The sequence below is a fragment of the Notamacropus eugenii genome, chromosome 1 (assembly GCF_028372415.1).
Source record: "Notamacropus eugenii isolate mMacEug1 chromosome 1, mMacEug1.pri_v2, whole genome shotgun sequence".
Classification (NCBI taxonomy): domain Eukaryota; kingdom Metazoa; phylum Chordata; class Mammalia; order Diprotodontia; family Macropodidae; genus Notamacropus; species Notamacropus eugenii.
The window spans coordinates 720,996,183-721,068,271 of record NC_092872.1 but is presented as its reverse complement, the minus strand read 5'-3'; the positions used below and the strand labels follow the sequence as shown (position 1 = coordinate 721,068,271).

The following is a 72,089-nucleotide window of genomic DNA, read 5'->3' as shown; positions in this document are numbered from 1 at the left end:
GTGGAAGCTAGTGAATATGCAGCATCAGGAGATGGAGATTCATGTGTGACAAATAACATGGAGGCTGATGTCACTGATCCTTAGTACATGGAGACCAGAAAGGTGTGTGCTAACTAAAAAACTAGTGTTAGGTTATAATATTTAATATAAATTTTCCAATAATCTCTTTGTTCTCTCTGAAGCAAACTCAGAGAATGCCTCTTCCTATGTCACCAAAAGCCAGATAGGGCTCACTTAACACCTCTTAAGAGACCTTTAACCTAAGACACGTTTTCTGAATAATGGAATAGTTTCCTTATCTTAATATTTTGTGGACATGTAATATGTTATGCCATGTTAGTGGTAAAGAAAACATATCCTGGTTCATAATTTCAATGGAAACTTTGTCAAATTCTATTATCTTATTGTTTTTACAACCTATGCAATTAAGAAATTCCTTTCTAATGGTCTAGTTAGTCACTCATGGAGACCATAAATCTGAAGGACATATTCCACCTTCTTTGTCCTAAAACAGGTTTAAGCCTGGCCAGTTTTTGTATGAGCAGTCAGATAATATCTGGCTCCTTAGTACTATGTAACCGTTACTTTAAGGGGAATGAATTAATAAATGTATGCGTTTGGCCTGTTGCCTCTCCATCAACCAAAGTTTCAGTCAACATGGGAGAAAAATAGCTCTTCTCTGAGTTCATGTGGTGGGTTCCTGCTGTCACTTTCCCACAATGCAGAGCTTATGCATTAAAAACGTGGGCTTCAGGCCTCAGAAAAAACGTGCACGTATGTAACTGAGGTGCTGAGTCTACTCTCTCTCTTTTCCCATGACAAGGGTTGCCCTAAGGACAGCAGTGAAAACATCTACTCATTGTAGCTCTAACAATGCTTGTTGCAGGATCTTGGATAAAGGATGAGGAACATGAAGAAGGCCTCCTGTCCCTTCTCCCTCTAATCAGGAGAGGGCACTATTGCTCTTCTAGTGACAGGTTGTCCTTCATTCTCCTGGAGTACCAGTGACATCATAAGGGTGATGTCTTGACTTGAAAATGAATTGGATTTCAGTGAGCAGGGCCCTGCACAGTCACCAGCCTCACTCTGTCCTCCAGAGCCATCTGGTCCAGTGGCAAGATACAGATCAGAATGACTGGAATTGCTCCAGAAGCAGTGGGATACCTTGTCCTCTTTAAATAAAGGGCTTGCCCAGGTCACAGTTTGTCCAGAGTAAAGGCTATCTAGTGATTTAAGTTCTGGTAAGAAATGAAGCAAAATATGCTGTCGTTTGTTATTCAAAAAAAAAAAAATCAGTCTGGGAGGGAAGGACTCTCAGGGTTTCTTACCAGAGCAGAAATGATTGCCATTTACACTCATTCTGAGCCATCACAACCCAAACAAGGGCCCCTGAGGCTTGGACTGGGACTGATTCTAGGGCAGTCAGTGGGAGTCAGAGTGATTTGGGTTTAAGACATAGTTATGTCAGGACTGTCTGGGTCCCTTAATCCAGGTTTTTCTCAGGCACCCTGGCTCAAGGCCTGTCCAGCCTTGGCTAGACCTACCTTACTGTTTCTTTGACTTCCTAGCTTCTCTAGCTGGGAGAGGTATAGGGACAGGGGCAGGAGGAGAGTGAGAGGAGGGACCTTGAGCTCCTGCCATCTCTACCACCTGTCCAGGGCTTGGAGTTCTGTCCTGGTTACAGGCACAGACGGAGGCTTCTTTCATTTATCCACAAGTATCAGCAACTAGTCGTGTCACACACAAAACATGAACTTCTCTATGTTCTTGAGTTTATAAATTCAAGGACATAAAAGAGGAAGCCATGTCCCCCAGGAACAACCTCAGGGGATGTGACCTACTCTGACTGACAGGGCCCTGAGATGAGGCTTATACTCGACCTGAGGCTCTTTTACATACCCAAGGGAGCTCTCACAGGCTCTGCTCAGGATATAAAGTCCCCTCATCCTGCCTGTCTTAGGCCTTAGGGTGCTCTGTCTAAGATCTCCAAGGGACAGGATGACTTCCCCCTGTCAGCTCCTCTGGCTGTTGTTGCTCTGGGCTCAGGGTAAGACACAGCAGATCAGAGAATGAGCCTCTGGTGTAAAGGTTATCACTGGAAAGCCAAATAAAATGAAACTTAAGGTTCCCTGGATCCAGCGGGTGAGGAAGTTGAGTGCAGAAGGCAGATGGGCTGACAAGCAGGACCAGGCCATCCAATAAAAACTAAATATAAAAATGCTTGAGAGATCTGTGGGAATACATGGCTGATGTCAAAAATTGATTTAAAAAAACAAAAAAACCCAATATATTGCCAGAAATTTGGGGATTCATTGTTTTCCACAAAATTGTCCATCCTCCCTGTCTGTGGCTCCAGGAGACAGAGTGACAACACGTGGCAGGGTTGGTTCCAGCACTGGCAAGTGGATGACCTGGTGCAAGCAGGAGTCAGGAAGGTCACCCAAACTGCTGATCTGTGAAGCTTCTTAGCTGTATTCCAGAGTCCTGGCCCAGGTCACTGGCAGTGGGTCTGGGACAGATTTCACTTTCACCCCCAGTCCTGTGGAGGCAGTGTTTGCTGCCAGTAACTACTCTTGGAAATACAATGATTCCTGTTTCCCACAATCCTGCAGCCACAAACAAAAGCTTCCCCAGCCTGCTCAGTGCCTTACCTCTAGGGAGGAGGTGATTCTCCCCAGGCCACAGCCTCAGACATTCCATATTCTTAGAGGATGTTGGGCCTTATTCATCTAGTATTAGCCAAGTGTATGACATTTCTAGGGGGACAGACAGATAGTGAATTTGTAAAACAAAAAGAAGGGGAATTTTTTGGAACTTTCATTCCAACCTCAGATGATAAACCTGCGGGACATGCTCATCAGTAAACCTGGCTCCATTGACAAGTCTCCCCATCTGCATCCTCTTCCTGTGGGGTTGACCCAATGACAGACCCCCAAGGAGTGGTTTAAGAATGAGGATTTTATACAAGTCATTCCCCAATTGATAAATGGTCAAAGGATATGAACAGGCAATTTTCGGAAGAAGAAATAAAGATATCTATAATCATATGAAAAAATGCTCTAAATCACTTTTGATTAGAGAGATGCAAATCAAAACACCTCTGAAGTACCACATCACACCTATAAGACTGGCAAACATGACAGAACAAGAAAATGATAAATGCTGGAGAGGATGTGGGAGAGTTGGAACACTAATTCATTGTTGGTGGAACAGTGAGCTCATCCAACCATTCTGGAGAGCAATTTGGAACTATGCCCAAAGGGCTACAAAAATGTGCATACCCTTTGACCCGGCAATATCACTACTAGGACTGTATCCCCAAGAGATCATAAAAATGGGAAAGGGTCCCACATGGACAAAAATATTTATAGCAGCACTCTTTGTAGTTGCCAAAAACTGGAAGTCAAGGGGATGCCCATCAATTGGGGAATGGCTGAATAAATTATGGTATATGAATGTAATGGAGTACTATTGTGCCATAAGAAATGATGAACAAGAAGACTTCAGAGAGGCCTGGAAGGACTTTTATGATCTGATACTGAGTGAAAGGAGCAGAACCAGGAGAACTTTGTGCACAGCAACGACCACAGTGTGCGAGAGTTTTTTCTGGTAGACTTGGAATTCTGAAATAATGCAAGAACTTATTAAAGAAAAAAAAATCCCAATGGTGGATTTCTAAGGCAAAATGCCTTCCACACTCAGAGAAAGAAATATGGAAGTCATTCGCAGAATGTAGCAGATCATGTTTGTGTGTATGTTTTTGTGTATCATGGTTTGATTTGTTATATGATTTCTTCCATTTATTTTAGTTGGACTACATAGCATGACTATAGTGAAAATGTACTCAATAGGAAAGCATATGTAGAACCTATACAGAATTGTATGCGGCCGTGGGGAGGGAGGGGAGTAGTGGGGGGTAGATGTGGGGGGGATAAAATCTTAATTTTGTGGAAGCGATTGTAAACCATTAAAAAAATTAAAAAAAAAAAAAGAATGAGGATTTTAAGAATTTAAGGCAAACAGGCAGGGCTCACACCACTGGATGCTGCTTCCCAGTTTAATATCCTTCTCTCCCAGCCATGTGTAAAAGGAGCCAGTGCCTCGACAGAGCAGGACAGCATATTCTTCAAGGCTCATCTAGCAGTTACCCTCTCTGGAGACTCCCCCACTGCCTTCCAATAAAACTGCATTCCTGTCTATCGTTCTTGATGGAACTTCATTTTGTCCCCTCAAAACAAAAAACCAATTGAGAATGACCATCCCTGACTCCCATGAGTCTTCCCGTCTGCAAGTTTGGCAGCATATTGTGAACTGAGGTGAGTTATGTTGGAGTACATGGGAGCAGACAGTAGACAAGGAGGGATATTTTGTAAATGTAACTTTGCAAATTCAGTGGAGCCTTACCCGTTGGCCACTAAAGTCTGCTAATCTCAGATTCCTGAGGTATATTTCCTTTTCTTTGGGTAAAGTACAACTGGACTTCTTTTGAGACCACTGTGTTCCATGACCCATGGCCACTTGGCATGTCTGGGAGATTGTAGCATTTAGAAAGTTGTGTTTTGGTAGCAAGAAGCTACTCATATTGAATCCAGAAAATTCTCATCTGAGTCACATGGTAGCTCTGTGATCTAGGGGAACCATTTAATAAGCTCCTTGAGATTTGATTGAGGAATCTATGAAAATGAGATGAAGAGATGCTGGAATTTGTAATGAAATAGCTGTTCTCCTGATGATCACTCTCTGCTCGTCACCTGCCTACGAGTTCCTAATGGAGCCCTCCTTTGGGGGAAGCAGAGGTAAAATGGAGGCCTTTCTCCCACCCTGGCACCATGGCATCTATGTATTTGTACAGAAAACCTACATCATGCCTAGGTGGGTCTTAGTCTGGGTTTTTTTCTTTCCTTAGAAAACTGAGATGTGATCCTGAGGTTGATTTCTGCACCTTAAGGGCCTGCTTGGGATTTTAGAAGTTCAGGGTCACTGGGTACCTCACACAGTGCTGACTGGTAGGAGGAGAGTTCTGTACGTCTACACTTAGAGAAGATAGCCAATATGTGGGAGAGCCAGCACAATTCCCCATCAGGCTTGCCCCAAAATTTAGATATATGTTTCCACAGTGCAAAGCTGACAGGAAATGTCCATTTCCTCTTCCTACAAATTGCTTCACTTTCTGATGTTTAATTCCCCCCACCTTCAGAGAGTGCAATAGTGCAAAATGTCTTACTGCTGTTCCTTCTTCAAGGCTTTTTTCAATGGACACTTGGGATCCTTTTGCAATGGGTGTGTCTTTTAGGTAAAGGAATTCGATTGTGGTCTTTGGACTAATTTACCTGGTACCTTGACTAGCTTTCCACATTCTCTATTGGGAAGACCCAAGATATGAGTGTAACCTACGTTTTAAGTAGATTTCCCTGGGACTGGGGTGGGGGGGGGGGGGGGGGGGGAAGGGGGTGGTGGTGTTGAACCAGAGAAAGAAGAAAGAGCCTATTTCTGTTACTGAGGGGGTCAGGATCTCATGAGCCTGAACCTGTGACCAGAACTGACAGTGATCCCTTGTTTTATAGAAGGGTAAAACATGGTCCAGGTTGCAGGAGTCATTGTGAGATGGGAAGACATTGGTAGGCAGTCATTCCGTAGTTTACTCAGTGATGGTTGAAGATGGCTCGTGAAATAACCCTGTTGGTATAGTTCCTCCACATCTCTGCTGTTTGGATGACCAATTAATGGGAGCTAGTGAGCAGCACATAGCTGTTAAATTTCAATGATCCCTCCTTTTTTCATGATGGAGGATTTTATTGCTGTGGGCAACTGAGTGAAGGATCCAGATGAAGCCCTACTTGAGTTGAATCTTAAAGAAAGTCCTGGATCCTGAGATGTGTGTGTTAGGTATGGGAACAGTACAAGGACTGGGGGAAAGCCCACTCCCAGGCCCAGAGAAGAAAGGTAAAGCCATGTGTGTGCACATAAGTGTGCGTTCATATGTGTTTGTGTGTGTGTCTGAGTGGCTAGAATCTTGTCCCTCTCAAGCAAGCATTGGGAAGAAGAATGATATAGACGTCTTAAAAGAGTGCTCCTATGATTATGAGCTAACAGTGCATGGATCTGGAGAGTCTGTGTAGTCCAGGGATGTTCCTTTCCAGAATCAGTTCTAATATTTATCTGCTAAGATACTAATAGAATGCTTTGCTTCAGTTCACAAGGAAGTGAATTTGAATCCACCTTTCCCCTGAACCTTAATAACCCCAGAAGGTTTCTGAGCCTACGTTTCCTCCACCACCAAGAGGGGCTAATAGGAGCCCCTACATCTCCAGGGCCGTTGTGAGGGTCAAAAGGCCTAATGCAGAGCATTTGGCAAATTATACTTTTTCTGTATAGTTATGAGGCCTTGCTCTACTACTTTGCTCACCCTAGCTGGCTCGCTGACATCCACCATGACCATGAATGCCTAGACCTTTACCCTTTTAGTTGACTTCTGTGGTCCCTATTCTATTTTAGGGTAGGTTATTTTTTTTTTTCTAATTTTAAACTTAAATAGAAAATGAGAAAAGAAAGAGAATTGCCATGTACACAGTAGACCATAAGAGAAGATTCAATATAAAACAATAAATTTCCATTTCAAGAAAACCTAGTTGATAAATACTACACAATTTTTTGAAGCTACCCAGCTTTGCTTCCTTGCTATACTTTTGTTATGTGCTGTGTACTTTTTACTTTGTGTTCCCCCTTCCCTCCCCCAACACTGCGAAGAAGGCTGCAATGCTGCACTTGAACGTGGATATGTAACTATATCTATATGTAGATATAACATATACATATGTATGTACTTAGATGTCTATAAACATACATATATATACATATATATTCACATATATTCTCGTACCCATATATGTAAGGTCATATTATGCTCATTTCCTCCTATCATCTGTTTCTCTGAGGGTGAATAGCATCTTCCATGTTTTTCTAAATCAGCTAGCTCGTTGTTTCTTACACCACATCAATATTCCATGAGAAAGAAAAAGCAAAGAAAACAAAAAAAGGAGCAAGTAGTACGCTTCAATGTGCCTTCAGACTCCATATTCCTTTCTTTGGATGAGGAAAACAGCTTCCATTATCAGTCTTTTGGAGTTCTTTTAGGTCCTTGCATTGCTGACAAGAGCTCATTGTACCAAACTCAGTCATCACACAATGTGGTTATTACTGTGTACAGTGTTCTCCTGGTTCTGCTCATTTCACTCAGCATCAGGTCATAGAAATCTTTCCAAATTTTTCTGAAGATGGCCTGCTCATCATTTCTTATAGCACAATAGTACTCCATTACAGTCTTACGCCACATCTTGTTCTGCCATTTCTCAATTGATGGACATGCCCTCAATTTCCAGTTGTCAGCCACTACAAAAAGAGCTGCTATACATAATTTTGTACATATGGATCCTTTTCCTGTTTTGATGATGTCTTTGCTATACAGCCCTTGAAGTGGTATTGCTGGGTCAAGGGGTATGCACATATTTGTGGCACTTTGGGCATAATTACTAATTACTCTCCAAAATGATTGGATCAGTTCACAAGTCCACAAACTCTGCATTAGTGTTCCACTTATCCCACACCTTCTCCATGATTTATATTCTGTTTTGTCATGTTAGCCAATCTGATAGTGTTATGTGGTATGTAAGAGTTGTTTAGATTTTCGTTTCTCTAATGAATAGTGATTTTTTTCACATGACTATAGACAGCTTTAATTTCTTCATCTGAAAAGTGCCTATTCATATCCTCCGACCATTCATTACTTGGGGAATGACTTGTGTTCTTATAAATTTGACTCAATTCTATATATATTTTAGAAATGAGGCCTTTATGAGAGACACAAATAAAAATTCCCAATTTCCTGCTTCCCTCCTATTCTTGGTTGCATTGCCTTTCTTTGTGCAAAAACTTTTCCATTTAATATGATCAAAATTATCCACTTTGCATTTTATAATGTCCTCTATCTCTTGTTTGGTCATAAATTCCTCCCTTCTACACAAATCTGACAGGTAAATTATTCCTTGCTCTGCTAATTTGCTTATAGTGTTAGCTTTATATCTAAAGTCTTTCATTCACAATCCCTTCTCCTCTCCAACTTGCTTCTTTTCTTTTTCTACCTTTTTTCTTCTAAGAAAGATTCCTTAACCTTGTTTTTTTTCTCTTCCCTTTCTGTCTAGGCTGAACTGTCATTCTTTAGTTCCTCTTCTGTATATTTATTCTTTGCTGAAATCCCATGTGATCACTCATACATTAGAGAGAGTAATGTGATTTCACAAGTCAAGGTGACTTCAACAAACCCTTCATGCTCGGAGATTCCTTGACTCTTACAAAGGCTTTTTTCTCCCATCGTTTTGCCAACTCAGAGAGGTTTAGGAATCTCATCAAAGTCACACAGCTACTCAGTTGGAGAGGTGGCACTTAGCAAGGTCACATCCCAAGGCTTACACTCTTTCCCCAAATATCCTTGGTGGTCTCAGGCCTGTGTTTCCCAAAATAGCTGGAAGGATCCTCAGCCCTCACTCTTCTCTCTCTGTCCTCATTTCCTCTCCCAGAATAGGCAGATACAGACATGGAAGGTAGAGATGACAGATAGGTGATATAGACAGATGACACAGGTATAGATATTAACGATATAAGCACAAGCACTAACATGAGGCCACAGGGACTGATGGGCAGGGAGATGACAGGAAAGTCAAGATCCAGTCCTGATTCTCACCCATGCTGGCTGTGCTCCTCAGCACCTACTTAACCTCTGAGTGCTAAAGACAATTCCCCAGGACTCTCCTTTGTAGATAAGATTGCAAGACGCACAGGGTGATGTTTGTGTATGGGGACTTCTCATGCTGAATCACATCTGGATATATCAATGTCTCTGTAGATACAGTGCAGACACCAAGGTGGTACAGTGCATGGAAAGTAGGGCCTGGATTCAGGAAGAATAAGTTCAATTCTTGCCTTAGATATTTACTTGATGTTAAACCCTGACTGTGTCACTTCAACTCTGACTGTCTCAGTTTCCTCCTCTGTAAAATGGTTATTCCTGCCCCCACCCCACATTGGTGCTATTTTTTATTAGCACCTCTCTCTTAGTGCAATTCTAAGGATAAAAGGAGATACAATTTCAATGTACTTTGCCAACATGATGTATCACCAAGGCAATATTCACAGCACTGATGATGACTATGAATATGCCAAATATAAAAGACTCTCCATATAGAAAGCAGAAGAAAAATATTTATTTACACACCAGAAACCCAAATCCCAGAACCATAAAGCCGAATCTGTCATAATGACCAAGAAGTTAATAAACATGATAACCATGGGGACAAAGCCATTTCCAAGCCTCCCCCCTCACCTCAGTCTGAGACTTCTCATAAGCAAGCACTGACATGGCTGAGCCTTGCTGCCTGTACCTGTCTGAATCCTCTCCCCTCTGACCCTACTGAGCTCACTCTCTCCTGGTTCTGCTCCACCCTTCCCATTCTGCCTGTTCATCAATCTCCTCCTACCACATGTGACTTAGGCTTCCAGCTGATTTAATGGGCCTATTAATGAACAGGAAAGATTTTCCAATTCAAGTTGCCATTACACTGGGCTTCAAGATCTTTCATATTCATTACATAGGTCAGTGGGGCAACTGGTGTCAATAGAGCTTTACAACAACAGGGATCACGCAAAGTGAGCATATGAAATAGTATCTTAGGATGGGGTTTGAGCACAAGCATACTATCATTCCCCCCAGAGCAAATACGGCCCAAAATCTTGGGGTAAGGGGCAAAGTTCTTTTTCCATAGCTACTTCCTGCTGAGATTGGCCTGACCCAAGGGCTCCCATTTGGGAGATCAGTTCTGTAGCTGGCCTCTGGAGTTTGGTCGATTTCAAGTCAAGAGATGGCACAGGACTGTCATGGACAAGGGGTGACATCCATCTTAAGTCATCAGACATCCACAGGTGGAGGGTATTAAGCCTGAAGAAAACAAATCTGACAAACAATGTGAACGGACAAAAAGCCAAAAAGAAATAAGGAGACAATCACCAAAAGCAGGGTAGATATAGGGTCAGCCATACTTCTGGAGTCTATAAACTCATTATAGCCTCATTCACTTTTATTTGGTGTTTTACAATTTGCAGTCCTGGGGTTATCATTCTAGAAAGAGGTATATCCTCTTTAAGCTGAGCTGGGGCCTGGACAACCCCCCATTCTCCCTGCAGGTGTGATGAACCTGAATACAATGTTTCAGATGGATCTGCAGGGGCAGCTTCCACCTCCTTGCTCAGTCTAAAATCAAACCTCTTTCCTCAATTCATTTTATATAGTTCATTAGTTGGAATGCCATCTATTCTTCCAAAATCTACCCTTGCTCTCAAAAGAGCATCAAACAACTCTTTTCTTGTCAATCCACCCTGACCCTGAATCCACTGGCTTTTCATTCTTCTCTCTAGAGAAAACCTATCTTTTTCATTAATTCTTACCATTCAAGGTACCGATGGAGTTCTTGGGTGCATGTGCTTGGACCCCAATTCTAAAATCCCATTTCTCTTTAAAAATCCCATTTCTCTCTAGCCTCAAAACACTATCTCAGGCAGTCTCCCTCCAGATCAAGGACAGCTTGCCCCAGCAGGAACCATTATCTCCCTTCCTGCCACAGTAGCCAGCTGCACCTATAGAATTTATCACTCAAAGCCAGCTGCATACTGAGTGAACTGTCTGTGCATGGGGTCATAATGACATTGACCACTCACTGACCAATCATATGTATCCTGTACTTAGATCTATGTGTATTCCCTTTGCATTAATCTTGTCTACTAAGATATTGATGAGAGAAGCCTGATTTTCCCAGGTCAGCCCTGACTATTGGATGACTCAGTGATGTTTCAGGACTAAAACCACACCTCCATGTAGCTCCTCCTTGGGCTATTTACTGATGAATTTTGGGTAAAATGCCTATGCAGTACATACCAAAAGTTCATGTTCCTTTGACAACTGACCACTCCTTAATCCCCCCCCAAATCATCTATTTAGCATACTTGGCACACATTTTACTATGCAATAATCTATATAAACTTTATCCATAGCTCATTTAAATTGAAGGCTCCCTAAAACTCTTGCCCACTGAAAGGTGTAATAATAAACTTTTTTGCCTAATTGACTTAAGATTGCTTGAGTGTAATGAATTCTTTCCAGACTAAGTTGCCAGGGATCTCCAGAAGTTCCTGCACCTCTCCTGACCCTCATCATATTTTGGTGCCCAACGTGGGGCAACAGTCTCAGGTCTCAAGCCTTCTCCAAGTCACGGTAAGCTTTCTTTTCCCTACAGTGTGAGGTCTCAAGCCTTCCCCAAGTCAAGGTATGCTTTCTTTTCCCTTAAACTTTCTAAGTTTTCTCCTCTCCTAGCCATGTAGCTGAGGTTCATCCCTTAAGAACCTAGGAAGCCTTACTGGGGTTTGGGTGGAGCCTTCTACAGGCTCTGGCACAATCCCCTGAGACAAGGGATGCCTTGTGGGAATCCACCTGTGTTTGCTCCCTCTCCTGATGCCTTGAGGCAAGTGGTAAACTATAGGTGCTCTGCTGGTGCCCTTTCCCCCTTTTGACTAATCCCTAAATGTTATAGGCAGAAAAGCTGGACCAATCTCCTTCTGTATCTAGAGATTTGATTCTAGAATATTTCTTGAACAAGTGGAAAAAATTTGGTCTTCAAGACCTCAATAAAAAGCATCTTGTTTTCTTTTGCAACACTGCCTGGCCTCAGTACATTCTGGAAGACCAGGAGAAATGGCCTGGTGGTGGAACCCTAAATTTTAACCCCATTTTACAGCTAGATGTATTTTGCCGCAGGGAAGGGAAATTTATAGAAGTCCCCACATTCAGGCTTTTAGGACTCTGTCCCAGAATCCAGAACCGCAGAAGCCAGTTTGGATGTGCCTAAATAAATTTACTCCAGCTAAGGGGAATCAGAATGAACTTGACATACATGACGATGCCCTTCTTTCAGGCTCCTAAGCCTCATTTCCTGGAGCACCTACACAATCTCACACCCCACTTGCCTCTCCATTAGCCCCTTCTCCCTCTTCCTGATGGTCCAAACTATATGAGGAAGCTAACAGACTCCTGCAACAAATCCCTCCTCTTTACGTGCTGGCTGTCTACCCATTGGTCCCCTAAACCTTTACTTTCAGGGCATTCACCATGGGCATCACTCTCAAACTACATTTGCTAGCAGCCCCTGACACTACCAGATCTGTGTGCTCATTCGTCTTCTGGGCCTCTGCAGTCAGACTTGGTTTCCCAGAATCACTCACTCCCTAGTCCCTCTCTTACAAGGGGCAGAACACCTTACCTTGCCCTGTCCCAAGCTCCTGACTCCTCAGTTCCCTCCCAAGCTACTCCCATCAAGGGAAGTAGCAGATTCCCCTGGAGGAATGATTGCGATGCATGTTCCCTTTTCAGTAGCTGACCTCACCCAGGTTAAGGAAAAACTTGGCCATTTCTCAGAAAAGCCTCCTAAGTTTGTAGAGAGCTTTAGAGCAGTCCATCTCCAAGTTGAATTATCATGGGAAGACGTGAATATAATTCTCTCCATTTGATGCACCACTGGGGAGAAAAAGAGGATCTGAGATTTAGCTAAGAGGTTTGGGGAACAATCTGACTGTATCCACACCCACCAAGTACCCTCTGGGAGCTACAACTGTGCTGGTTGTGGATCCTAGATGGAATTATCAAAGGGATGCAAACCAGGAAAAAAGTGAGGAACCATGGATAGCAATATAAGATACAAGTGACTGTGGATCAGTGAGTAGTATATGTCATTATGACCTCGTGCACAGCCAGTTCACTCAATATGCAGCTGGCTTTGAGTGATCAAATCTATAGGTGCAGCTGGCTACTGTGGCAGAAAGGGAGATAATTGTTCCTGCTGGGGCAGGCTGTCCTTGATCTGGAGGGAGACTGCCTGAGATAGTATTTTGAGGCTAGAGAGAAATGGGATTTTTAAGAAGAAATGGGATTTTAGAATTGGGGTCCAAGCATATGCACCCAAGCACCCCATCATATACAAGGGTGCCCTAGAAGTTGAGCTGCCTTTTCCCTGTGTCATTCTCTTAAAGCTCCCTAAAGTCTCTTGATACGAAGGTACCTTAAGGGTTGAATTGTTCTTTTCCTGGTGCCTTAAAATCTCCCCTTATCTTAGAATACCATAAAACCTCCCCCTTACCCTGATCCATGGAATTCCTAGTCTCCCCTCCCCCATCCTGGGTCATAAGATTCTCCTGTCTCCCTTATAATGTGCTTATAAAAATGAGCTCCTGTCCCTCTGTAAATTACAAGTCCTTTGTCTGCTTTTGTGTCAATAAAGCTCCCTTTGGCTAAAGAGAAGGTCTAAGAGAATTCTTTGAAATTTGAACCACCTCTCCCATCTCTCTCTTTTCAACGAAATCATCACCTGTCCATTCACCACCTGCCTGTTTGCACCTGGTGGCCCTCATGTCCTGGCAATAGGGGAGGTGCTGAGATGTGATGTCCTACTGCATTTTACTACCATGGACCTAGCCAGATTGTCTTTATCTCATTACAAGAACTCTCAAAAAAAGCTGTTTCCATCTTGAATTCCTTGATGATCTAAGGTGATCAACCCCTAAATGTGTTTCTACCTTGATATGGTATAATAGATTTCTTTTAATTCTTCTTTTTCTGAATTTTGATTTTTTAATCAAGGTAAAAGCTTGAATGGAGAATTTATCAGGTCCTTTGTACTTTTCTCAAAGAATATATGATTATTATTCATTTTAAAGAAAATATACACAATTGAACATAAAACAGTTTGGAAAGATTGTAACCACCATCTTGCAATTTAATTCATAACCTCATAGCATTCACATCAAAAGAAAAGTTCATTTTCTAAGGGTACAATTGCATATCCTTTTAGAAATCATTATATTTTATTAAAATTAAAAGCAGAGAGAGAGAGAAAGAGAGAGAGAGAGAAAGAGAGAGAATGGTTCCCCCACTTACCCAATGAGACAAATTTGGAGCATAATAACATAAACATTGTTACAGTGTTAACATATGGAACAAAATTGTCTATCAAATAACATCAATTCTGTTCATTTTCTGAGTTAGTATTATTTTAGCTATAAAAACCATTTTATCCATTTATGTTCTTGACCCTCAAGGCTGATTGCATTCAGGGAGGAGCAAAGAATAATTCTGATCCAGTAACATTGAATTCTTATTCTTTCAGCTCCTGTACATATGCCCTTAATGGCTAAATTTCAAGCATACTTTCCATTAAGGATTAATCTTCCCTTAGCTGTTCAAACATTCCAGTTATCCTGGTGGGATCTGACTTGAAATGAGCCACATTCTAATTCAAACAAGGAGAAATGTGCTCATCAAACTGCTAACATTTGGTGAGCAACGTCCATTCACTAACTAAGCTCTGTTTGGCTGTGAATCCCCAGCTTGCCTGGAAATCTTCAGCTTGCCTCTTTCTAGTTCTCCCCTCCTAACTCCTAAAGTCCTGCATCTTTCCTCCAGTAAGAAATTAGGTGGTATACTGGATGATGGGGAGGAGGAGCTCTCAGAGATGACCAGCCTGGTGGAGGGTGGCCCAGGTGGAATAGGTGCTCTGGGGTGGAGTTTGGAGACCTTAAAAGAGTCCTAGGGCAGAAGAGGGGCCATCCCAATGGTCAAGGCTGTCCAAGTGATGGAGTGTAGGGCTGGGGAGGAGAGGAAAAAGGGTCCTGAGTGCCTGACCCTGGTGTGATTGGAGAAAACAGCCCTTCTTGGTGGCTCAGAGGCTGGGAGGACTCTCTCAGAGTGGGCTGGCTGAAAACTGGAAGTTCTGCTGAGATTGCTCTACCTTCTCCTCTTGCAACTGAATTTTTTGTGTCCTCCCTGGAGTTGAGCTCTCTCTGCCTTTTTCCCAGAAGCTGAGATCACATTGTCTTCACTTGGACCTTAGATCTCTATCTCTAGGATGCCAGCTTTGTGGGTGCAGGTCCCAGGTAAGTCTGAGCCACCCCTCATAGACCTGCTGGCCTCTGTGGACTGTTCCTATAATTGCATCTCATCCTCCTCCTCTGACCCTGTGGTGAGTCCAGCTCCAGGTTCACCTGTAGCAATCCTCCCTCCCTACCCTGGTTACTGGACAAACTTGCTGCTAACTCTTTTCCAGACTCCCAATTACTTCCCAAAAGTCCTGGTTCACACCTGCAGATTTAAGATTGTGTCATCTTTTTCCATGGTCCCCCAGGCACCCACAATTTCTGTCTTGAGTGAAAGACAAGTGAGAAGCCTGAATGAACCTTGAAATGTAAGGGTAAAGGACCACAATGAAAGACATTTAAAAAGATTATTGAGCATCTAGGTGGGGGATTGTTCAGGAGCTGAGTTGCTCTTTTGGGGTCCAGGTCCCACAGACAGTCAGAGGAAGATCTCTGTTTCAGGAACCATTGAGGCTCTGACTGATCTCATCCCATCTGGGATCCCAAGCCTCTTCTGCCTCTGGGTTCTCTTAAAGAGGATGGTGAGATGGAAGGTGAAAGTTCTTTTCCCAGCAGGAACCTACCTCTAGTTTTCATTCTCTGCCCTGAGGTCAGGGCCTCACCCCCTACATATCCCTGTAGGCCAACCTCCTGTCCTGGGATCCTTTTCCCTCCCGAACTCATTCTGCAGAAGACCAAGGTCTGGCCCAGAACAGGGAGTATGGAGCTAGAGGAAATGGCCCCTGGGAGCTGTAGACCCCCACCCCAGGTGAGTGAACTCTTTTCTAGCAGACTTGATCAACATCAACAAAAGAAGCCATTTCTAATAAACAAAGAGCATCATCTACAAGACTGGCAATCCCCTGCCTTTGAATTGTTTCTTTACAAAAATAGGCAGGAAATTGAAAACAGTAGTAACGACAGCATCCTGTTCTCTGTTTTTTGAATTACTTCTTGGCACATTGGCATGCATCACAACCACTAATTACCCCTCACCCCCAATTGCAGCCCTCCTGTGTGTATTTTTTTAGAGTTTTCCTTCATGATCTCTGTCACAAGAAATTCCTCTTCACTCATTCTTTTCTGTTCTGTAGGGGTCTTGTCTTTGCTCTTTTATCCATACCTAACAACCCTCCCCCACATATCCATGGAAGTGCTCTCCCCTTCTTCTTTTATTGTTTTGCCCAAGCTCTCCCTGCCACACCTGGAAGACAGGATTTTCTGCTTATCTACCATGATCTGATCTGCATAAGTGGTTAATCTTTCTGGTTCACACTGCCTGGGCCCCTGTCATGTAGCTGGTTTGACCCTCAAGGGCACACTGAGGGGGCAGTGAGGGGTGAAAGGATCAAATACAATGAGCAAGGGCTGGGGGTGTTCCTGGCCTCCTGCACACTCTGGTCCTGTGTTTCTGGAAAATATGGCAGTTCAAGAACACAGGTTTAGTTGGCTTCTGGGTCACATTCACCTGTCCAAAGGCCCTTACCAAAGCTGTTTGGACTGGAAGAAATAAAACAATACTTTCTTTAGCTGTTAACTAATGAGTATTTGTTAAGGGCCCAGTACTTCATTTGGGAGGATATGGGGAAAGTGCTGAGTTTGGGAAACTATTCAAAGTTCTGGGAATTTTCTTTTCATTTGTTGGAAAGGAGGTGGTACTGAAGGAGACACTCAGGTCTTGTCAAAGAGACATCAGGATAAAAGGCAAAGACCCAGTGGAGTGACTTGCTTTCTCCCCAAAATCCACTTATGACCCTGTTTCCAACAGCCCTATATGGCAGGTGTACTTATTATCATTATTTCATAGTTCAGGAAATTGAAGCCAACAGATTCAATGAGTCACCATCCTGGGTCACATAAGTAGTCAGTGTCTGAGGCTGGATTTGAACTCAGATCTTCATGGTCTTCTATCATTTCATAGCTCCATCCACCTTATATTAGTCTGCCCATCTTCCCACAACTCCTCCAACATTGACTGGTACTATTTTTTTGTCATTTTTGTCTATTTTGCAGAGTATGAGATAAAACCTCAGTGTTGTTCTGGTTTACTTTTCTCTTATTAGTCCTTTGGGACATTTTGTTCATACGGTTGGGAGCACTTGGCAGTTTTTCTGAAAATTTTTTGTTCATATCCTTTGACCATTTATTGGGGAACTTCTATTTGTTGTTTTAGTAGTATCTGTCCCCTTGTGATTTAATGGGGTTTTCTTGGCAGAGATACTGGAGAGTTTCACCATTTCTTTCTCCAGTGCATCTTACAGGGGAGGAACTGAGGCAAACAAGGGGAAGTGACTTGCCTAGGGTCACATTGCTAGTAAGTGTCTGAGGGTACATTGGAACTCAGATCCTCCTGACTCCAGGTTTGGTGCTCTGTCTACACCTAACTCTCATTGGCTACAAGTGTGTTTTCAATTGATATTTCATTTTACCTCCAAGTACATATGAAAATATTTTTTGTTCCTAAATTTTGAAGTCACAATTCTCTACCTGTCTCTTTGCTCTTATACCTCCTGCATAAGGTAAGCAATCAGACAGAGGTTATACATATGTAGTCATGTAAAGCATTTCCATATTGGTCATTTTGTGAAAGAAAACTTGAAGCAAAAGGAAAGAAAGTGAAAAATGGTTTGCTTTAGGTCTGTCTTCTGACTCAATTCTTTCTACGGAAGGGGAGAGCATTTTTCATCATGAGTCTTTTGCGATTGTCTTAGATAATGGTATCACTGACTATAGCTAAGTTATTCGCTCTTGTTCATCATACAATGTTCCCGTTACGTTGTACAATGCTTTTCTGATACTTACATCGCTCTGCATCTGTTCGTGTAAGTCTCTCTAGGTATTTCTGAAATCATCTTGCTTGTCATTTCCTATAACACAGTAGTTTTCCATTGCAGTCATATACCACAACTTGTAAAAGCATTCCCCAGTTAATGAACTTCTCTTCAATTTCCAAGTTTTGCCACCATTGGATACCGACGTAGTAGTGTTACTGCTGGGTCAAAGGGTATGCACAGAAGATGGTGGAGTAGAAAGACACACATAAGCAGGGTCTCTCCACACAGCCCATAAAATACCTGTAGAGAGGGACTCTCAACAAATTTTGGAGCAGCAGAAGTGGACAACAACAAATGGAGGAGATTTCCAGCCCAGGGTGAATTGAAAGGCCCACGGGAAACGTCAGTTGCACCTGACGCGTACCAGAGCACAGAGCCCAGCCCAGCATTGGCCCCGTGGCACAGCTCGAGGAAACTCTGGGAGGAGGACACCTTGGAGGCAGAATCTCCAGTCCCAGCAGCAGGTCCTCAGATCCCTCAATCCACAGGTGCCAAAGGTCAATGACGGGGTTTTCTCAGCTGGCCAGGAAGGGAGAAGTGCCTTCCCATAGCTCCAACCTCAGGCAGCAACCCGCAGAGGCCACATCTGGCAGGCAGCAGCAGTTCTCAGAGGCAGCCCCTACATCAGCCCGCATACATTGTTGGATCATAAAACCCCTGGGGGCACTGAGGAGCTGAGTCTTGCCTCAGCCCTGTGTGGAGGACCTGGTCTTTGTCTCACACTGAATGGAGGCCCTGCCCCTCCAGCTTATCTGAAAATCAGCCCCCAGCCCTGACTTGGTGGAACTGGAGGCCAGGTGGCTGTGGAGAAGTAAGTGCTAAGGTTCTGGACACAAAAATATCTCCCTGCTTCCAGATCAGTGTACACGCTGGATTGTGCCACCTTGGAGGAACTGTGCTATTACAGATTCCCAGAGTATACCCTAGTCTTGACAAAGGACCCAAAAGTCAATAAGTGGTTTGGAAAATGCTCAAAAAAGGGGAAAAAAAATAGGACTATAGAAGGTTACTTTCTTGGTGAACAGATATCTTCTCCTGTCCTTTCAGATGAGGAAGAACAATGCTTACCATCAAGGAAAGGCATAAAAGTCAAGGCTTCTGTATCCCAAACATCCAAAATAAATATTCAATGGTCTCAGGCCATTGAAGAGCTCAAAAAGGATTTTGAAAATCAAGTAAGAGAGGTGGAGGAAAAACTGGGAAGAGAAATAAGAGAGATGCAAGAAAAGCATGAAAAGCAGGTCAACACCTTGCTAAACGAGACCCCCAAATATGCTGAAGAAAATAACACCTTGAAAAATAGGCTAATTCAATTGGCAAAAGAGGTTCAAAAAGCCAGTGAGGGGAAGAATGCTTTAAAAAGCAGAATTAGCCAAATGGAAAAGGAGGTTCAAAAGCTCACTGAAAAAATAGTTCTTTAAAAATTAGAATGGAACAGATGGAGACTAGTGACTTTTTGAGAAACCAAGAAATCACAAAACAAAACCAAAAGAATGAAAAAATGGAAAATAATGTGAAATATCTCATGGGAAAAACAACTGACCTGGAAAATAGCTCCAGGAGAGACAATTTAAAAATTATAGGACTACTTGAAAGCCATAACCAAAAAAAGAGGTTAGACATCATCTTTCATGAAATTATAAAGGAAAATTGCCCTGATATTCTAGAACCAGGGGGCAAAATAAATATTGAAAGAATCCACCAATCACCTCCTGAAAGAGACCCAAAGAGAGAAACTCCTAGAACATTGTAGCCAAATTCCAGAGTTCCCAGGTCAAAGAGAAAATATTGGAAGCAGCTGAAAAGAAGCAATTCAAGTATTGTGGAAATACAATCAGGATAACACAAGATCTAGCAGCTTCTACATTAAGGGATCGAAGGATCTGGAATATTATATTCCAGAAGTCAAAGGAACTAGGACTAAAACCAAGAATCACCTACCCAGCAAAACTGAGTATAATACTTCAGGAGAAAGAAAATGGTCTTTCAATGAAATAGAGGACTTTCAAGCATTCTTGAGGAAAAGACCAGAGCTGAAAAGAAAATTTGACTTTCAAACAAAAGAATGAAGAGAAGCATGAAAAGGTAAAGAGCAAAGAGAAGTCATAAGGGACTTACTAAAGTTGAACTGTTTACATTTCTACATGGAAAGACAATATTTGTAACTCTTGAAAATTTTCATTATCTGGGTAGTTGGTGGGATTACACACACACACACACACACACACAGAACACAGAGTGAACTGAAAAGGATGGGATCACATCTTTAAAAAATGAAATTAAGCAGTGAGAGAGAAATATATTGGGAGGAGAAAGGGAGAAATGGAATGGGGCAAATTATTACTCATAATAGAGCAAGCAAAAGACTTTTCAGTGGAGGGAAAAAGAGGGGAGGTGAGAGAAAAACATGAAGCTTACTCTCATCACATTTGACTAAAGGGAGGAATAAAATGCACACTCATTTTGGTATGAAAACCTATCTTACAATACAGGAAAGTGGGGAAGAAGGGGATAAGCAGGGTGGGGGGGATGATGGAAGGGAGGGCAGTGGAAGGAGGGAGCAATTTGAAGTCAACACTCTTGGGGAGGGACAGGATCAAAAGAGAGAATAGAAGCAATGGGGGGCAGGATAGGATGGAGGGAAATATAGTTAGTCTTACACAACATGATTATTATGGAAGTCATTTTCAAAACTACACATGTATGGCCTATATTGAATTGCTTGCCTTCCCAAAGGGAATGGGTGGGGAGGGTGGGATGAGAAGAAGTTGGAAGTCAAAGTTTTAGGAACTGTCAAGTATTGTTCTTGCTACTAGGAAATAAGAAATACAGGTAATGGGGTATAGAAAGTTATCTGGCCATACAGGACAAAAGAGAAGATGGGGACAAGGGAAGGGAAGGATGTTAGAAGAGAGGGCAGATTGGTGAGAGGGGCAATTAAAATACTTGGTGTTTTAGGGTGGGGAGAGGGGAGAAATGGGGAGAAAATTTGGAACCCAAAATTTTGTGAAAATGAATGTTAAAATTTAAATAAATTTTAAAAAAAAGACCATTGGGAATTTTTTTAAGTCCTTGCATTGCAAGGAAGATCCAAGTCTACCAGAAAAAACTGGCACACTGTGGTCATTGCTGTACACAAAGTTCTGGTTCTGCTCCTTTCACTCAGCTTCAGATCACATAAGTCTTTCCAGGCCTCTCTGAAGTCTTCCTGTTCATCATTCCTTAAAATGCAATAGTATTCCATTACATTCATATACCATGATTTCTTCAGCCATTCCCCAATTGAAGGGCATCCCCTTGATTTCCAGTTTTTGGCCACCACAGAGTCTTGCTATAAATATTTTTGTATACATGGGACCTTTTCCCATGTTTATGATCTCTTTGAGATACAGGCCTGGAAGTGATATTGCTAGATCAAAGGGTATGCATATTTTTGTAGCTCTTTGGACATAGTTCCAAACTACCCTTCAGAATAGTTGGATCAGCTTATAGCTCCACCAGCATGGAATTAGAGCTCCAACTCTCCCACATCCTCTCCAACATTTATCATCTTCCTGTTTTGTCATGTTAGTCAATCTGATAGGTGTGATGTGGTACCTCAGACTTGTTTTGATTTACATCTCTCTAATCAATAGTGATTTAGAGGATTTTTTCATATGACTATAGATATCGGTAATTTTTTCCTCTGAAAACTGCGTGTTCATATCCTTTGACCATTTACCAATTGGGGAATGACTTGTATTTTTGTACATTTGACTCAATTCTCTATATATTCTAGAAATGAGGCCTTTATCACAGACACTAGCTGCAAAAATTCTTTCCCAGATTTTTGCATCCTTCCAAATTTTAGTTGGTTGGGTTTGATTGTGCAAAAACTTTTCAGTTTAATGCAATCAAAATTATCCATCTTGTACTTCATAATGCTTTGTGTCTCTTCTTTAGTCAAAAATTCTTCCCTTCTCCATAAATCTGATAAATACACTATTTCTTGCTGCACAAATTTGTCCATAGTATCAGTCTATATGCCTAGATCATGTACCCATATGGACTTTATTCTTGTGTATGGTGTCAGGCCTTGGTCTATGCCTACTTTCTGCCACACTGTTATCCAGTTTTCCCAGCAATTTTTCTTGAAGTTGAGGTCCTTGGGTTGGTTCTCCACTTTTGAAACTTCATAGAATTTCAATTTTATTATTTGTCGTTTCTTTATCTAAATCCTGTACCTGGAATAAGAATCTTTTAAAATGTGAGGGTTCAACCATAAAATGAATTCATCTGCCCTTTAAAATTATTGGACAGATATTTTCACAAAGAAGAGTTAATTTCACTTACTTTTACTACTGTCTTATAAAATTTTTGTGCAAAAATCCAAATTTGAGATCTTATTGTCAAAAACATGATATATCTTAGAAGCCAGGCATGTACATCTGTGTATAATTCTTAGAGGACTCAGTGTGATCCTGTTGCTTTTCTTCAAAATTTGCTATCCTTTTTATTTAGACATCTATCACATTACATCTTGTGTAATCATTTCCTCCTCTGGAGGATGTTTAACTCTATGTTGTATTTATTTGGCCATGAATATAGGTTAAAATTGTGTCAGTTCATTTCTGCATCGCATTGTAGTAAATCAGAGATGTTCCAGTATCCATCTTTTATTTAAAATATTTACCCTTGAACTTACAGAACTTCTTGATTATAGATGTTTGTTATAAAAGAAAAAGAGGGACAGTGACATATGTCTTAACAGAAGGAAAGGACTTCCTTAGCTCTGTTGGATTCCAGGAATGAGGCATTATCTGAGAGCTAATCTTGTGGTCACTAGGTGCTGAAAGCAAGACTTAGGAGTAATCAAATGGGGAAATTTCCTTTTTCAGAAAGGAGATAGCACATTTGGGAAAGAGAGTTAGGAAGATCCTACCCAGGCTGTGTCCTAAGTCATCTTCAAAACCTTCCCAGGCATCCACCTTTAGCACTTCTGAGCCTGCAGCACATGCCAATTGGCCTTTTGATAATTTAGACAACTATTACTGTAACCAGGGCTAAAACAATAGTAAATTGCAGTGCCAGTCTTACATAGCAAATAAATATTGGGTGGTGTCCTTCAGAAAGGGTCATCTCGAATTTGATTGAGCTATTAATTATCAAATGCAGTGACATAATTTTTCCTGTCTCCTTAAAATACTTCCTCACACTCTACACATACATAAGCCGTCTGAAACTGACACAAAAGTATCCAGAAGAACTATCTAGGGAGAGGAGGGCTTTGGATAATCCCCATTTGTTCCCAAACCTTATTATCTGCCTTCCATATTTTCAATCAAAACTTTATCTTTCCAAATCTCTCAATCCCATTATTCAGATTATTCTACTTTCCTTTACATTTTAACCATAAGGCAAGATAGGTAAGAAGTTATTACTTTTTATTAGCATAGCAGTACTGAAATTCCAGCTCAAAGAAAGCAAGGAGGTTAATTGCTAACCTTACAGGTTGATAGCTTTATGTCTTTGTTTCACAAGTTTGTTGTTCTTCCCTATTATACTCACTTTGGAAAAATAAGATGCTTCAGGAATTAAATCCTTTACATATGATCAATTCAAACACAAATGTTAACTCTTGCTTAGGTCATGGAATGTCTACTAATTCAGATTAGAACAGAAAGATCTCTTCTGCTTTGCAGCCTAATTTAACAACAAAATATTTTGAAATTTTAGCGGACCTTCTAATACTCACAAAAGATTTTTCAAAACATTTCTTCTATAAGTATTTCCCCTTCTTTAAAAAGTTTAAAATTTCTTCTGATGTTGATGAAACTTTTATGAAGAAAATTAGTTGGGAGCTTTTGAAATGATAGATATCTCTTCCTTCTGAAAGCAAAAATAAACCTTTCAAGTTGGGACTCATTAACCTATGTTGGTGCAAAATAACCCAAATTCACAAAGTATTAGAAGAAAAGTAAGTTCTTCCTTATTACAGAATTCCTAAATATCACAAAGTTCATTGGTTAAAAAGGGTGTTTGTAATGGAAAGACATTTAGTTTCTCTAAGTCAAGAATGACATATTCATTTCATTTAGCCTTATCAGAATAACAAATTTTTCTTAAATATATCACTAGAAATTAAGTACATTCTGGCATTATACACAGATAGTCCATAAACCTTCAAATTAACATACATGAGTACATCCTTAGATGAAACAGCTTTGAAAATCACAGTGCCATTTTTTTAAAGGATTCTCATTTGCTCAATAGGAATTCTACAACAGAAACTTTTGCAGTTTATAAGAACTTAATACGTTAATGCACTTCCAAATCACCTTGCATAATACATGGAAACTCTCAATTTAAACCACCATATTGTTTTTTCATAATAGTCAAGATTTCAGATGAAAAATATCTGCTATAATAGTAAAAATCAGCTTATCTAATTTCATCACTTCCTTCTAAAAATACAAATCACATACAAGATCCAAATTAAAATTGCTTTAACAACATTTCTACCTCCCAGTGGTCTCTCAGATTTCACCAATCAAAGAGAAATTCAGAAATACAATACAATTTTAGAAAGAACACAGCAATAAATTCAGATGATACCATTTGCATTCCCAGAAATTATTGATCTTATTACTTGTGGTAATTAAAACCACTTCAAAGTTAAAGATTATATTAGAGAATGATAAATAATAATAATATCATATGTAGCATATACCAGTCAACCATGCCATGCAACATATACCAGTATGTAACACATACCAGTTAAGCGTTTTACAGTCATTATATCATTTTGATCCCATAGTACTTGCCCTTTTACAAATCTGGACACCGGTCAAACAGAGATAAAATGCATTTTTTTTCAATTGGAACAGAGAAGTGTGAAGTTAACCAAGGTCAGAGAGGCTGGTGTCCCAGTGATGATGATTCTTGTTGGCAGGGCTTAGTGAATGTTTGAGACAGGCCTGATCCATCCACCTGTCCTTTCCTCCACTGCTGCAGAATTTTCTAAGCCTTGCTGGGAGAGCATGGGCAGAATGTGTAGGACTTAGGTGACTTTTCTAAGCTTTACCTAGAAAGGTGGGCTACCAGGTGCCTAAGGGCACAGGAGTGTTACAGTCACTGCCAGTGCTAATTGCTGCCCCTATAGTTCTCCTGTATTCTCTTCTCTATAATTTGATCTGGGATGAGAAGGGTTAAGATGAACCCTTGTAGCTGTTAAAAATCCCCATTCTGAATTACTCTCATAACTTTGGGATGGAGTGGGGAATGCTAAATGATCAGGATTTGAGAGGGGTTGTTTTAGCAAGGTGAGCTCCTGGAGCTACCCACAGTCTTAGGTATTCTTTCCCAGTAATTTCAAATGAGTTCTGGAACTTTTTAATAATTAATCTCACAATCTTCTAAAATGATTTCACCTAAGATGATCAAACTTTTCATTGTAACTCCAGGTTGTCCAGACCAGAAAAACAAGGAAAAGAGTCTTACAGTTTTGTTTGTTTATTTGCCTAGCTGCAACCCTTAGAAGTCTCTGGCTGCTTGCATTTTAAACTTACAAGATAACAGACTCATTCACAGCACACATGACAGGGCCAGAGACATACACTGACAGACAAATTGACAATTAAGGACAGGACAAATACAGACAGAGCTCACAATTAACAACAGAGAGAGGGGGAATCAGAAACTTGTTAGAAATCCCCATCATGAACTGGCTATTATTATTTAGAGGAAAGGGGTTGCAAGGATTCAAGACCTGACAGAATAAGGGTGGATCCTGCAACCTTTGCTCCCTAGGAGCACCCCTATGGGCATTGGGGGGGATTGGTCGCCTTGTACCCCTGAAGTTTCTGACTTTCACGAACCTTGAGATGGGTCCTACATTCAGATTTCCAAAAATAATAAATTATCTGTTCCATTCTTTTCTCTCCCTCTCCCTATCCCTCTCCCTCTCCATCTCCCTCTCCCCACCCCAATACAACATGGTGGTGATGACCAATGCTGTGTACTATAGTGTGATGTCTGGAAGTGCTCGTTCTCCCATATTCTTACTTCTTTTCATCATTTCCCTTGATATTATTGTAATTCCTTTATTTTTCCAAATGAATTTCGTGATTTCCTTCAGCCCTGTAAAATACGTGCTTCACATTTTGCTGCTATTGTTATTGATGTTGTTCCCCCATGTCCCCATGTGACCCTGTTTGGGGTTTTCTTGGCAATGATGCAGGAGTGGTTTTTATTTCTCCAGCTCATTTTTCAGATAGGGAACCTGAGGCAAACAGAGTTAAATGCCCTGCCCAGGATCACATAGCCAGTAAGAGTCTGAAGCTGGATTGGAACTCAGATTATCCTGACTCCAGGCCCAGCATTCTATCTACACTGCCCCCAGTTGTCCCCAAAATTTCATTACTGTAGAATCAAATGTGCACACATTGTTGTTAAGTCTACATTTGAGTTTGAATCTTTTGTTGTCTTTAAGCCAATTGGCATTTTTCTTTTATTACAGAATGAAAAGCTGTATTGGTCATTTCTGCCTTTTTACGTATGTTTGCACTAACTTTCTGCCCTAGTCCACAGTTATTTTGCAAGTTGTAGTAAGAATGCTGGGTCTGCAAGTTTCACAGGTGTTTCTGAGGATCCAATGTGACTGTCTGTGAAGCTATTTGTAATTTGAGTTGTCCTGCAACTTTTAGCTAATGGCATTTTCAGCTTTTAACTTTGAAGAGTTTTATCTTCACCTGGGAAACGTTATATAGACCTATTTACTTTCTTGCAATGGAGGCAAGGACTATAAAACATCAGTCATCAAAATCACTTGATCATGTAAAATTTAATGAGCATGAGTATTATGATGAGATTTGGATTTATTCTAATGAGAGATGGGGGAGTCATGAATCTTGACTCAGTTTTGGACAAAAACACTCATTTGTATCTAGATCATCCTTGCCTAGGGTATTCCAGACCAGAAGGGTCCACTTCACCTCAGACCTGTTTGAATAAAACCCAATGGACCAGGATTCACCTAGAATAAAATCTCTTTAAATTTTGGTCAGATCTAAATTTTCCCAGTTGGCCAAGTGTTGCCCAAGATTTCATCTCATTGTCAACCCTGTCCTTCAAAGACTGAGTTAATCACCTACAGTGGCTGGTTTCTGAATGAGGAAATGGGAGGAAAAGCTTAGTCCTACTTCAATAACTGTTTTTTTATATTGGAGAAATATTCTTTTCTCACATCAGAGAATCCATTCTAGAGGACATATCTCATTAATATAATCAATATGAAAAGTGTTCAGGCTAGAATCATCCCTTATTTTCTATCAATATTCACATGAGATAGAAATTATATTCCCATAATGAATGTGGAAAGACATTTCGATGGACTATTGAGCTTTTTAGACATAAGAAGTTTCACCATATTAATGAACCAGCCCTGTCTGGACTCAGGGAAGGTCTGCAGACAGAGATCATCTCTTCCTTTACATCAGAGATTCCTAGTGGAGAGAAGACCTATGAATGTGCTCAATGTCACTAGATACCACAATATTCACTCTACAAGGAAACTTTATGAAAGCAATAATGGTAGGAAGGTCGTCACCTGAATCTCAAATTTTTGTTTGTGTACTCCAGTGTGTACATTGGAGATACCTTCCTGGAGATAAAACTTAGGGATTTTAATTAATGAGATACTATCTCTCCCTGCAGCACGCATCTCACTAGACATTCAATATTTCATATAGTACATGAAGTCCTAAAAAGGGATTCAATTAATCTCAGAAACTCCAATGTTTCTCATGACTACCTTAAAATATGCCATGGCCCCCTTGGTGAATCCTGCTACTGGCTTCCTCACTTAACTGCATTCTCCCAGTGTAGTGAGACATCTTTCCTGCTCACCTTTCAAGCTGTCCTAGCCTGGGAATCTGGTTCATTGCTCCAAAATTGGTTCTGAGCCATTATGGCAAGGTTGATTTCCAGGGAATTTGGAAGAAACTAGACAAGTGACTGTCTGTCCTTGCCATCTTGGCTCTAGAAGTCCTCATGCCCATATTGTCAGGAAATACTCCCTTGATAGCTCAAATTTTCTTGAAAAGATTTTTTGTCTTTCCCATTCAGTTGTTTTCTTCTATTTCTTGGCAATGCTCATTTAAGAAAACCTTATCTCTTCTTGCTATTCTCACAAACTATGAATTCATTTGGGGAAATCTCCCCTTTTTCCTTTCTTTCCTCAGCTATTTGTAAGGCCTCATCTAACAGCCATTTTGCTTTGTTGCTCTTTTTCTTTGGAATATATTTAGTTATTGCCTGCTGTACAACATTAAGAACTTCTGTCAGTGGTTCTTGTGGTGCCCTCTCTACCAGATCTAATCCCCTGAATCTGTGCATCACTTCTAACTCCCATCCACAAGCCATATCTTTTTGATCATATCTGTAAGGTCTGATGGTTTTCCCTGTTTTCTTCCATTTGAGTCTGAATTTTGCAGGAAGAATCTCAGGATCTGAGCCTCAGTCAGCTCCAGATCATGTTTGGATGATTGTATAGAATGTCCCCCCACCTCTGCCTTTTCCCTAGGAAAATGTTTTCCAGTTTTTTGGTTTCATAAAACTGAGCAACTTTGGCCTCTTCAGGATCAGTGCTTGGAAGGTAGAATTGTTACTTGTGTTCGCCCTTCGTTGCAAAGAAGAGCATGCCATCAGAGAAACAATGACATGACTTGCACTTGACTTTGTTTTGAGTGAGGGAGGACTGTGCAGGTCACCAGCCTCACTTCTCCTCCAGAGCCATCTGAATCCAGTGACTAGACATTCATCAGGATGACTGGAGATGACCCAGAATGAGGCAATTGGGGTTAAGTGACTTGCCCAAGGTCACACAGCTAGTCAATGTCAAGTGTCTGAGGTGAAATTTGAACTCAGGTCCTCCTGACTCCTGCACTGGTGCTCTATCCACTGCACCACCTAGCTGTCCAAATACATTTGGTACGGTGGTATTGAACGATTTTCCTTGGATTTGAACAGTACTTAAGTATATATTGGAAAAACCTTGCTGGAGATAAAACTTAGAGATGTAATTAACAAGATTAAGTTTCTTGCTTGCCCTCATTAGGTTTTCCACTATAATAGATTTCCTTAAACATCCAAAATTAGTTACTGTGAATAAATCCGTAAAAGTATGGCTTTTCCCTGTGAGATCCTTATGTTTCTCATTATTCTTCAATAATATTCCTTTGAATTTTTATACTGTAATTTCTTTAGCGGTTCCACAGTTGATGGGTACTCACTTTTTTCTTTGCTGGAACAAAGCATTCTTGTATCAATACTTTGATAAAGGACAACAGTCTGTCTGCACTGTTAAAGTCATAGATGGACAAAGTGATTTTCTGTCTAAGCTGATAGTATGGAAAATGTATTCGACTGAATTGATGTCATTTGACTGGCAACAAGTTCTAAGGTTTTCTCTTCAAAACAGGAAGATTTGTTTTATTTCTGTAATGTTGTTCTTGTTATTATGCTTTGAAGTTTTATTGGGATTTGTGGAAATTATTTGATAATAATTGTTAACTTTAAAAATCATACCTAGAGGGGGATGCAATTATACTCTTAGGAAATCAACTTGTCTTTTGATCTGGATAGGATGAATTGAACTGTTAGAGAATGATCACAATCTTGAAAAACTGCTAAGTATTCAATTGGATGTATGTAATTTAAAAATAAACATTATTTATAATATTTTAATATTATAAATTTGTATTTAAAATTATAAATATAATATAATATTTTAATATTATAAATATAATATTACAATATATAACAGCTTTTGGGAAAAGTAGAGAAGATATAGATTTTCCTTATCTGGGGAGTTCTTTGGAGACTGACCAAATGCTTTGGGTTACCAAATCTAAGCCCTGGGACAGAAGTTGCTTAAAGTAGCTGATGAGGTAGAAGCCCAAGCCAAGAACTTTATCCCTTGGATCGGAAGGGCTTTTGTCCCATTTGTCTAAATGGCCCCTCAGGTTGGAAATGTGGTGGAGCCGCCAGTACCCTGTCCTCCAGTCTTCTCAAGACTTGGAACAACAGGAAAGCCTGGGTGCTGGCAGTTCTCCCACTTTCTCCACATCTCTCAGCAAGCCCTGGGCAAAAACGAAGGCTGAAGGTAAGGTTACCCACCTTCACATGGCTAAGTTCTCTGCTGTAACCAGTCACTCTGGCCCTAACCACCCCTTGACCCCTCTGGTCGTAGGCATCGAAAGGGAAACTAGGGAATGTCTCCAGACATACCCCCTCCCCAGCCTATTGAGGATCTGTTGCTTAAACACTCCTTCTTATGCCCTCCTCTAGCCTTGGCCCCTTGCTGGAAAGGGACCTGATGGTGAAATTGGGGAGCCAGTTGTCTCTACTTAATCCTCCCATCTCCTTTTTTCCCTCTGTTCAGTAAATCTCCCCACGTTTGCTTGAGAGGGTAGGAGACAGTCGAGCCAATTGCTTGGGATCTGGGAATTCCAGGGTGAATGCCACCTCACCTGTTGTTAGCCTCCCAGACCCTAAAGTGCTCCCCCATCTCAGCCAGTGTCTGATTAAGCCTGAGGCCTGGGAAGAACTACAGCCTTTCATTGAAAAATTCCTTAAGTATAAAATCCTTGTCCCTTGTTCATCTCCATGCAACCCTGAAATCCTTCCAGGAACAAAGGTTCAAGATCTCAGGGCTATTAATGAAGCTGTTATTCCAATAGTCCTTATGAGAAGTAAGAAAGTTCTGTTGTCCACATTCCTACATCGGGGTTGTGACCTAGCATGGACAGGTTAGAGGTCAGGAACTAATAAGCAGGCCCAAGGAGCTGTGTGAGGAAGGGCCTATCAGAGAGGAGAACATGAAGTCACTTGGCCAGGGGACAGTATCTCAGGAAATCCAAAGTTCACAATTCTACAAGGGTCCTGCCTCATGCTGACCTGGTTGTAGTTCTTCTGCTGGAAGCTACCCATTCCTCCACGGAAGGAACACAGGCCTTCCCTGCTCTGAACTCCATTTAAAATAAATTTTTCTTGATAACTTTTTTGCGTGTCAAGTTCATCTCTAACAATCCCCAACACATACACTACACTAACTCAGATCCCTGGGGATTTCTGTGTACCTCTTCACATAGACTTCAGCCCTCCCTCCCTCAAAACAAAGTCAAGTGCAAGTCATGTCATCATTTCTCTAATGGCAAGGAAGGATGAAAACACACACACCGACTCACAATTTATTTTTACCTTTGAATGGACTCTTCCTGGGGAAACAAGTCCATTCCTGCTAACACAGACAGTCTGGCTCCAGGCTTTGGGAAGTGTTTTAAGGGACCTGAAAGCAGTAGATTGTAGCTTAATTCAGTATGTGCATGATATTCTTATTTGTAGCCCCATCCAGGAGTGTTCTTTGGCTGCTGCCACGGAAACCCTTAATTCCTTGGGCATTGAAGGCTATAGTGTCTCTTTGATAGTCCAGATAGCATGCCAGTCCATAAAGTATCTGGGCCATGAACTCCTGCCCACCTCTCTCTCTTTAACCTCTGAGAGCAAAAGCACTAAGAAACAAGTTCCAGTGTTTTTAGGCATGGCTGGATTTTGTAGATTGGATTCTTAATTCTGGTTTTATTACTAAAACCCTTTATGACCCTACTCAGGGCAGTGACTCAGACCAGACTAAAGCTTTCATGACTTTGAAAACTAAGCCTAATCTAGAAAAACTTTTCACTCTGTATGTTGATGGAAGGAGAGGACAGGCTTTGGGAGTCAACCCATTCCTTAGCACCTCATCCCAGGTCAGTTGATGTTTTTATTCAAATATGCTTACCTTGATCTATATGCCTGATGAGGTTCAGGCTCTGGAAACCTCCCTGAACTCCCTTTGAATCACCCCACCTGGACTTTCATACTCAAATTTGCAGATAGCTTCCCCTGGAATCTTGCCATGTAACCTGACTTTTCATACTCAAATTTGTAGCCAGGACCTCCTGAATCTTTCATGTTCAAATCTGTTTCCCTAGGCCTAGCATGGCCTGCCATTGTCTGTTACCACTGCATTGCCCCACCTACATCCCACCCAACCACATCACTAGTTTCCCCAATCTCCTCAAAACCCTCCCTAAACCCCTCTCCCATCACCTGAGACTACCAGACCAGCTCAGCCCCCCAACCCCCAGCTCCCTCCTACACTCTTTTCTGTATTTAAGGTCCATCATGCCTCCATGTAGGCCCTCAGATTCAATCCAACTCAGACTCTGTGTAGTCAAGATTCTATCTGGTGGAATACAAGCATTACAAATGCTTAAGTTCCTTAAGAGTCAACCTAAGGTTGCGAATCTTTAATAAGCTTTGTTTTCTTTGGCTTTAAGAAGGCTTGTGTGGAATTCATTCGGCAGGACCAGACGTGTTGGTATTTCGAGGTCTCCAGCACCCCTCATCCTCATCACTAACACATGCCCTTAAAGGCCGAATTTTAAGTCTACTACACCTTAAGGGTGGATCTGCCCTTAAATAGTAAAACATCCCATTTATCCTGCTGGGATCTGATTTTAAAGGAGCCACAACCTCTATCCTCAAACTCAGCTTTGTTTGGCTGTAAATCCCCAGCTCTCCTGCAAATCTCCAGCTTGCCTCTGCCTTGCTCTCCCCCTTCCAACTCCTAAAGTCCTCAATCTTTTCTCTAATAAGAAATCAGATGTGAGTATGATTGAGGAGGAGGAGCTTTCAGAGAAGACCAGGCTGGGGGCGAGGGGGTGGCCCACGTGGAACAGGAGCTCTGGGGTGGAGGGTGGCAGCCTGGATGGAGTCTAGGGCAGAAGAGGGGTCATCCCAGTGGCCAAGGCTGTCCAGGTGACAGAGGGCAGGGCTTGGGGAGGAGAGGGAGAAAGGGTCCTGGGTGTTATTGGAGGAAAGGGCCCTTCCTGGGGGCCTCAGAGGCTGGGAGGAGCCTTCCAGAGTGGGCGGGCTGAAAACTGGAACTTGTGCTGAAATTGTTCTGCCTTCTTCCCTGGAGCTGAGATCTTTCTGCCTTCTACCCTTGTACTGGAGCTCCCTCTGCCTTCTTTCCTCAGATGTGGGATCACTCTGTCTTCTCTTCGACCTGAGATCTCTGCCTTCTGGAGGCCATCTCTGGGTGCAGGTGCCAGGTAGGTCTGAGCCAGCCCCTCACAGACCTGCTGACTGTTCATCCCATTGGGTCTCATCCTCTCCCTCTGACCCTGTGGTGAGTCTAGCTTCAAATCCCCCTGGAGCAACCCTCCCTCCCCAACCTGGTTCCTGGACAAGCTTCCTCCTGCTAACTCTTTTCCAGACTCCCGATTGTTGAGGTCCAGGGTGGAGTGCTGTTGACAAGATCAGGAAAGACCTTTGGGAAACTCTTCTTTGAGACTGTACTCATTATCATCCACAATGGCTCTCCATGCCCCCCAGATGTTGCTGTCTCCTTGAGACCAACGTGAGAATTACAGAAAACGAGGGATATGTAAAATAGATGTCCTCTAGGCCAACAGTCTTTAAAGACAATAAGACTGGCCAAATCACTGGGACAGGAGATGAGCAGAATGTCTCGTAGGCTTGCAGTTTTTGTCTATAAATACCTTGACTCTCAGATCTATAAATGGAAGTGGTCTATCTTTTCCTGCCTCCCGTGGCTCTTTTCTTCAACCACATCACCGAGCCGTGTAGGGACGAGGGCCTTCCGCTACACCCGATCACTTCTCAAGAGTCTGGGGTTACACCTCCCCCAGATTTATGATGGAATTTTTGAATTTTCACAGAATTCAAACATTACCCTCAGGGACCCAGGAATCCGGTCTTGAATGAAACACAAGTGAAACTCCTGAGTGACCCTCGAATTGCCCGAGTGAAGGCCTGGATCTGCCTCCAAGGAACTGGGCCCCTCAGGCCTTTTTTTCCTTCAGAGACAAGATTTATTGTGTTGCCAATGGAGGAGGGTGAGATTTTTTGTTTTTTTCAATCTGCCCGTTTGGTTGGGTCAACACTGACTTTTATAGAGAAAATGAAAGAATGGTGGGCATATTTGGGGGGAGTTTGAGGGGTGGGAGATTTCCTGTGGTAATCCTGAGGTAAAGGAGAAGGGGCCTGGGGTGATTCCAAGGTAACCCACTAAGAAGGGTTGGGTTTGGTGGGGGCCACAAATACAGGATAATTGAGAGGATCATACTGTGTCTAGGTGAGGGTGGGGGAAAGGTCAGGACCTGGATTGCTCTCTTCTGCTCAGGTCCTTGACCCAGTCAGAGGGAGCTCTCTGATTCAGGAGCCACTGAGGCTCTGACTGCTCTTATCCCGTATGGTATCCCAAGCACCTACTGCCCCTTGTTATCTGAATGAGAATGGGGGAAAGGAAGGGAAAAGAATAGTAGTAGGAGATGGTGGGACCATCTTTGTCACATCTGACCCTATGTCTGGGATTCATTCTCTGTCCTGCGGGCAGGGCCCCACTCCCTGTAACTTTCTGTAGGCCAGCCTCCTGCCCCGGGATTCTTCTCTCTCCCCAGCTCAGTTTGCAGAAGACTAAAGCCTGACCCAGGCTGGGAGTGTGGAGCCAGAAGGAATGATCCCTTGGAAGCTGCAGACCCCCAAGTCAGGTGGGTGCACTCTGTCTACAGACTTGACCCCCATAGACAGAATAAAGAGGCCATTTCCATAGACAAAGAGGATTATCTGTGAGGCTGGCAATCCCCTCCCTATGGACTGTTTCTTTACAAAAATAGGTAGGAAATTGAAAACAGCCCTAACAACACCATCCTGTTCTCTGTCCTTTGAATTAATCCATGGCATATTGACATTACAATCACTAATTACCCCTCATCTCCACTTGCTGCCCTCCTAAGACCTTTTCACTCATTCCTCTCTGTTCTGTTGCATCTTGTCTTTGCTCCTGTATCCATGCAGACACTTGACACTCACTAGCTGTGTGACCTTGGGCAACTCAGTTAACCCCAATTGCCTCATCCTGGGTCATCTTCCCTCATGCTCATGAATGTGTGGTCACTGGATTCAGATGACTCTGGAGGAGGTGAGACTGGTGACCTGGACAGCCCTCCCTCACTCAAAACACAGTCAAGTGCAAGTCTTGTCATCATTTCACTGATGTATGTGATTGTAAAAAATGAAAAGGATGACTTCAGAAATACCCAGAAAGACTTACTTGAACTGATGCGACATGAATTGAACACAACCAGGAGAATCTTGTATACAGTAGGAGCAATGTGGCTCAGTGAAGAACTGTGAGTGACTTAGCTCTTCTCAGCAATGCAATGATCCAAGAAAATGCCCAAAGGACTAATGCTAAAGTCTACTATCTGTCTCCAGAGAAAGAACTGATGCTTTTCACCATACAGACTGGAGCATGCTGTTTTTCAACTCTTTTCTTACATTCTTTTTCTTTTTTTTTTCCAAGTCTTTTTGTGCAAAACTACTAATACAGAAATGTTTTCCATGATTGAATATGTACAACCTATATCTTATTGCTTATTATCTACATTACAGGGGAAGGAGTAGAGGGAAAGAAGGATAGAATTTGGAGCTCTAAAATTTTAAAAACAACAAATATTAAAAAGTAACATGTAGTAGAGGGAAATAATTTTTCAGAAAATGTAGAAAAAGAAAATTGAAGTTGTCCACCATTCAGCATGGCACCATCCACTGACAGTAGCAAATGGAGAAATTGTGAATCTTCTTTGAAACCCATTTGAATTCTCTTAAGGAGACTCTGAAGGTCATGTGGCAAAGTACTGAACACTGAGGTCCTTTCTCAGGTTAGATTGCCAATCATTCACATTCTGCAGCAGGGAGCACAACTCTGATGGACTGGCCATGTTTTTCAAATGCCAAAAGGATGTTTCTCTAAAAGACTATTTCATGGAGAACACATGCAAAGAAAGCACTCAGTGTGGTCAGAAGACATAGTAGAAGGCCATATTCCCAAGGTCTCTCTGAAGAATTTTGGAATCAGTGGTGAGACATGGGAGACAGTGGCAAAGGACCAGCCAGAATAACTTATGAACATCAAAGAACAAGCTGTGCTAGCAAAGCAGAATTGCAATATTTCAAAAGAATAGTGAGATGTGCAAATTGAGAGGCATCTCCACCCCAAATATTCATGGACACTATTTGTTGCCACCCTGTGGTAGAGCCTTGTGGCCTCTATTAGTCTCATCATCCATGTCACACATTGGACTTCAACCCTTACATAGTGATGTCCTTTCAGTCTGCTTTGAACACAAAAACAAAAATGAACAACTCTATCTAAATACTTTCATAAGGAAATATGTTATTGACAAATGAAAGCAATCATAAAGAAAAGGCATAAGATGTTTTGGCCATGACAGATTATACAAAGGGCAGCCCCAAGACACTGTAATAACAGATAATTCTCCTTCACTTGGCTGGAAAGTCTCATCTCCTTCAGTTCAGTCTAGATTGTAATTAGTCTATCTTATAAATCCTTTTCATCTTTTATCTAGATAACATTTTGTTTCAAGCTCTCAGGAAATTAACTAGATTTTTTCTTCCCTCTCTTTTCTATAGCAAACATTCTCTCCCTCACATCCCAGAATATGCTCTACTTGGCAGTTTCTCACAAACCTGACAGAATATTGTTGATAAAATATTATTTTTTATCAGTTCTGATAAGGAAGAAATTTCACTTTTCTCTCTCTTCCTTTGGTTTTCCTATCTCACAGACAAAAGACACATTTGTCCCAGATTCCATAGTAACACATTCCTCCACTTTATTCCAATTGATCATTTCAAATATGTCTCTCAAGTTTTCACTGAGCTCTTAATGACTGGTTTTAAATGCTGATTCTCACTAAACTAGGATAAGACTTTTAAGTTAGTCCAATTTTTGTGCTTTAGTTTCCTCTTCTCACTTGACGAGGGTTAGACTGCCTGAATTCTGGAGGGTATCTCAGGTCTAAATCTTGAGACTCCTGATGGTTTAGGAGCTGGTGACATTCCAGGATGTGTCTGTGGACTTCACCGCTGAGGAATGGGACCTCTTAGACCATCCTCAGAAGCAGTTTTATGAGGCAGTCATGCTGGAGAATGCCCACAACCTGCTTTCCTTGGGTAAGGACATTTCCCCTGGCCACTGTTAGTCTGCTACCAAAGGAAATATCTTCATTTTTCAGTGTGCTGACATTGGAGCACTTATCTATTACTAGAAAGGGAAATGTGCTGGTCTCCATTGTCCAAGAGACAGGGTGTTTTTGCTGTCTGGTTTTCCTCTAGAAGGTCAGTACATTGTGTGAAGATAACACATATGTTCTGTTGTTGCTCCTGAAGCTGTCTCTTGGCAATACTAGGTAGCTTGAGGTAGATCAGTGTGGAAGCATCTCAGATGTAGAACTAATCCTATGGATTATTTATCCCAACCTCTCCCTGGATATTAATTTTGTCTGCCATTTATCTGAAAAGTGCTCAGCCTGCTTCTCTTTGTAACCTCTTCCTCTTTGGGATGGGCCAAGTATTTAGGATATCCTTCTTTTTGAGAAGCATTAATTTGTAAGTCACAATTTCTAGTTGTGCCTAGTGTCTCACATTTGTCCTTAATCTTTCTTTAAATTGCCTCCACCATACAGCACAGGTGGTGGGAAAGGACAGAGGGCAATAAGCCTTTCTTTTCACTTGCTGTTCATCAGCTGTGGGGTTAAGTCTTTTCTTTACAATATTATGTTATTGGCTGATACTGTTATCTCTATCTGGCATTTGAGAAAACTGAAGCAAACAGAGGCTAAGTGACTTGTCCACACACGTAGTTAGTAACTCTCTGAAGCTGGATTTAAACCCTGGCATTCCTCACTCTAGTCTTAGGCCTCTCTTCATTATACTACCAGTTGCCTCTAATTTCTAGATAATGGGAACTCTGCAGTGAGTCCATCTTCCTATCAAGAAGCTGCACTATGTTCAAATTTTCTGATTCCCAGTTGGCTCCATGATCTCCCCCATCTTTCCCCAAAGTTCTCAAAAATAAATGGTGCGGAAACTATGCTTAAGGACTTCTGGCCACCATCTTGTCATCCTTGATTGCATGCCCCTATCAATGGCAGGAATAAGAGACTGGCCAAGAGTTAGAATTTGACTAAGGTTCATCAAGTTCCCCAAAAGGAGAATCTCACCAGAAGAGCACTGATTTGCTGAATGAACAGTAGCCAGGTTTTCATAGGTTTCATGGGGTGAGGAGTTGAGGAGGAGACAGAGCCAGAGCTGATCCATCAAGCTGTAATCTGCTGAAACTCAATGCTGATCTGGCACATCCTTTTTCGGTTACTTGCATTACAACCATTAATGGAAGAATAAGCCAGATGTTTGTGAACATGAAGGAGTGAGTCTCTAAATGGAGTAGCTTTGTATGTACACTGTTTTCCAAAAGAGAACTAAATTCTAAGTATTTTTCCATGTTCATTCCTTTTCACACATTATCAGGGCTTCCAGTTCCCAGAGAATATTTGGTTTCTTATTTGGAGCAAAGGGAGGTGCCATTGATGTTGGAACAAGAAGGCCTGAGGAGCTGCTGTCCAGGTGAGTGAGGTAAAAGCAGGCACATGAGAGCTGTGTCTCTTGGTGTTGTAGCTAAGCAAGTGCTAGATTTGGGGGAAGGAACACCTGAATTGGGATTTCTTTTCAGAGACTTTTAGCATTGAGTCTGTGCACAAGTCACTGAACCCCACTGATTCTCAGTTTCCTCATCTGTAAAATTAGAAAGTTAGATACCATGCAACTAAGCTTTCTCCTACTGATAAATCTATAATCCAAAAAAAAAAAAAAAGCATTATTTAGAATTTGGGGGCATGGAACTTTCCTGAAAGTATGAAAGGGGGTTAGGCTTTTAAATATGGTCTCTATCTTAGGCATTTTTCTCATCAGTGAAGACTTAGAAAGTTTCTGCTATGTGCCATACCCTCTCTTAAGCAATATAAAGAGATACAAGGAAGATCCCGTTCTCTCCTAGTGTTCACAGACTGTGTGGGCACATGACATGCCAGCAATCATGTAGAAACCTGTTAATGGACAAGAGAGATTGGATCTCATTGAGAGAGGGAAGGTGCTACAGTGAAGGAGGACTGGAAAGGCTTATTGTGGAAGGTGGGTTCTAGCTGGGGCTCCAGGGAAGCCAGGATGGCATTCCATGGCGGGAGAGGGCTTAGAAAGCCCAAACATTTGGAAGGCAGAGTGTCCTCTTCACAGAACAGAAGTGAGGCTCAAACCAGTGGATTATAGCATGTTTGGTGGGTATGTGAAGGGAAAGAATATTTACAGGAATAGCAGAGGGGTATGTAAAGGGAGAATAGGTGATTAATAGCCTTAGTACAGATTTTATATTTGATCATTTTCCCAGGGAGCCACAGGAGATTGTTGAGAATGTGGTGATATGGTCAGTCAAGAACTTTAGGAAGATGATCTTTGTAAGTGAATGGTGGAGTGTAGGGACAGTTGAAGCAGCTGGAACAAGTATAAGGTTCTTGGAATAACTCTGGTGTGTGGTGTTTGGAACCTGAATCAAGACAGTGGAAGGGTTGGGAGAGAAGGGTGTGTATGGGAGAGATGATATCTGGGTGGAATCACAGAACTTAGAAGAAGATTGAATATGGGGGACAGAAGTGTTTGTGAAAGTCACTGAGGAATGCATGACACCTCATTTATGAGCCTGCTCTAATGGGAGGATGTATTGGAGAGCATTAGGAAAGTAGGAGGATGGGAGGGTTGAAGGAAAGAGAATGAGTTTGGTTTGGGGAACATTGAGATTAGTGTTGCTAAATCCCAGAGAGAGTGAGAGAGAAAAAGAAGGGTGATTGACTGTGAAAAGCTGTAGAGAAGGAAAGAAATATGAGGATGAAGAAATGACCTGTGAATTTAACAACTTGGAAGTTTTTGGTAATTTTGAAGAGAAGAATTTCAGGTGAACAATGCAACTGGGAGCTAGACTGCAGCAAATTCCAGAGAAAGGAGATGGAGACACCAGTTGTACCTGGGCACCTCCTGCTATTTAGCCAAGAAATGAAAGAAAGACATTGGAAAAATCTCTCTGGGATTGAATGGGTCAAGGGATCATGTTTTGAGCATTAGAGAGAAATGCTTTGTAGTAGTAGGGAAGGAGTCATTAGTGTGGGAGAGACTGGAAAGTAGTGACAGAAGGGAATGCTGGAGGGGGCAGTATACTAAGGAAGATAAAGTCCTGGAATCAGTTGGTTAAATGTGGAAAGGTGTTTTCTTTAGCTAGCAAATGGAACATCATTTCATCTGACTCATAGAAGATGAGGAGGATAAGATAGTTGTTGATAACTATCCAATTTTTTCTTTTGTTTTTAAATGTTATTTATTTTTAGTGTTCTACAATCACTACCATAAAACTTAAGATTTTTTTTTCCTACCTACCCCACACCTTCCCACTCCCTCCCCAAGATGGCATACAATTCTATATAGAATCTACACATACGTTCCCATTAAATACATTTTCACTGTAGTCATGCTGTATAGAAAAACCAAAATGAATGGGAGAAAGCATATAACAAAACATAATACACACAAAAAAATGATCTGCTACATTCTGCAGTTGAATTCCATAGTTCTTTCCCTGGATGTGGAGGATATTTTGCCTTAGGAGACCATTGGGAATGTTTTTTTTAAGTCCTTCATTGCTATGAAGTTTCAAGCCTACCAGAAAAAACTCTCACATACTCTAGTCGTTGCTGTGCACAAAGTTCTCCTGGTTCTGCTCTTTTCACTCAGCATCAGATCATATAAGTTTTTTGAGGCCTCTCTGAAATCTTCTTGTTCATCATTTCTTATAGCACAACAGTATTCCATTACATTCACATACCATAATTTATTCAGCCATTCCCCAATTGATGGGCATCCCCTTGATTTCCAGTTTTTGGCCACTACAAAGAGTGCTGCTGTAAGTAGTTTTGTACATATGGGACCCTTTCCCATTTTTATGATCTCTTGGGGATATAGTCTTAGAAATGATATTGCTGGGTCAAAGGGTATGTACATTTTTGTAGCCCATTGGGAATAGTTCCAAACCACTCTCCAAAATGGTTGGAGGAGCTCACAGCTCCACCAACAATGCATTAGTGTTCCAGCTCTCCCACATCTATCATCTTCCTGTTTTGTCATGTTAGTCAGTCTGATAGGTGTGATGTGGTACCTCAGAGTTGTTTTCATTTGCATCTCTCTAATCAAAAGTGCTTTAGAGTATTTTTTCATATGATTATAGATATCTTTAATTTCTTCCTCTGAAAATTGCCTGTTCATATCCTTTGACTATTTATCAATTGGGGAATAACATGTATTGTTGTACATTTGACTTAGTTCTCTATATATTCTAGAAATGAGGCCTTTATTCCTGAGATTAGATGTAAAAATTCTTTCCCAATATACTACATCCCTCTGAATTTTGGTTGCATTGGGTTTGGATGTGCATAAACTTTTCAGTTTAATGTAATCAAAAATATCCCTCTGGTACTTCATAATGCCTTCTATCTCTTCTTTAGTCAAAAATTCTTACTTTCTCCATAAATCTCATAAATACACTATTCCTTGGCTCCTCCACTTTGTCCATAGTATCAATCTTTATACCTAGATCATGCACCCATTTGGACTTTATTCTTGTGGACACTGTCAGGTATTGGTCTATATGTAGTTTCCACCACACTGTTATCCAGTTTTCCCAGGAATTTTTGTCAGAGATTTAGTTCTTATCTGAGAAGTTGGGATACTTGGGCTTATCAAACAGCAGTTTGCTGTATTCATTGCCTACTGTGTCTTGAGTACCTAGCCTATTCCACTTGTGTACTCTTCTGTTTCTTAGCCAGTACTAAGTGGTTTTGATAATTGCTGCTTTATAATACAATTTGAGATCTGGTAGTGCTAGGCCACCTTTCCTAGCCCTACTTTTCATTAGTCTCTTTGATATTCTGGACCATAATCGAACAATATGTTGTTTACAAGAAACACATTTGAAATGGGGGGATACGCAGGGTGAAGGTAAAAGGTTGGAGCAGAATATATTTTGCTTCAGCTGATGCAGAAAAAGCAGGGGTAGCAATCCTAATCTCAGACAAAGCAAAAGCAGAAATAGATCTAATCAAAAGAGATAAGGAAATAAACTATATCCTGCTAAAATGCATTGTAGCAATATCATTACTAAACATTTATGCTTCAAGTGGTATAGCATCCAGATTCTTAGAGGAGAGGTTGGAGGAGGCAAAGGAAGAAACAGACAGCAAAACTATACTACTGGGGGCACCTCAACCTCCCCCTCTCTGAACTGGATAAATCTAACCTCAAAATAAACAAGAAAGAGGTTAAGGAGGTAAATAAAACTCTGGATAATATAGATATGATAGATCTCTGGAGAAAATTGAATGGGAATAGAAAGGAATATACCTTTTTCTCGGTGGTACATGGCACATATACAAAAATTGACCATATTCTAGAACATAAAAACATCACAATTCAGTGCAGAAAGGCAGAGATAGTTAATGCTTCCTTCTCAGATCATAATGCAATCAAAATTATATGTAATACAAAGCCAAAGAAAGATATACCAAAAATTAATTGGAAACTAAATTATCTAATCCTAAAGAAGGAGTGGGTTAAACAACAAATCATAGAAACAATCAACAACTTCATTCAAGAGAATGTCAATAATGAGATAACCAACCAAATCTTATGGGATACTGCAAAAGCAGCTCTTAGGGGAAACTTTATGTGTTTGAATGCCTACATGAATAAAATAGAGAAAGAGGAGATCTCAGCTACATGGTTTTCAATCCTTTCACTCATTTGTGAGTCATGATCCCATTTGGGGTTTTCTTGGAAAAGGTACTGGAGTTTTTTCCCATTTATTTTTCAGGCTCCTTTTACAGATGAGGAAATCAAGGTCAAGACCCCTAAGTGACTTGCCCAGGGTCCTAACTGTAGTAAGGGTCTGAAGCTAGACTTGACTTGAGTCTTCCTAACCAGTGCTCTCCTCAGTGCACCACCTAACTACCCCAAGGGAGTCAGGGAAATGTCAAAGGATACTCTTGCCCCAGTGAGGTCCACCCTGAAAATACATACCCTAAGTTTCTGGTGTACTTATGAAGCCTAGTTTTATGATTGTCTCTCTTTCCATTCAGCAGCATTTAAGTACTAGCAAAGGCTGCTGCCTCACTTAGAATTAATTCAAAGATGTGCTTTATCTAAATCATCTACCTGTGTCCCTTGTTTGATCTCTAAGACTCAGTCTTTGACCCCTTCTTGGAGAATTGTTGGGCAGATTCATTGAATTTGACAGCCACTCTCAGTCTGATGAAGTGAATAGTAGAAATTCCCAGGTGTTCCGTAGTATAAGATGCTTCAGGATCCTTAAAAGAAGTCTCTGCAATCTTTAGTATAGACCTGTTCTGGTCCCATGAGGGTTAGGACCAGATAAAGTTCACTCAGATAGGAGATATGGTGCAAGAGAGTAACAGGGCTGAGGCCAGAACCTGCATTTGCCAAATAAGAAACAGAAGAGAATACAGGAATTGAGGTAGAATCTGGGCCCTGATGTCAGTCATGGACCAGTCAGTCAATAAATGTGGATTAAGCACCTCCAGTTTTCGAGGCACCTCACCACATTTTAGGAAGGGAAAAGGTGCAGTCCCTGCTGTCAAGAAGCTGCCAACTTGTCACAGAAACTTGAAAATGGTTGAGAAAAAGCAAGAGATGAGGGACCTTGGTCTTAGGTGATCCAGGGGAAGGAGAATTTTAGGAAGCAGGAGGATAATCTAGTCCAATGGAATACAATGGAATAAAGGGGAATTCAAGGAGTGAAATAATAGTTTAAGGAGAGGAGAATTAGGGAAAAAAGATTCAAATCAGGACAAGAAAAAATCCAGGTACACCTCAGAGATATTACAGAATCAGTTCCAAATCTGAGCAGCAAAGCAAATATTGCAATGAAGTAAGTCACCTGTACTTTTGTTTTTTCAGTACATATAAAAGTTATGTTTAGACACATAGCTCTGAACCCACAACCCATAGAATGGCTACAGGGAAGTAACTCACGGCGAATTCCGCACCCAGAGGCCACGGAACATTGGAGCGAGGGAGATTTCTGTTCCAGAGAGACCTGCAAACCTCTCGCGGCGGGGTCCTTCGCGCTGCGGACTGGGCGCCGGGACGCGGCACCGAGAGGAAAAGATCCGAGCAGGCTTCACAGACAGGATCTCCAGCGGCCACACGGGTCCCTCCACCCACAGAGGGATCTGCAAACCTCTCGCAAAAGGTCCGTCGTGCTGCAGACACAAAGCCCAGCCCAGACCTGCTGCGGCCATGGCTGCGGCACCGAGAGAAACAGATCCGAGCAGGCTTCAGGGACGGGATCTCCAGCGGCCGCACAAGTCCCTCCACCCACAGGTGACAGGGGTGGGTGAGAGAGTCTCTTTGGCGGGTCGAGAGGGGAGTGGGGTGCCCCCATAATTCAGGCCCCCCCCCCCCCGGGAGGTAGAAGCTGAGAGGCGGCTGCAGACAGGGGCTCCCCAAGCCGGCGGGAGCCTGAATCTATTGCGGAAGGTCTGCGCATAAACCCCCTGAGGGAACTGAGCCTGAGAGGTGGCCCTGCCCCGATCTCAGCACCAGATCATAATTTCATACTGAATAGCAGCCCTGCCCCCGCCAAAAGCCCTGAGGCTGGAAGCAGCATTTGAATCTCAGACCTCAAACACGGGCTGGGAGGATCAGGAGGTGAGGTGGGTGTGAGGAAAATATTCAGAGGTCAAGTCACTGGCTGGGAAAATGCCCAGAAAAGGGAAAAGAAATAAGACTATAGAAGGTTACTTTCTTGGCGAACAGGCATTTCCTCCCTTCCTTTCTGATGAGGAAGAACAATGCTTACCATCAGGCAAAGACACAGAAATCAAGGCTTCTGTGTCCCAGCCCACCCAATGGGCTCAGGCCATGGAAGAGCTCAAAAAGAATTTTGAAAATCAAGTTAGAGAGGTGGAGGAAAAGCTGGGAAGAGAAATGAGAGACATGAAGTCAAAGCATGAACAGCAGATCAGCTCCCTGCTAAGGGAGACCCAAAAAAATGTTGAAGAAATTAACACCTTAAAAACTAGCCTAACTCAATTGGCAAAAGAGGTTCAAAAAGCCAATGAGGAGAAGAATGCTTTCAAAAGCAGAATTAGCCAAATGGAAAAGGAGATTCAAAAGCTCACTGAAGAAAATAGTTCTTTCAAAATTAGAATGGCACTGATGGAGGCTAATGACTTTATGCAAAACCAAGAAATCACAGAACAAAGAGAGAAGAATGGAAAAATGGAAGATAATGTGAAATATCTCATTGGAAAAACAACAGACCTGGAAAATAGATCCAGGAGAGACAATTTAAAAATTATGGGACTACCTGAAAGCCATGATCAAAACAAGAGCCTAGACATCATCCTTCATGAAATTATCAAGGAAAACTGCCCTGAGATTCTAGAACCAGAGGGCAAAATAAATATTCAAGGAATCCACAGAACACCACCTGAAAGAGATCCAAAAAGAGAAACTCCTAGGAACATTGTGGCCAAATTCCAGAGTTCCCAGGTCAAGGAGAAAATACTGCAGGCAGCTAGAAAGAAACAATTCAAGTATTGTGGAAATACAATCAGGATAACACAAGATCTAGCAGCCTCTACATTAAGGGATCGAAGGGCATGGAACAGTATATTCCAGAAGTCAAAGGAACTAGGACTAAAACCAAGAATCACCTACCCAGCAAAACTGACTATAATACTTCAGGGGAAAAAATGGTCTTTCAATGAAATAGAGGATTTTCAAGTATTCTTGATGAAAAGACCAGAGCTGAAAAGAAAATTTGACCTTCAAACACAAGAATGAAGAGAACCATGAAAAGGTGAACAGCAAAGAGAAGTCATAAGGGACTTACTAAAGCTGAACTGTTTACATTCCTACATGGAAAGACAATATTTGTAACTCTTGAAACATTTCAGTATCTGGGTACTGGGTGGGATTACACATGCACACACGCTCACATACATAGAGACAGAGTGCACAGAGTGAATTGAATAGGTTGGGATCATATCTTTAAAACAAAATGAAATCAAGCAGTGAGAGAGAAATATATTGGGAAGAGAAAGGGAGAAATTGAATGGGGCAAATTATCTCTCATAAAAGAGGCAATCAAAAGACTCATTAGTGGAGGGATAAAGAGGGGAGGTGAGAGAAAAACATGAAGTCTACTCTCATCACATTCCACTAAAGAAAAGAATAAAGTGCACACTCATTTTGGTATGAAAACCTATCTCACAATACAGGAAAGTGGGGGATAAGGGGACAAGCAGGGTGGGGGGGATGATAGAAGGCAGGGCATGAGGAGGAGAGTGCAATTTGAGGTCGACACTCATGGGGAGGGATAGGATCAAAAGAGAATAGAAGTAATGGGGGACAGGATAGGATGGAGGGAAATATAGTTAGTCCTATACAACACAACTATTATGGAAGTCATTTGCAAAACTACACAGATATGGCCTATATTGAATTGCTTGCCTTCCAAAGGGAAGGGGTGGGGAGGGAGGGAGGAAGAGAAGTTGGAACTCAAAGTGTTAGGATCAACTGTCGAGTAATGTTCTTGCCACTAGGAAATAAGAAAAACAGGTAAAGGGGTATAGAAAGCTATCTGCCCCTACAGGACAAAAGAGAAGATGGAGACAAGGGCAGAGAGGGATGATAGAAGAGAGAGCAGATTGGTCATAGGGGCAATTAGAATGCTTGGTGTTTGGGGGGGGAGGGGATAAAAGGGGAGAAAATTTGTAACCCAAAATTTTGTGAAAATGAATGTTAAAAGTTAAATAAATAAATTTAATAATAAAAAAAAAATGCAAAAAGTTATGTTTATTATATACTGTTGTCTATTACATGCATAATACTATTTTTGCTTTTTAAAAGTACATATTTTAATTTGGAAATATTTTATTGGTAATAAAAACTTACTGTATCTGAGCCTTCAGTGGGTCCCAAACTTTCTGGTGGTAGCTCTGATCCAGTGTTGTTGGCTATTGACTCATCAGCATTGTCATTGCTCAGTTGCCATGGCAGTTTCTAAAAATAAGGCAACAGAGGTTACCATATTGATAGTGATTGACTCTTCTTTCCCAATGAACTTAAAAACCCCACTGTAGGCTTAAATTGGCCTAATTTCACTATTTTTGTGTCTCAGAGAATAAGAAGACCCAAAGGGAAGGGAGAAAAAAGTCGAGCATACTAAAAGATAACATTGTTTCTTAAAAAAAGGTAGAACAAAAGTAAGTACCATGGAGAAGGCCCATCTAGTTCTGTGGACAGAACATTCCCACTTGCAGGATTTTTCGTCTAGTCTCAGCTGCAGGGATAGTTTTCATTATCACTCAGCCATTCTGAGCTGATGGCCTGACTTTATGTTGTAGTAAGGATGTTGACTCTGCCATTTTCACAGGTATTTCTGAGGCTCCAATATGACTGTCTGCGAAGCTCTTTGCAAGTTAAGTTATCCTACAAATCTGAGTAATGGCATTTTCAAACAACTGTGATTGTGTCTTTGAAGACTTTTATCTGCACCTGGGGAAGGATCATGTAGATCAGTTTCTTTTCCTGCAATGGAGGGAAAGGTTTATAATTATGTGTGTGTGTACATGTGTCTGTATATATGTTTTACTATTTGTTTTTTTTTTTTTTTTTGCAGAGGGAACGATTAGACCTAGAAGGGAAGAGACTACTGAAAAGCTAAGGATTTCTGTGAAGGAAGGACACCAAAAAAACCTCATGAGTGACAGTTCCTGTGCCTTCACTGGGAGAGAACTCTGTGCTATAAATGATGGAATCCACACAAGAGAGAAACCTCATGGTTGTCATCATTGTGGGCAAACCATGGGTCAACAGTTATCCCTGATTTACTTTCAAAAAAGTCATACTGGAGAGAAACCATATGAGTCTCATGAATGTGATGTACATTTTAGTGAACACTCATCCTTCCTTTTTCATGACAGTATTCACAGTGAGAGGAAACCTCAAATGTAATCAGTGTGGAAAGTCTTGGAGTTGCAGCTCTAGTCTTGCTGTACATCAGAGCATGGAGACTAGAGAGCAGCCTTATGAGTATGATAAACTTCTTGAGGCATTCCCACAGAGCTCTAATCTTTCTCAACATCAGATAATCCACAATGGTGAGAAACCTTATGAATGTAATCACTGTGGAAATGCATTCAGATTTAAACACTGTACACCAGAAAATCCATAAGGGGGAGAAACATTATGAATGTTCTCAATGTGGAAAGGCTTTCACATATAGCTCCATTCTTGCTGCACACCAGAGAATCCACACGGGAGAGAAACCTTATGAATGTAATCAGTGTGGAAAGGTTTTTAGACAAAACTCCCAAATTGCTGTACACCACAGAATCACACTGGAAGGTAACCTTATGAATGTAATCAATGTGGAAAGACTTTCAGACAGAGCTCAAATCTTGTGGCACACCAGAGAATCCACACTGGAGAGAAACCTTATGAATGCAATCAACGTGGAAAGGCTTTCAGATGAAACTCTCATTTTGCTGTACACCAGAGAACCCACACTGGAGAGAAACCTTACGAATGTAATGAATGTAGAAAGGTTTTGAGTTCTAGCTCTACTCTTGCTGTGCATCAGAGAATCCACAATGGAGAGCAACCTTATGAATTTAAGCAATGCAGAAAGGCTTTTAGAAAACTAAACTTTCAGACTAAACTCCCTACTTGCTGCATGTAGCAGACACACTAGAGAGATATCAAATGTGACAAAACTTTTTAGATACACTCTAACTTTACTATACAATGCTGATGAAAGCAAAGCTGAAGAGATGTAATTTCCGGGTAATCATTTAATTATGGCCAGTTAATAATTAATAAACAGTGGTCATTTAGCTATCTCTTACAAACCAGAGATGAATCATGGAGCCCTTTCAACACTTACATGCCTCAGATAAGTGGGAGTTTCCTACAGGCATAAATCAATTCTGATTAGTTAAAACTTAATGACAAAATAAGTATTATAATGAGATTTGGACTCATTCTAATGAGGGATTCGTTTGGGGGGGGCAGAGTGGCATGAACCTTGACTCTATTTTGGAGAAAGAGACTTACGTCTATCCCGATCGCCCTTACCTAGGGCAATCTGGACCAGATGGGTCCACTGCCCCTCAGACCTGTGAGAGAGAAATATATTAGGAGGAGAAAGGGAGAAATAGAATGGGGCAAATTATCTCTCATAAAAGAGGCAAGCAAAAGACTTTTCAGTGGAGGGCAAAAGAGGGGAGGTGAGAGAAAAACATGAAGCTTACTCTCATCACATTTGACTAAAGGGAGGAATAAAATGCACACTCATTTTGGTATGAAAACCTATCTTACAATACATGAAAGTGGGGGATAAGGGGATAAGAAAGGTGGGGGGGATGATGGAAGGGAGGACAGTGGGAGGAGGGAGCAATTTGAAGTCAACACTCTTGGGGAGGGACAGGATCAAAAGAGAGAATAGAAGCAATGGGGGGCAGGATAGGATGGAGGGAAATATAGTTAGTCTTACACAACATGATGATTATGGAAATCATTTGCAAAACTACACAGATCTGGCCTATATTGAATTGGTTGCCTTCCCAAAGGGAATGGGTGGGGAGGGCGGGATGAAGAGAATTTTGAAGTAAAAGTTTTAGCAACTGTCGAGTATTGTTCTTGCTACTAGGAAATAAGCAATACAGGTAATGGGGTATAGAAAGTTATCTGGCCCTACAGGACAAAAGAGAAGATGGGGACAAGGGAGGGAAGGGAAGGATGTTAGAAGAGAGGGCAGATTGGTGAGAGGGGCAATTATAATGCTTGGCGTTTTGGGGTGGGGGAAGGGGAGAAATGGGCAGAAAATTTGGAACCCAAAATTTTGTGAAAATAAATGTTAAAATTTAAATAAATTTTTAAAAACAAGACCAATTGGAATTTTCTTAAGTCCTTGCATTGCAAGGATGATCCAAGTCTACCAGAAAAAAATGGCACACTGTGGTCGTTGCTGTGCACAATGTTCTGCTTCTGCTCCTTTCACTCAGCTTCAGATCACATAAGTCTTTCCAGGCCTCTCTGAAAGCTTCCTGTTCATCCTTCCTTAAAGTGCAATAGTATTCCATTACATTCATATACCATAATTTATTCAGCCATTCCCCAATTGATGGGCATCCCCTTGATTTCCAGTTTTTGGCCACCACAGAGTATTGCTATAAATATTTTTGTATATGTGGGACCTTTTCCCATGTTTATGATCTCTTGGAGATACAGGCCTGAAAGTGATATTGCTAGATCAAAGGGTATGCATATTTTTGTAGCTCTTTGGACATTGTTCCAAACTACCCTTCAGAATATTGGATCAGCTTACAGCTCCACCAACATGGAATTAGAGCTCCAACTCTCCCATATCCTCTCCAACATTTATCATCTTCCTGTTTTGTCATGTTAGTCAGTCTGATAGGTATGATGTGGTACCTCAGACTTGTTTTGATTTGCATCTCTCTAATCAATAGTGATTTAGAGGATTTTTTCATATGACTATAGATATTGGTAATTTTTTCCTCTGAAAACTGCCTGTTCATATCCTTTGACCATTTACCAATTGGGGAATGACTTGTATTTTTGTACATTTGACTCAATTCTCTATATATTCTAGAAATGAGGCCTTTATCACAGACACTAGCTGCAAAAATTCTTTCCCAGTTTTCTGCATCCTTCCAAATTTTAGTTGGTTGGGTTTGATTGTGCAAAAACTTTTCAGTTTAATGCAATCAAACTTATCCATCTTGCACTTCATAATGCTCTGTGTCTCTTCTTTAGTCAAAAATCCTTCCCTTCTCCATAAATCTGATAAATACACTATTTCTTGCTGCACAAATTTGTCCATAGTATCAGTCTTTATGCCTAGATTGTGTACCCATATGGACTTTATTTTTGTGTATGGTGTCAGGCCTTGATCTATGCCTAGTTTCTGCCACACTGTTATCCAGTTTTCCCAGCAATTTTTCTTGAAGTTGGGGTCCTTGGATTGGTTCTCCACTTTTGAAACTTCATAGAATTTCAATTTTATTATTTGTCGTTTCTTTATGTTCCAGTATCCATCTTTTATTTAAAATATTTACCCTTGAACTTACAGAACTTCTTGATTATAGACGTTTGTTATAAAAGAAAAAGAGGGACAGTGACATATGTCTTAACAGAGGGAAAGGACTTCCTTAGCTCTGTTGGATTCCAGGAATGAGGCATTATCTGAGAGCTAATCTTGTGGTCACTAGGTGCTGAAAGCAAGACTTAGGAGTAATCAAATGGGGAAATTTCCTTTTTCAGAAAGGAGATAGCACATTTGGGAAAGAGAGTTAGGAAGATCCTACGCAGGCTGTGTCCTAAGTCATCTTCAAAACCTTCCCAGGCATCCACCTTTAGCACTTCTGAGCCTGCAGCACATGCCACTTCGCTTTTTGATGACTTAGACAACTATTCCTCTAATCAGGGCTAAAACAATCGTAAATTGCAGTCCCAGTCTTACATAGCAAATAAATATTGGGCGGTATCCTTCAGATAGGGCCATCTCAAATTTGATTAAGCTATTAATTATCAAATGCAGTGACATAATTTTTCCTGTCTCCTTAAAATACTTCCTCACACTCTAAACATACTTAAGCCATCTGAAACTGACACAAAAGTATCCAGAAGAACTATCTAGGGAGAGGAGGGCTTTGGATAATCCCCATTTGTTCCCAAACCTTATTATCTGCCTTCCATATTTTCAATCAAAACTTTATCTTTCCAAATCTCTCAATCCCATTATTCAGATTAATCTACTTTCCTTTACATTTTAACCATAAGGCCAGATAGGTAAGAAGTTACTACTTTTTATTAGCATAGCAGTGCTGGAATTCCAGCTCAAAGAAAGTAAGGAGGTTAATTGCTAACCTTACAGGTGGATAAGTTTATTTCTTTGTTTCACAAGTTTGTTGTTCTTCCCTATTATACTCATTTTGGAAAAATAAGATGCTTTAGGAATTAAATCCTTTACATATGATCAATTCAAACACATATGTTAACTCTTGCTTAGGTCATGGAATGACTACAAATTCAGATCAGAACAGCAAGATCTCTTCTGCTTTGCAGCCTAATTTAACAATAAATTGTTTTGAAATTTTAGCAGGCCTTCTAATACTCACAAAACATTTTTCAAAACATTTCTTCTAAAAGTATTTCCCCTTCTTTGAAAAGTTTAAAATTTCTTCTGATGTTGATTAAAGTTTTATGAAGAAAATTAGTTGGGAGCTTTTGAAATGATAGATATCTCTTCCTTCTGAAAGCAAAAATAAACCTTTCAAGTTGGGACTCATTAGACTACGTTGGTGTAAAATAACCCAAATTCACAAAGTATTAGAAGAAAAGTAAGTTCTTCCTTATTACAGAATTCCTAGATATCACAAAGTTCATTGGTCAAAAAAGGTGTTTGTAATGGAAAGGACATTTAGTTTCTCTAAGTCACGAATGACATATTCATTTCATTTAGCCTTATCACAATAACAAATTTTTCTTAAATATATCACTAGAAATTAAGTACATTCTGGCATTATACATAGATAGTCCATAAACCTTCAAATTAACATACATGAATACATCCTTAGATGAAACAGGATTGAAAATCACAGTGCCAATTTTTTAAAGGATTCTCATTTGCTCAATAGGAATTCTACAACAGAAACTTTTGCAGTTTATAACAACTTAATAAGTTTATGCACTTCCAAATCACCTTGCATAATATATGGAAACTCTCAATTTAATCAACCATATTGTTTTCTCATAATAGTCAAGCCAGTCGAGCCAATTGCTTGGGATCTGGGAATTCCAGGGTGAGCTACTTCTGCCACCTCACCTGTTGTTAGCCTCCCAGACCCTAAAGTGCTCCCCCATCTCAGCCAGTATCTGATTAACCCTGAGGCCTGGGAAGAACTACAACCTTTCGTTGAAAAATTCCTTAAGTATAAAATCCTTGTCCCTTGTTCATCTCCATGCAACCCTGAAATCCTTCCAGGAACAAAGGTTCAAGATCTCAGGGCTATTAATGAAGCTGTTATTCCAATAATCCTTTTGGCAAGTAAGAAAGTTCTGTTGTCCACATTCCTAGAAGATTGGGGTTGTGAATGGAAACGTTAGAGGTCAGAAACTAGCATGGAAACGTTAGAGGTCAGAAAGTAATAAGCAGGCCCAAGGAGCTGTGTGAGGAAGGGCCTATCAGAGAGGAGAACATGAAGTCACTTGGCCAGGGGACTGCCAAGTATCTCAGGAAATCCAGAGTTCAGAATTCTATAATGGTCCTGCCTCATGCTGACCTGGTTGTAGTTCTTCTGCTGGAAGCTACCCATTCCTTCACGGAAGGAACACAGGCCTTACCTACTGTGAACTCCATTTAAAATAAATTTTTCTTGATAACTTTTTTGTGTGTCAAGTTCATCTCGAACAGTCCCCAACCCATACACTATACTAACTCAGATCCCTGGGGATTTCTGTGTACCTCTTCACATAGACTTCAGCCCTCCCTCCCTCAAAACAAAGTCAAGCGCAAGTCATGTCATCATTTCTCTGATAGCAAGGAAGGATGAAAACGCACACACTGACTCACAATTTATTTTTGCCTTTGAATGGACTTTTCTGGGGAAATAAGTCCATTCTTGCTAACATGGACAGTCTGGCTCCAGGCTTTGGGAAGAGTTTTAAGGAACCTGAAAGTAGTAGATTGTAGCTTAATTCAGTATGTGCATGATATTCTTATTTGTAGCCCCATCCAGGAGTGTTCTTTGGCTGCTGCCACAGAAGCCCTTAATTCCTTGGGCACTGGAGGCTATAGGGTCTCTTTGATAGTCCAGATAGCATGCCAGTCCATAAAGTATCTGGGCCATGAACTCCTGCCCACCTCTCTCTCCTTAACTTCTGAGAGCAAAAGCACTAAGAAACAAGTTCCAGTGTTTTTAGGCATGGCTGGATTTTGTGGATTGGATTCTTAATTTTGGTTTTATTGCTAAAACCCTTTATGACCCTACTCAGGGCAGTGACTCAGACCAGACTAAAGCTTTCATGACTTTGAAAACTAAACCTAACCTAGAAAAACTTTGCACTCTGTATGTTGATGGAAGGAGAGGACAGGCTTTGGGAGTCAGCCCATTCCTTAGCACCTCACCCCAGGTCAGTTGATGTTTTTATTCAAATATGCTTACCTTGATCTATATGCCTGATGGGGTTCAGGCTCTGGGAACTTCCTTGAGCTCCCCTGGAATCTCCTCACTTAACCAGGCTTTTCATGCTGAAATTGAGCTCTCCTTGTATCTCCTGACAAAATCTAGCCTTTCATACTCAAATCTGTGGCCATTGTCTGTTATCTCTTGATTGCCCTACCTGCTTCCCACCTAGGCTCCCCCTAGTGGGATGTTTGTTGATTCTCCTCAAGACCCTTCATAAACCCCTCCTCCCAACACCCTGGACTACCAGACCACCCACCCCCATCCCTCCTACACTCTTTTCGGTATTTAAGGTCCATCTTGCCTCCATGAAGGCCCTCAGATTCAATCCAACTCAGACTCTGTCTAGTTAAGATTCTATCTGGCCCGATTGTGGAATACAAGCATTACAAATGCTTAAGTTCCTTAAGAGTCAACCTAAGGTGGTGAATCTTTAATAAACTTTGTTTTCTTTGGCTTTAAGAAGGCTGGTGTGGAATTCATTTGGCAGGACCAGACATGTTGGTATTTCGGGGTCTCCAGCACCCCTCATCCTCATCACTAATACATGCCCTTAAAGGCCGAATTTTAAGTCTACTTCACCTTAAGGGTGGATCTGTCCTGACTTGGTCGAACATCCCAATAATCCTGCTGGGATCTGACTTGAAATGAGCCACATTCTAATTCAAGCTAGGAGAATGTGCTAATCACGCTACCTGCATTTGGTGAGCAACCTCCTTCAGCAAACTCAGCTTTGTTTGCCTGTACATCCCCAGCTTGCCTGGAAATCTCCAGCTTGCCTCTGCCTTGCTCTCCTCCTCCCAACTCCTAAAGTCCTCAATCTTTTCTCCAATAAGAAATCAGATGTGAGTATGATTGAGGAGGAGGATCTTTCAGAGAAGACCAGCCTGGGGGCGAGGGGGTGGCCCACGTGGAACAGGAGCTCTGAGGTGGAGAGTGGCAGCCTGGATGGAGTATAGGGCAGAAGAGGGGTCATCCCAGTGGCCAAGGCTGTCCAGGTGACGGAGGGCAGGGCTTGGGGAGGAGAGGAAGAAAGGGTCCTGGGTGTTATTGGAGGAAAGGGCCCTTCCTGGGGGCCTCAGAGGCTGGGAGGAGCCTTCCGGAGTGGGCGGGCTGAAAACTGGAACTTGTGCTGAGATTGTTCTGCCTTCTTCCCTGGAGCTGAGATCTTTCTGCCTTCTACCCTTGTACTGGAGCTCCCTCTGCCTTCTTTCCTCAGATGTGGGATCACTCTGTCTTCTCTTGGACCTGAGATCTCTGTCTTCTGGAGGGCATCTCTGGGTGCAGGTGCCAGGTAGGTCTGAGCCAGCCCCTCACAGACCTGCTGGCTGTTCATCCCATTGGGTCTCATCTTCTCCCTCTGACCCTGTGATTGAGTCTAGCTCCAGGTCCCCCTGGAACAACCCTCCCTCCCCAACCTGGTTCCTGGACAAGCTTCCTCCTGCTAACTCTTTTCCAGACTCCCGATGGTTGAGGGCCAGGGAGGAGTGCTGTTGACAAGATCAGGAAAGACCTTTGGGAAACTCTTCTTTGAGACTGTACTCATTATCATCCACAATGGCTCTCCATGCCCCCCAGATGTTGCTGTCTCCTTGAGACCAACGTGAGAATTACAGAAAACGAGGGATATGTAAAATAGATGTCCTCTAGGCCAACAGTCTTTAAAGACAATAAGACTGGCCAAATCACTGGGACAGGAGATGAGCAGAATGTCTCGTAGGCTTGCAGTTTCTGTCTATAAATACCTTGACTCTCAGATCTATAAATGGAAGTGGTCTATCTTTTCCTGCCTCCCGTGGCTCTTTTCTTCAACCACATCACCAAGCCGTGTAGGGATGCAGGCTGTGTGCTACACCCAATCACTTCTCAAGAGTCTGGGGTTATACCTCTCCCAGATTTACGACTGAATTTTTGAATCTTCACAGAATTCAAACATTACCCTCAGGGACCCAGAAATCTGGTCTTTAGTGAAACACAAGTGAAACTCTTGAGTGACCCTGGAAATGCCCATGTGAAGGCCTGGATCTGCCTCCAAGGAACTGGGCCCCTCAGGCCTTTTTTTCCTTCAGAAACAAGATTGATTGTGTTGCCAATGGAGGAGGGTGAGATTTTTTTTTTTTAATCTCCCCGTTTAGTTGGGTCAACACTGACTTTTATAGAGAAAATGAAAGAATGGTGGGCATATTTGGGGGGAGTTTGAGGGGTGGGAGATTTCCTGTGGTAATCCTGAAGTAAAGGAGAAGGGGCCTGGGGTGATTCCAAGGTAACCCACTAAGAAGGGTTGGGTTTGGTGGGGGCCACAAATACAGGATAATTGAGAGGATCATTCTGTGTCCAGGTCGGGGTGGGGGTGGTGGAAAGGTCAGGAGCTGGATTGCTCTCTTCTGCTCAGGTCCTCGACCCAGTCAGAGGGAGATCTCTGATTCAGGAGCCACTGAGGCTCTGACTGCTCTTATCCCATGTGGGATCCCAAGCACCTACTGCCCCTTGTTATCTGAATGAGAATGGGGAAAAGGAAGGGAAAAGAATAGTATTAGGAGATGGTGGGACCATCTTTGTCACATCTGACCCTATGTCTGGGATTCATTCTCTGTCCTGCGGGCAGGGCCCCACTCCCTGTAACTTCCTGTAGGCCAGCCTCCTGCCCTGGGATCCTTCTCTCTCCCCAGCTCAGTTTGCAGAAGACTAAAGCCTGACCCAGGCTGGGAGTGTGGAGCCAGAAGAAATGACCCTTGGAAGCCACAGACCCCCAAGTCAGGTGAGTGCACTCTGTCTACAGACTTGATGCCCATAGACAGAATAAAGAGGCCATTTCCATAGACAAAGAGGATTATCTGTGAGGCTGGCAATCCCCTCCCTATGGATTGTTTCTTTACAAAAATAGGTAGGAAATTGAAAACAGCAGTAACAACACCATCCTGTTCTCTGTCCTTTGAATTAATCCATGGCATATTGACATTACAATCACTAATTACCTCTCATCTCCACTTGCTGCCCTCCTAAGACCTTTTCACTCATTCCTCTCTGTTCTGTTGCATCTTGTCTTTGCTCCTGTATCCATGCAGACACTTGACACTCACTAGCTGTGTGACCTTGGGCAACTCAGTTAACCCCAATTGCCTCATCCTGGGTCATCTTCCCTCATGCTCATGAATATGTGGTCACTGGATTCAGATGACTCTGGAGGAGGTGAGACTGGTGACCTGGACAGCCCTCCCTCACTCAAAACACAGTCAAGTGCAAGTCTTGTCATCTTTTCACTGATGTATGTGATTGTAAAAAATGAAAAGGATGACTTCAGAAATACCCAGAAAGACTTACTTGAACTGATGCAACAGGAATTGAACAGAACCAGGAGAATCTTGTATACAGTAGCAGCAATGTGGCTCAGTGAAGAACTGTGAGTGACTTCGCTCTTCTCAGCAATGCAGTGATCCAAGAAAATGCCCAAAGGACTAATGCTAAAGTCTACTATCTGTCTCCAGAGAAAGGACTGATACTTTTCACCATACAGACTGGAGCATGCTATTATTCACCTTTTTTCTTACATTCTTTTTCTTTTTTTTTTCCAAGTCTTTTTGTGCAAAACTACTAATACAGAAATGTTTTCCATGATTGAATATGTACAACCTATATCTTATTGCTTATTATCTACATTACAGGGGAAGGAGTAGAGGGAAAGAAGGATAGAATTTGGAGCTCTAAAATTTAAAAAACAACAAATATTAAAAAAATAACATGTAGTAGAGGGAAGTAATTTTTCATAAAATGTAGAAAAAGAAAATTGAAGTTGTCCACCATTCAGCATGGCACCATCCACTGACAGCAGGAAATGGAGAAATTGTGAATCTTCTTTTAATTCCATTTGAATTCTCTTAAGGAGACTCTGAAGGTCATGTGGCAAAGTACTGAACACTGAGGTCCTTTCTCAAGTTAGATTGCCAATCATTCACATTCTGAAGCAGGGAGCATAACTCTGATGAACTGGCCATGTTGTTCAAATGCCAAATGGATGTTTGCCTAAAAGATTATTTCATGGAGAACACATGCAAAGAAGGCACTCAGTGTGGTCAGAAGACATAGTAGAAGGCCCAAGGTCTCTCTGAAGAATTTTGGAATCAGTGGTGAGACATGGGAGACAGTGGCAAAGAACCAGCCAGCATAGCTAATGAACATCAAAGAACAAGCTGTGCTAGCAAAGCAGAATTGCAATATTTCAAAAGAATAGTGAGATGTGGAAACTGAGAGGCATCTCCACCCCAAATGTTCATGTGCACTATTTGTTCCCAACCTGTGGTAGAGCCTTGTGTCCTCTCTTAGTCTGATCATCCATGGTCAGACACATTGTACTTTAACCCCTACATAGTGACATCCTTTTGGTCTGCTTTGAACACAAAGAACAACAAAAATGAACAACTCTAGCTAAATACTTTCATAAGGAAATATATGTTATTCACAAATGAAAGCAATCGGAGGGGTGAAGCCAAGATGGCGGAGTAGAAAGACACACATACCCTAGCTCCAAACCCACAGCCCATTAAATATCTGTAAAAAAGATCTCCCAACAAATTCTGGAGCAGCAGAAGCCACAGAACAATGGAGCAGAGGAGATTTCTATGCCAGAGCGCCCTGAAAACAGACACCAAAGGTCCGTCCCACTGTGGACCTGGAGCCAAGCCCAGCCCTGCCTTGGTGGCTCTGCAGCAAGAGGAGCAGATCTGAGCAGGCTTCAGGGACAGAATCTCTAGTGGCCGCACGGGTCCCTCCACCCCCAGGCCGCAAAGGTTGGTGAGAGGGTCTTCTTGGCTTGCTGAGAGGGGAGTGGGGTGCCCCCATAACTCAGGCCCCCTCGGGAGGCAGCAGCGGAGGCCGCAGCAGCAGACTGGGGCTCCCCAAGCAGGCAGGAGCCAGGATCCATTGTTGAAGGTCTCCACATAACCCCCTTGAGGGAACTGAGCCTGAGAGGCAGCCCTGCCCCCACCTGAGCACCTGAACTTAATCAAATGAAAGCAATCATAAAGAAAAGGCATAAAGATGTTTTGGCCATGACAGATTATACAAAGGGCAGCCCCAAGACACTGTACTAACAGATAATTCTTCACGTGGCTGGAAAGTCTCATCTCCTTCAGTTCAGTCTAGATTGTAATTAGTCTTATCTTATGAATCCTTTTCATCTTTTAACTAGATAAGACTTTGTTTCAGACTCTCAGGAAATTAACTAGATTTTTTCTTCCCTCTCTTCTATAATCAGACATTCCCCCCCTCACATCCCAGAATATGCTCTACTTGTCAGCTTCTCACACACCTGACAGAATATTGTGGATAAAATATTATTTTTTATCAGTTCTGATAAGGAAGAAATTTCACTTTTCTCTCTCTTCCTTTGGTTTTTCTATCTCACAGACAAAAGACACAGTTTGTCCCGGATTCCATAGTAACACATTCCTCCACTTTATTCCAATTGATCATTTCCAATATGTCTCTCAAGTTTTCATTGAGCTCTTAATAACTGGTTTTAAATGTTGATTCTCACTAAACTAGGATAAGACTTTTAGGTTAGTCCACTTTTTGTGCTTCAGTTTCCTCTTCTCACTTGATGAGGGTTAGACTGCCTGAATTCTGGAGTGTTTCTCAGGTCTAAATCTTGAGACTCTTGATGGTTTAGGAGCTGGTGACATTCCAGGATGTATCTGTGGACTTCACCCCTGAGGAATGGGACCTCTTAGACCATCCTCAGAAGCAGTTTTACAAGGCAGTCATGCTGGAGAATTCCCACAACCTGCTTTCCTTGCGTAAGGACATTTCCCCTGGCCACTGTTAGTCTGCTACCAAAGGAAATATCTTCATTTTTCAGTGTGCTGGCATTGGAGCACTTATCTATTACTATAAAGGGAAATGTGCTGGTCTCCATTGTCCAAGAGACAATGCTGCCTGGTTTTCCTCTAGAAGATCAGTACATTGTGTGAAGATAACATATATGTTCTATTGTTGCTCCTAAAGCTGTCTCTTGGCAATTCTAGGTAGCTTGAGGTAGATCAGTGTGGAAGCATCTCAGATGTAGAACTAATCCTATGGATTATTTAGCCCAGACTCTCCCTGGATATTAATTTTGTCTGCCAAATATCTGAAAAGTACTCAGCCTGCTTCTCTTTGTAACCTCTTCCTCTTTGGGATGGGCCAAGTATTTAGGATATCCTTCTTTTTGAGAAGCATCAATTTGTAAGTCAATTTCTAGTTGTGCTTAGTGCCTCACATTTGTCCTTAATCTTTCTTTAAATTGCCTCCACCATACAGCACAGGTGGTGGGAAAGGACAGAGGGCAATAAGCCTTTCTTTTCACTTTCTGTTCATCACCTGTGGGGTTAAGTCTTTTCTTTATAATATTATGTTATTGGCTGATACTGTTATCCCCATCTGGCATGAGAAAACTGAAGCAAATATAGGTTAAGTGACTTTTCCAGACACACAGTTAGTAACTGTCTGAGGCTGGATTTAAACCCTGGCATTCCTCACTCTAGTCTCAGGCCTCTCTTCATTATACTACCAGTTGCCTCTAATTTCTAGATAATGGGAACTCTGCAGTGAGTCCATCTTCCTATCAAGAAGCTGCACTATGTTCAAATTTTCTGATTCCTAGTTGGCTCCATGATCTCCCCGACCTTTCCCCAAAGTTCTCAAAAATAAATGCTGCGGAAGCTATGCTTAAGGACTTCTGGCCAGCATCTTGTCATCCTTGATTGCATACCCCTATCAATGGCAGGAATAAGAAACTGCCCAAGAGTTAGAATTTGACTGAGGTTTATCAAGTTCCCCAAAAGGAGAATCTCACCAGAAGAGCACTGATTTGCTGAATGAACAGTAAATGGGTTTTCATAGGTTTCATGGGGTGAGGAGTTGAGGAGGAGGCAGAGCCAGAGCTGATCCATCAAGCTCTAATTTGCTGGAGCTCAATGCTGATCTGGCACATCCTTTTTTGGTTACTTACATTATAACCATTAAGGAAAGAATAAGCCAGATGTTTGTGAACATGAAGGAGTGAGTCTCTAAATAGAGTAGCTTTGTATGTACACTGTTTTCCCTAAAGAGAACTAAATGCTAAGTATTTCTCCACATTCATTCCTTTTCACATATTATCAGGGCTTCCACTTCCCAGAGAATATTTGGTTTCTTATTTGGAGCAAAGGGAGGTGCCATTGATGTTGGAACAAGAAGGCCTGAGGAGCTGCTGTCCAGGTGAGTGAGGTAAAAGCAAGCACATGAGAGCTGTGTCTCTTGGTGTTGTAGCTAAGCAAGTGCTAGATTTGGGGGAAGGAACACCTGAATTGGGATTCTTTTTCAGAGACTTTTAGCAGTGAGTATGTGTACAAGTCAGTGAATCCCACTGATTCTCAGTTTCTTCATCTGTAAAATTAGAAAGTTAGATACCATGCATCTAGGCTTTCTCTTACTGATAAATCTATAATCCAAAAAAAAAAATGCATTATTTAGAATTTGGGGGCATGGAACTTCCCTGAAAGTGCAAAAGGGGTTAGGCTTTTAAAATATGGTCTCTTTCTTAGGCATTTTTCTCATCAGTGAAGACTTAGAAAATTCCTGCTATGTGCCATACCTTCTCTTAAGCAATATAAAGAGATTCAAGGAACATCCCTTGCTTTCCTGGTGTTCACGGACTGTGTGGGCACATGACATGCCAGCAATCATGTAGAAACCTGTTACGGACAAGACATTGGATCTCATTGAGAGAGGGAATGTGCTATAGTGAAGGAGGACTGGAAAGGCTTATTGTGGAGGGTGGGCTCTAGCTGGGGCTTCAGGGAAGCCAGGGTGGCATTCCATGTCTGGAGATGGCTTAGAAAGCCCAAACATTTGGAAGGCAGAGTATCCTCTTCACAGAACACAAGTGAGGCCCATACCAGTGGATTATAGCATGTTTGGTGGGGACGTGAAGGGAAAGAATATTTACACGAATAGGAGAGGGGTATGTAAAGAGAGGGTAGGTGATTAAATAGCTTTAGAACAGATTTTATATTTGATCATCTAACTAGGGAGCCACAGGAGATTGTTGAGAATGTGATGATATGGTCAGTCAAGAATTTTAGGAAGATGATCGTTGTAAGTGAGTGGTGGAGTGTAGGGACAGTTGAAGCAGCTGGACCAAGTATAAGGTTCTTGGAATAACTCTGGTGTGTGGTGTTTGGAACCTGAATCAAGACAGTGGAAGTATTGGGAGAGAAGGGGTTGTATGGGAGAGATGTTATCTGGGTTGAATCAGAGGACTTAGGAGAAGATTGAATATGGGGGACAGAAGTGTTTGTGAAAGTCAGTGAGGAATGCATGACACCTCATTTATGAGCCTGCTCTAATGGGAGGATGCATTGGAGAGCACTAGGAAAGTAGGAAGATGGGAGGATTGAAGGAAAGAGAATGAGTTTGGTTTGGGGAATAATAGTTTTAGTGTTGCTAAATCTCAGAGAGAATGAGAGAGAAAAAGAAGGGTGACTGACCGTGAAAAGCTGTAGAGAAGGAAAGAAATAAGAGGATGAAGAAATGACCAGTGAATGTGACAACTTGGAGGTTTCTTGGTAATTTTGGAGAGAAGAATTTCTGTTGAACAATGAAACTGGGAGCTAGACTGCCGAGAATTCCAGAGAAAGGAGTTGGAGACACCAGTTGTACCTGGGCACCTCCTGCTATTTAGTCAAGAAGTGAAAGAAAGACATTGCAAAAATATCTCTGGGATTGAATGAGTCAAGGGATCATGTTTTGAGCATTAGAGAGAAATGGTTTGTAGTAGTAGGGAAGGAGTCATTAGTGTGGGAGAGACTAGGAAGTAGTGAAAAAAGGGAATGCTGGAGGGGGCAGTATACTGAGGAAGATAAAGTCCTGGAATCAGTTGGTTAAATGTGGAAAGGTGTTTTCTTTACTAGTAGATGGAACATCATTTCATCTGACTCATAGAAGATGAGGAGGAAAAGATAGTTGTTGATAAGTATCCAATTTTTTCTTTTGTTTTTAAATGTTATTTATTTTTAGTGTTCTACAATCACTACCATAAAACTTAAGATTTTTTTTCCTACCTACCCCACACCTTCCCACTCCCTCCCCAAGATGGCATACAATTCTATATAGAATCTACACATACGTTCCCATTAAATACATTTTCACTGTAGTCATGCTGTATAGAAAAACCAAAATGAATGGGAGAAAGCATATAACAAAACATAATACATGCAAAAAAATGATCTGCTACATTCTGCAGTTGAATTCCATAGTTCTTTCCCTTGATGTGGAGGGCATTTTGCCTTAGGAGACCATTGGGAATGTTTTTTTAAGTCCTTCATTGCTATGAAGTTTCAAGCCTACCAGAAAAAACTCTCACATACTCTAGTCGTTGCTGTGCACAAAGTTCTCCTGGTTCTGCCCTTTTCACTCAGCATCAGATCATATAAATTTTTCGAGGCCTCTCTGAAGTCTTCTTGTTCATCATTTCTTATAGTACAACAGTATTCCATTATATTCACATACCATAATTTATTCAGCCATTCCCCAATTGATGGGCATCCCCTTGATTTCCAGTTTTTGGCCACTACAAAGAGTGCTGCTGTAAGTAGTTTTGTACATGTGGGACCCTTTCCCATTTTTATGATCTCTTGGGGATACAGTTCTAGAAGAGACATTGCTGGGTCAAAGGGTATGCACATTTTTGTAGCCCATTGGGAGTAGTTCCAAACCACTCTCCAGAATGGTTGGAGGAGCTCACATGTCCACCAACAATGAATTAGTGTTCCAACTCTCCCACATCCTCTCCAACATTTATCATCTTCCTGTTTTGTCATGTTAGTCAGCCTGACAGGTGTGATGTGGTACCTCAGAGTTGTTTTCATTTGCATCTCTCTAATCAAAAGTGCTTTAGAGTTTTTTTTCATATGATTATACATATCTTTAATTTCTTCCTCTGATAATTGCCTGTTCATATCCTTTGACCATTTATCATTTGGGGAATGACTTGTATTGTTGTGCATTTGACTTAGTTTTCCCTATGTATTCTAGAAATGAGGCCTTTATTCCTGAGATTAGATGTAAAAATTCTTTCCCAATATACTACATCCCTCTGAATTTTGGTTGCATTGGGTATGGTTGTGCATAAACTTTTCAGTTTAATGTAATCAAAATTATCCATTTTGCACTTCATAATGCTTTCTATCTCTTCTTTAGTCAAAAATTCTTCCTTTCTCCATAAATCTCATAATTACAGTATTCCTTGTTCCTCCAATTTGTCCATAGTATCAATCTTTATACCTAGATCATTTACCCATTTGGACTTCATTCTTGTGTACACTGTCAGGCGTTGGTCCAGGTGTAGTTTCCACCACACTGTTATCCAATTTTCCCAGCAATTTTTGTCAAACATGCAGTTCTTATCCCAGAAGCTGGGGTCCTTGGATTTATCAAACAGTGGTTTGCTATATTCATTGCCCACTGTGTCATGAGTACCTAGCCTATTCCACATGTCTACTCTTCTGTTTCTTAGCCAGTACCAAGTGGTTTTGATAATTGCTGCTTTATAATACAATTTGAGATCTGGTAGTGCTAGGCCACCTTTCCTAGCATTTCTTTCCATTAATCCTTCTGATATTTTGGATCATAATCGAACAATATGTTGTTTACAAGAAACACATTTGAAATGGGGGGATACACACAGGGTGAAGGTAAAAGGTTGGAGCAGAATATATTGTGCTTCAGCTGATGCAGGAAAGGCAGGGATAGCAATCTTAATCTCAGACAAAGAAAAAGCAGAAATAGATCTAATCAAAAGAGACAAGGAAGGAAACTCTATCCTGCTAAAATGCATTGTAGCAATGTCATTACTAAACATTTATGCTTCAAGTGGTATAGCATCCAAATTCTTAGAGGAGAGGTTGGAGGAGGCAAAGGAAGAAATAGACAGCAAAACTATGCTGCTGGGGCACCTCAACCTCCCCCTCTCTGAACTGGATAAATCTAACCTCAAAATAAACAAGAAAGAGGTTAAGGAGGTAAATAAAACTCTGGATAATATAGATATGATAGATCTCTGGAGTAAATTGAATGGCAATAGAAAGGAATATACCTTTTTCTCAGTGGTACATGACACATATACAAAAATTGACCATGTTCTAGAGCATAAAAACGTCACAATTCAGTGCAGAACGGCAGAGATAATTAATGCATCATTCTCAGATTATAATGCAATCAAAATTACATGTAATACAAGGCCAGGGAGAGATATACCAAAAATTAATTGGAAACAAAATAATCTAATCCTAAAGAAGGAGTAGGTTAAACAACAAATCATAGAAACAATCAACAACTTCATTCAAGAGAATGACAATAATGAGATAACCAACCAAATATTATGGGATACTGCAAAAGCAGTTCTTAGGGGAAACTTTATGTGTTTGAATGCCTACATGAATAAAATAGAGAAAGAGAAGATCTCAGGTATATGGTTTTCAATCCTTTTAGTCATTTGTGAGTCATGATCCCATTTGGGGTCTTTTACCATTTATTTTTCAGTCTCCTTTTACAGATGAGGAAATCAAGGCCAAGAGCCCTAAGTGACTTGCCCAGGGTGCTAACTCTAGTAAGGGTCTGAGGCTAGATTTGAACTTAAGTCTTCCTAACCAGTGCTCTCTCCAGTGCACCACCTAACTACCCCAAGGAAGTCAGGGAAAGGTCAAAGGATACCCTTGTCAGAGTGAGGTCCACCCTGAAAATATATACCCTAAGTTTATAGTGTACCCATGCAGCCTAGTTTTATGATTGTCTCTCTTTCCATTCAGCAGCATCTAAATAATAGCAAAGGCTGTGGCCTCACTTAGAATTAATTCAAAGATATGCTTTACCTAAATCATCTACCTGTGTCCCTTCTTTGATCTCTAAGACTCAATCTTTGACCCCTTCTTGGAGAATTGTTGGGCAGATTTATTGAATTTGACAGCCACTCTCAGTCTGATGAAGTGAGTAGTAGAAATTTCCAGGTGTTCCACAGTATAAGATGCTTCAGGAGCCTTAAAAGAAGTCTCTGCAATCTTTAGTATAAACCTGGTCTGGTCCCATGAGGGTTAGGACCAGATAAAGTTCACTCAAATAGCAGATAAGGTGCAAGAGGCCAGAACCTGCATTTGCCAAATAAGAAACAGAAGAGAATACAGGAATTGAGGTAGAATCTGGGCCCTAATATCAGTCATGGACCAGTCAGTCAATAAGCATGGATTAAGCACCTCCAGTTTTTGAGGCACCTCACCATGTTTTAGGAAGGCAAAAGATGCAGTCCCTGCTGTCAAGAAGCTGCCAATCTGTCATAGAAACTTGAAAATGGTTGAGAAAAAGCAAGAGATCAGGAACTTTAGTCTTAGGTGATCCAGGGAAAGGAGAGTTTTTGGTAGCAGAAAGACATCTAGTCCAATGGGATACAATGGAATAAAGGGGAATTCAAGAAGTGAAATAATAGTTTAAGGAGAGGAGAATTAGGGAAAAAAGATTCAAATCAGGACAAGAAAAAATCCAGGTACACCTGAAAGATATTACAGAATCAATTCCAAATCTCAGCAGGAAAGCAAACATTGCCATTAAGTGAGTCACCTGTACTTTCTGTTTTTTCAGTACATGTAAAAATTATGTTTATTACATACTGTTGTCTGTTACATGCATAATATTATTTTGCTTTTTAAAAGTACATATTGTAATTTAGAATTATTTTATTGGTAATAAAAACTAACTGTATCTGAGCCTTCAGTGGCTCCCAAACTTCCTTCTGGTGGTAGCTCTGATCCAGTGTTGCTGGCTATTGACTCATCAGCATTGTCAATGCTCAGTTGCCATGGCCGTTTCTAAAAATAAGGCAACAGAGGTTACCATATTGATAGTGATTGACTCTTCTTTCCCCTTGAACTTAAAAACCCCACTGTAGGCTTAAATTGGCCTAATTTCACTATTTTTGTGTCTCAGAGAATAGGAAGACCCAAAGGGAAGGGAGAAAAGTCAAGCATACTAAAAGATAACATTGTTTCTTAAAAAAAGGTAGAACAAAAGTAAGTACCATGGAGAAGGCCCATCTAGTTCTGTGGACAGAACATTCCCACTTGTAGGATTTTTGTTCTAGTCTCAGCTGTAGGGATAGTTTTCATTATCACTCAGCCATTCTGAGCTCATGGCCTGACTTTATGTTGTAGTAAGAACATTGAGTCTGCCATTTTCACAGGTATTTTTGAGGATCCAATATAATTGTCTGCGAACCTCTTTGCAAATCAAGTTATCCTACAAATCTGAGTAATGGCATTTTCAAACAATTGTGATTGTGTCTTTGAAGACTTTTATCTGCACCTGGGGACGTTTCATGTAGATCAGTTTATTTTCCTGCAATAGAGGGAAAGGTTTATAATGATATGTGTGTACATGTGTCTCTATATATAGGTTTTACTATTTGTTTTTTTGCAGAAGGAACGATTAGACCTAGAAGGAACGATTAGACCTAGAAGGAAAGAGACTACTGAAAAGCTAAGGATTTCTGTGAAGGAAAGACACCAAAAAAGCCTCATGAGTGACAGTTCCTGTGCCTTCACTGGGAGAGAATTCTGTGCTATAAATGATGGAATCCACACAAGAGAGAAACCTCATGGTTGTCATCATTGTGGGAAAACCATGAGTCAACAGTCATCCCAGATTGACTGTCTAAAAATTCATACTGGAGAGAAACCACATGAGTCTCATGAATGTGCTGTACTTTCAGTGAACACTCATCCTTCCTTTTTCATCACAGTATTCACAGGGAGAGGAAACCTCATAAATGTAATCAGTGTGAAAAGGCTGGGAGTTGCAGCTCTAGTCTTGCTGTACATCAGAGCATGGAGACTAGAGAGCAGCCTTATGAGTATGATAAACTTCTTAAGGCATTCCCACAGAGCTCTAATCTTTTTCAACATCAGTGAATCCACAATGGTGAGAAACCTTATGAATGTAATCATTGTGGAAAGGCTTTCAGACTAAACTCCCTACTTGTTGCACATCAGAGAATCCACACTGGAGAGCAACCTTATGAATTTAATCAATGCAGAAAGGCTTTCAGGACTAAACTCCCTACGTGCTGCATGTAGCAGACTCCACACTAGAGAGATATCAAATGTGATAAAACTTTTTAGATAACACTCTCACCTTACTGTACAATTCTGATGAAAGCAAAGGTGAGGAGACATAATTTCTGGGTAATCATGGCCCAGTTAATAATTAATAAACAGTGGTCATTTAGCTATCTCTTACAAACCAGAGATGAGTCATGGAGACCTTTCAACACTTATATGCCTTAGATAAGTAGGAGTTTCCTACAGGCATAAGTCAATTATGATTAGTTAAAACTTAATGAGAAAATAAGTATTATAATGAGATTTGGACTTCTTTTAATGAGGGACTGGTTTGGGGGGGTGGGGGTGGCATGAATCTTGACTCAATTTTGGACAAAGAGACTTATGTCTATCCAGATCACCCTTACCTAGGGCAATCTGTACCAGATGGGTCCACTGCCCCTCAGACCTGTTTGAATAAAACACAATGGGCCAGAATTCACCTAGAATACAATCTGTTTAATTTTTGGTCAGATCTAAATTTTCACAGTTGTGAAAGTCTTGCCTATGATTTCATCTGATCATCAGCCCTGCCCTTCAAAGATTGGTTGAATCACAGTGGCCAATCTCTGAATGAGGAAATGGAGAAAAACTTTAGTCCTAGTTCATTAATTGTTTATTTATATGGGAGAAATATTCATCTTTCACATCAGAGAATCCATGCTAGAGGTCATGTCATTAATGCAATCAGTATGAAAAGAGTTCAAGCTAACACTGTCCTTTATTACCTATCAGAATTCACCTGAGATAGCAACCATATTCCCAAAATGAATGTACAAAGACATTCAGATGGACTATGGAGCATGTTAGACATCAGAAATTTCACCTAATAGTCAAGCACTGTCTGGAGTCAAGGAAGGTCTGCAGCCAGAGATCATCTCTTCCTTCATATCAAGGATTCCTAGTGGAGAGAAGACTTATGAATGTGCTGAATGAGGACCTGCCCTTCCTTGGAAGAGGCAGGTCAGTAGAGAGCACAATATTCACAGTAGAAAGAAGCCCTGTAAAAGCCAAAATTGTGGGAAGGTCATCACCTGAATCTCATAAATTTTTGTTTGTGTGCTGCAAATGTATGCTGAAGAAATCTTCCTAGAGATAAAACTGATGGATCTAATTAATGAGCTGTCCTCTCTCCCTGTAGCCCAGGCTTCATCAGACATTCTATATTTCATATAGTGCATGAAACCCTAAAAAGGGATTCAATTTATCTCAGAAACCCCAAGGTTTCTCAAGACTTCCCTAAAATATGCCATGACCCCCTAGGGTGAAGCCTGCCACTGGCTTCCTCACTTTAGTGCACTCTCCCACTGTGGTGAGACACCTTTCCTGCTCACCCTTCAAGCTGTCCTAGGCTGGCAATCTGGTTCACTCCTCTACAACTGATTCTGAGCCATTATTGCAAGGTTGTTTTCAAGGGAATCTGGAAGAGCCTAGACAAGTCAGTGCTTCACCTTACTATCTTAGCTCCAGTGGTCCTTATGCCCATGTTTTCAAGTAATACTCCCTTGATAACTCAAATTTTCTTGCAAAGGTCTTTTGTCTTTCCCATTCGATTGTTCTATTTTGTTGCAATGCTCATTCAAGAAAACCTCATCTCTCCTTGCTAATCTCATAAATTATGAATACATTTAGGAAATCTCCCCTTTTCTTTTCCCTTTCCTTCTCTACTTAGCTATCATCAAACAGCCATTTTGATTTGTTGCCCTATTTCTTTGGAATATATTTAGTTGTTGCCTCCTGTACAATGTTAGGAACTGTTGGGGGACAGCTCTGGACCGGGGTCCCCCGTGAGGACCGTGAGACACCTGAGGGTCCGAACCTGCTTACGTGGCAGGCTAGCTGGTCTAGCAAGCCACGAGGTACTGGGATGGCCCTGGTAACAGGCTGGCTCCACCCACAGGGAGGCACTTGGGAGGAGCTCGCCCGCCCATGGGAGGTACGGGGGAGGAGACAGGGGATAATAAAAGGGGATGACCATGAAAGCTGGAAAAAAGAGAAATGGAATAAAGCTTGCTGGCTGCAACTCCTTTCGGGTGCTCTGCCTGTTTATTCCCCTTCCCCAACAGGGAGAGGGAATTCCCTCCCCCGAACCAGGAGGAGGGCCGGAGACGTCCGAGGACCGGGGATAGGTAAGTAGAAGGCGAAGGCCCGGGAGTCGCCCCGGGCATCTGGCGCCCCGAACAAGGGACCGCCGTAGGGAGAGGAGAATCCGCCTTGCCCCGCAGTAGTAGCCTTGCTCCACTACTGCGGGAAGATTCAGGCAGTCTTAATATTGGGAAGTGGCCAGGATGGGTCAGGGAAATAGTTTTCCCCGTTTAAAGCCCGAAGATAAAGGAGTACTTGCTTGTCAGCTGTATAAGCTTTGTAAGATCTATGGGCTTAAGCCCCACATTCGGGACTGTAGAGCATTTGTGGAAAAGATCTGGGATGTTTCCCCTTGGCTAGAGCATTGTGGGTTATGCCCAGCTAAATGGGACATAGTGGGACAACAGATGGTTGCCTATGAGAGGGTGAACGCGGGTGTATTAACAGAGGAGGACTTTACGTTCTTTCAAGTGGTCGCCGCACTTTTGTGCTCGGATCCCCGTCCCCTCTGGCGATCAAACGGCGAGACCCAGTCAGGGCAGTCCCTTCAAGGGACGACAGAAGAAGAAGAGGAATCCGATGAGGATGATCCCAACCCCAAGCCCTTATATCCATGGGGTATGTTAAGAGAATGTGCAGGCAGGGACTCTAGAGCCCTGAGGGGAAGAACAAAAGGGAAAGTTGAAAAGGACTTTGAAGAGAGAGTTCAAGAGGGTGTGAAACCGTTGAGAGGTGGCACGAGACCGATAGTTAACAAGTACTGTAAAGGAAAGTCTGATGAGGAGGGAACGCCCAAGAGGGAGTGGAAAGCCCCCGAGACAAATGGAAAGTCTGATGAGGAGGGAACGCCCAAGAGAGAGGGCTGGGGAACTCGCAGGAAGAAGTTTCAACGGAATTTGGGAACTCCCAGTCCTCCCGAGGTCGGGCTGAATGCCCTCTCCTTCTCCCCAGCCGCCACGTCCTTGTCACAATCATCACAAGGAACGCGGTCATTTACCTACGGGTGGTCAGCCCTCGGAGCCTCTGAGCGTACTCACTCAGAGCCTATCCGCAGCTTTGGCGGAGGGATAGGAGATAGATTTAGAGGAGTGGGAGGGGGCCGGCTCTTACCCTGTCATTGTGGAGCGGGATCCTATGGGAAACGAGAACCGTTTCCATCGACTGGTGCCCTTCAAATTATTGAAAGAACTGAAGGAGGCCGTCTCCAAATACGGCCCTTCGTCACCTTATGTGAAACATCTCCTTGCAAATACCACAGCCACTTGGCCGTGGGCCCCAGCTGATTGGAGGGAGGTATCGGGGGCTATCCTTACACCAGGACAGTTAGTGGCTTATGGCGCTGCCGTTAGACAAGAGGCGCTCAGATATGTCAAGGAACACAATATTGCAGAGACAGAGGACGCTGTGAATATGATAACAGGGGCAGGGACATACTCGCAGCTTATTGACCAGCTCCAATTCGATCCTCGGGTGATGGCTGCAGTTCAGTATTGTCATATTAGGGGTTTTGCCAAGATTGACGCCCCGGGGACTATGAGGGACAAGTTGGTAGGGCTAAAGCAGAGGGCTAGCGAGTCCCCCACTGATTTTGTGAGTCGGGTCCAGCTTGCGGTCCGGCGATCTCTTGGCTCGGGACCAGGAACGGATTCCCTGATAACTCAGCTGGTCCGAGACGGCTTGCATCCAGAATGCTCCCAAGCCCT

General features: G+C 41.7%; 2 protein-coding genes across 2 annotated transcripts in view; both read left to right on the top strand.

The window, feature by feature from the left end:
* Positions 1-636, top strand: part of LOC140521552 (uncharacterized) — a 20,309-nt gene extending 19,673 nt beyond the window's left edge. The window contains 1 exon segment of the mRNA XM_072636726.1: positions 1-636. This exon segment is cut by the window's left edge and continues 4,385 nt beyond it. The gene's annotated coding sequence lies outside the window, so the exon portion shown is untranslated.
* A 14,360-nt stretch (positions 637-14,996) lies between these two features.
* Positions 14,997-47,789, top strand: LOC140520124 (uncharacterized). Its single transcript, XM_072633826.1, has 8 exons — positions 14,997-15,024; positions 15,430-15,545; positions 15,646-15,722; positions 32,763-32,974; positions 33,605-33,781; positions 34,309-34,435; positions 38,280-38,375; positions 47,551-47,789. Exons 1-8 carry the CDS (start codon positions 14,997-14,999, stop codon positions 47,561-47,563), a joined length of 846 nt encoding a protein of 281 aa, XP_072489927.1. The 3' UTR covers positions 47,564-47,789.
* Positions 47,790-72,089: the final 24,300 nt, after the last annotated feature.

Bases quoted from the DNA above. Each gene is read 5' to 3' on its own strand.
- LOC140520124 (XM_072633826.1), top strand. From the start codon at position 14,997: ATGCCAGCTTTGTGGGTGCAGGTCCCAG. The intron at 15,546-15,645 runs GTGAGATGGAAG...ATATCCCTGTAG, and splicing joins GGGTTCTCTTAAAGAGGATG to GCCAACCTCCTGTCCTGGGA. The intron at 34,436-38,279 runs GTGGGTGCACTC...ACACATTATCAG, and splicing joins GCTGCAGACCCCCAAGTCAG to GGCTTCCAGTTCCCAGAGAA.